This window comes from Plecotus auritus (assembly GCF_963455305.1).
Source record: "Plecotus auritus genome assembly, chromosome: 1".
Taxonomy (NCBI): domain Eukaryota; kingdom Metazoa; phylum Chordata; class Mammalia; order Chiroptera; family Vespertilionidae; genus Plecotus; species Plecotus auritus.
Genome location: NC_137770.1, coordinates 67749057 through 67821145, shown reverse-complemented (window position 1 = coordinate 67821145; position 72089 = coordinate 67749057). Strand labels below are relative to the sequence as shown.

General features: G+C 39.7%; 1 pseudogene across 1 annotated transcript; it reads left to right on the top strand.

Annotated features, from left to right (window-relative positions):
• The first annotated feature begins 43135 nt into the window (after positions 1 to 43135).
• LOC308234974 (high mobility group protein B3-like) lies at positions 43136 to 43722 on the top strand (annotated as a pseudogene). Its single transcript has one exon. The product of its transcript is annotated as a high mobility group protein B3-like (transcript).
• The last annotated feature ends 28367 nt before the right edge of the window (positions 43723 to 72089 follow it).

Sequence of the window (72089 nt, the reverse complement as noted above, 5' to 3'; positions counted from 1 at the left end):
CCTGAATTATTATTGATAAAGTATTCCTTTAAATCAGAAATAGCCCCCAGAAAATAAGCCTTTAGTTGAGATTTTGGGTTTGATGAGACATGAATATCCTTCTTCCAGAGGGACAATGGGACACTGACCATATACAGCATTCAGTGACATCACAGTTCCTCCAAACATTATTGATGGGTGTCTGTGACGGAATGTCAGTCTAGGAAAATTCGTTGGGAAATGATGATAACTACTTGATTGCAATTGAGCAATGATGAATATGAAGATTGTAGACACAGTACCTTTGAATATATTGAATAAGTTATTAAAGGACAATAGGCTACAGGCTTAAACATTCAACTGAACTTTCTGATAAAGAATCTCAGAAAGCTTCTCTAGAAACCATAAAGGAATCTACCACCTTATGTACCCACTGGGAAAATATGGTTCAGTATTACATCCAACACCAGTTGTACTGGATGTAGAGATGCACTACTTGTCAAATCTTATGCTAACATAGGGTCATTGGTTGGAATGAGTTGAGATATTAAAAGAGCATTTGATTAGATAAAAGAGGCTGAGAACCCGACTCTTGTTTGCTTGGGAAAACAGCCTCTTCCTCATCTAAAGAAATCAGCTTTCCTCTGCTAAAAGCACTTTGAAGAACACCACACCCTCATTGCTCCAGACACAAAATGAGAACTAGATCTTAACATGGTCCTGGGGAAATTTGAGTCTGCTCAGGAGGAGATAAAGCTATCTGAAGAGTTCATGTATTGCATGGAAAAAACCTTGAGTACATGTATGCAAAAGAATATTATAGGATTTGGCCAGAGAGAAGAAAATAAACTTTGGTCATGCCAAGTTCATCAATATGATAGTATTCACCTAAGTTTTGTTATTTAATATATTGACTCAAATACCTATCCATTTCTCTGCTTGTTAATTATAGCCTAAAGGCAACTCTTGCATATATTTAGAGGTCTAATCCTGTAATTTGCCTAAAATAATAAAGAATGGACCCCATTTTCTTCTGCAGACAGGAAGACGGAAATGGTGTCCACCTATTAAGTACAATGTATTCAGTCACATCTTAACCATATTTCTTGGAAGGGTTCATTGTAGGGTGATACCAGCAATCTTGAAATCTGTGTGTAAATTTATTGTTTAATCCAGAAATGACATCATTGAAAAGATACCTGGTTTTATAATAATAGTGAAAGCTCAAGATAGCAAGCATACTTTATTTTTGGAACTTATCTAAAGTAAAGGTGGTTATAGTTTCTCTAAGTCATCAGGATAGAATAATACTGAGAACTTTGACTTAAATGTATTTGTGGAAATAGCTAAGGAATTATAGACTCTCTAAGGATAAAATACTTTGAATATCATAATCATGTAAACATAAGTGGTATAGATCTATATAATAGCCACCATAGTTAAAATTTAAATTATTCCCCAAGTCTACTCAGAGCTCCTTGACTGAAGAGGAGGCTGGGTCCCTTTAAGGATAAATCCATGAAAACAGCAACAAGTGTTTTCTATGAGGTTGGTTGATTGTGCATCAGAGAAAGAAAAATCTTAATTTGCTTTGATATAACACTGAATTCTTGAAACATAAAAATCACCATGATCCACTGTTCTAAGAAGAGGCTTATGCATGTTATTTGATTAATGGACTCCTGATGCAAGTCCATGTTGCAGTAGGGTTACTGGGCCCATATTTTGGTTATTTTCCCTTCATATCTATATATCATAGGAATGGTTGTACTCAGCCTTAACAGCATCTACACATAGGTTTGCTGACTTATGGAGTGAGGGCTAATATTGCAGAAGGACCTAGAAGCCTCATTTATTTTATGAAGTCAGTGAGGTCCTCAAATTAAAGTGAGTTAAGAACAATGTAAAATGAGATGGTTAAACTAATGTTACAAATATATAAAATGTTAACATACACACACACATAGATAATACACATTTAATTATATAATTTGATTACATATTTATAAATAATTTGATTTCATGTGTAAATTTGATTTTATATATACTTTGATTATGCATCATATTTGATTATATATACATAGATTTGATTATATGTACATAAGATTTGATTATAACCTGATTAAATATATATTTAATTGAATTGCATGTGTATGTGAATATATAGTCAGGATGCATGGACATGTATATGGATTTTATGTGTATATGTATAATAGGCATAAATATATAGATGTAGATATATAAAACCCCAATGAAATTTATAAAAATTTAATTTTCACCTCCATATTGCTTTGGTTTTTTGGAGAGGGATACCTATTTACCAGTAATTATACAGAATATCTGTATTCTTAACAATATGGCATTTGGGAAAATTGAGATAAGACAAAACTTTCTTTTACCCACCAAAAAGGTTGAGGACAGGGCCTTTGATAAAAGGCTTCATCTTAAGACGTCTGGTTCTGAAAGGATATTCCCCCTCTCTGAGCAGGAAATCAAGAACTTATGGGGCCCCTGCTTCTGTGAGCACCTACTTTCCTATCCTGTTTGGGAAAGAAGTGGCCATGACTTTGCCACAATTGTGATCTGAAGTCATTGATCAACTAATGCACTTTCCTAAATTTATCACTTTTCCCATTTGAGGGCATAGGGAAGGCATAGATCTTACACATCAGGAACACAAGAAATTCTTGGCTGTGCAAGAATAGAACTGCTGAAATCAATAAGAATCTGGTTGTAGTCTCTGTGGTGCAATTACCACCATGTCTGAAAACTAATCTAAAACTCCTAGTCTGGGCCTTAGAGCTGCTCAGCAGAAAATGTGAAATGTTCCCTTTGAATTTCAAAATGCCAAATGCCTCCATTAAAATTCATGGCCTCATAGAATATTTAGCTCTGGCCTATGTTCATCATCCAGCACCTGGAGGACTGTGGAAGTACAACTGCAAAGTGTTTTGTTTTGTTATCTGCTTTTAAATCATACACAGATCCCTGAACTGCCTGACGGTGGGTTGGGTGGTGTCAAGAAAGAGGAAGGCAGAACATAATTATTCCTGGAGTGACATGTTTTCTCTATCACAAAACATCTGATGGGTCACTGGACTCCAGAAAGAGTGAGGTGGCCTCCAACTCGCTCAGGGGATGGTGATAAAGACATTTTGGAGACAGACATCATCCATACATGCAGGCACACAGCTGCAGTTAAAGTAAGCCTTGTTATTATTATTGCCAGTTAAATAAATGGATATTCAATGATACTTTCATAATAATGAAAATGAAATTCTGCAAGTTAAAACATTATTAAGGAATTTTCACACAGGCCTTCAGGCAAGTATAGGATGTCAGTTTTATGTGCTGAAATGGGAGAATGAGTAATTATTTTGTTCAAGCAGCTAAAAAAAGTGGAAAGAAATAAAAATATGAATTGAGTTCTGTTGGACCGGCAGTGTGCCTACAGTTCCTTATTTGTCAAAAAGTTTGCATAGAGTCTCAGAAGCTTTTGCACCATTTTCAGTTAAGGCAGAGCATTCTAGCAGACTGCTTAACTCTTTCCCAGCAAAAGGAATAATGTTTTCTAGCATGAAATTACTGAATTTTGTCTTAAGAAGTAGAAACATTTGAAACTGCAAGCCCTTTCATACATCCCACATAGAAAATACAGATACAGATCCCTACTGCTGAGGACCTTGCAAGAACACTAGTGAGTTAATAGCAAGCAGTTATGCTCAGAGAGAAATCAAAATGAGTTACTGGCAAAAGATCCATTATCAATGGGAAATTAAGTCAATAGGTAACACTTGTACTTTCACATATGTCTTTGTAGTGAGACAAAAACTGAGGTTCAGAGTACAAATTAGCTATCAGCATGCTTCATTGGGGAGAAATATCAGCAACTTCTGTTTATTATTGAAAACCCATGACATATAAAAAGATTTGTCACTTTTTTTTTTTTAACAGTTTGAGCCACTGTGAGCTACAGTGTAGACCTGAATAGGGGGTATATAGGGATCAGTAATGAGTTTACCCAAGTCTTAGCATGCTATAGTGCTACCTCATTTAAAAACAAACAAACAAACAAACAAAAACATTTTGAGTAGCTTTTTCCTTGGACAGCTGTGAGTTCAGTTCAGACAATCTGGTTCTTGTCATATAATTTATTGTACATCATATTTCAAGGCATACTCAATAGGTGAGTTTCCAACTTCTATTTTCACTTATTACTGAATCAAAATTAGAAGGCATTCCTGGCTAACAGCTGTCCTCGGTGAACAAGGTAATGAGGGTTGGCAGAGCAAGGTAATGCAAACCTCTTGCTCATCAAGTAACACTTGCAGGCAGAGTGAGCCTTTCATTCCAAGAGTTCCTCACCAAGGAATAGTGATGATGGAAGAGGATGCATTCAAGTCTAGACTGTATGGTTGCTATTCTTGGGAAGATGATGCATTCAAGTCTAGACTGTATGGTTGCCAGAATAAACAGTAGTGGAATGTTTGCCTTTAAACAATTAAGGTATGAATTATTGAAGCTAGAACTGGTAGGCAGAAGTGGAGTTAAAACACCTAGTGGGACCAACCTGAACCTTCCTCCACAGCAATATAAGACTACAGGGACCTTAACTCCACTGACTGCCTCCTAAAAGATCATTCTCAGCACTCAAGAAGGGACTGGGCCTAGGATTTCTTCATCCTAAAGGAATCCTAAGGAGAGTGAGGACTGAGAAGAACATGGAGGATTACAGAAGGAAAACTAGGGTTGGAGAGAGAGAAAGTTAAACTTCCTTCACCACACTCCTGGGTGGCTCCACCCTGTCTACTTCCAGCAGTATTGCTCCAGCCACTCTGTCCTGTCATGGAAAAAGGCAGATACAATGCTTGTGGGGAGCAGAAATGCTGCCTCAAATCTGGAAGTTGATTATGGGAACAAAGCTGCATTCCCTAACCCTGGCCATGGCAGACTAAGATAAAGAAATTTGTCCTAACACCAATAGACAGTGCTTTTGAAGTTTTTGGTTAATCTTTCCACTTATTGGCCACACATTGTACTTAGCTCAAGAACTATAGTATCAGAACTTCTGAATTCAGACAAACTATGTGTTTCATGCTCAAGTTTCAGGGAACCATGTTACTGAGGAAATCTTGTGATAGTTCAATCAGCAAGAACTGTTTCTCTGAAAGGAAAATCCTGGGAGGGCCAAAATGTAAACCTCATGAGGGAGCCCTTACCGTGTTAATCAGAAACCAGGAGCCTTTTACTTGGACACATAAAGAGTCAATGTGTCCCATTCTTTTTTTTTTTTAATATATATTTTATTGATTCCCCACAGAGAGGAAGGAAGAGGGACAGAGAGCCAGAAACATCGACGAGAGAGAAACATCGATCAGCTGCCTCTTGCACACCTCCTACTGGGGATGTGCCCGCAACCAAGGCACATGCCCTTGACTGGAATCGAACCTGGAACCTTCCAGTCCACAGGCCGACACTCCATCCACCGAGCCAAACCGGTCAGGGCAATGTGTCCCATTCTTAAGATCTTTTAATCTATTTGTATTTTCTAAGCAGCTCAACTTCATCAGTTCTCATAATACAGAGTGCAGAATGATGCTCAGGCCAACTGCAGGTGTTCCTACTTGCTGAAACAATGACCTCAAAACTATTTGGGCTTCTATTTTGGCCTTCCTTGAGGATATACACACATTTTCTATTATGTTTAAGACTAGAGGCCCGGTGCAAGAAATTCAGCCCAGCCTGCACCCTCTCCAATATGGGATCCCTCTCACAATCCAGGACTGCAGGTTCCCAACTGCTCGCCTGCCTGCCTTCCTGATTGCCCCTAATCACTTCTGCCTGCCAGCCTGATCACACCCTAACCACTCCCCTGACAGCCTGACTGTTGCCTAATGGCTCCCCTGCCAGCCTGATTGCCCCTAACTGCTCTCCCCTGCAGGCCTGATCACCCCTAACTGCCCTTCCCTGCAGGCCTGGTTACTCCTAACTGCCTTACACTGCAGGCCTGGTCCCCCTCAACTGCCCTCCCCTGCAGGCCTGATCACCCCCCAACTGCTCTCCCCTGTAGGCCTGGGTCCCCCCCCCCCCCCAACTGCCCTTCCCTGCAGGCCTGGTCGCCCCCAACTTCCCTCCTCTGCCAGCCTGGTCATCCTTAACTGCCCTCCCCTGCAGGCTTGATCGCCCCTATCTGCCCTCCTTTGCAGGCCTGGTCCCTCCCAACTGCCCTCCCCTGCTGGCCATCTTGTGTCCACATGGGGGCAGCCATCTTTGACCACATGGGGGCAGCCATCTTGTGTGTTGGAGTGATGGTCAATTTGCATATTACTCTTTTATTAGATAGGGTACTCTGAAGCTCCTCTATTCCAGAGCAGGATAAGAATCTGCTTCCCTGCCCAGCCGGTGTGGCTCAGTGGATTGAGCATCTTCCCATGCACCAAGAAGTCACTGGTTCAATTCTCAGGGCACATGCCCAGGTTGCAGGCTGGATCCCCAGGAGGAGGCCTATGGGAGGCAGCCAGTCGATGTTCCTCTCTCATCAATGTTTCTATCTCTCTCTCCTTCTCTCTTCCTCTATTTCTACAATCAATAAAAACATAAAAAAAAAAGAAAAAAAAAGAGAAGAATCTGCTTCCCGGAGACCTCAGTCCCTTTGAGTGTGTTAAGAGGCATGTATAAATATGTATGAGGAACCACCGGTCTCTGGCATGTTGGTAAGAGAAGGTACATATCAGGGCAAATGAAAAGGAATGGCCAAGGCCAGGAGGAAGCAAGGCTGAATCCCAGGTCACATTATATTGGGCAATCAGGCTGGCAGGGGATCAGTTACGCAACAATCAGGGAGTCCCCCCATCCCTCTTTAAGGCAGTAATTGCTAAAATAACCATTTCCTTCCACTTCCGCATAACTTTGTACCCCCTTTAAGCTACCCACTAACTTCCAATTTTGTCAGGAAATTCCAGGAGGAACAATGAAAGCCCTTCCTAGGTAAGCCATTTCAGCAGACAGGGTACACACATTCCCTAGAAAACAGCAGCCCATGACTCCTTAGCCCCCTCCTGGTTTTTCTATATTCATAAAGACCAGCTTCTAGGAGAAGCCGGAACTCCTTGAGGAACCACCAGAAAAATCTTTACTTCTAAACTAAGGTAAAAGCTTGAGAGCGCTACTCCACCCTTGGGCCTAGACAAGTCCCTCTTAAGCCTTTCACTTAAAAGAGTCTTTAAAATCACCTTCTTCCCTTGTTCCTGAGTCCAGGGCAGCAGCACCGCTAGACCATCTATCTTTTCTTATTAGGATCTCCTCACAGAGGTGACTCAATAGGTGTCATTCCTTAGTTATTTCCTTGGCAGCAGGTTCTTGATTCCTCAGGAGACATTTTCCTCTATCCCTTCCTCTTGAACAAATCCCTCCACTCCCTGGCTTGCTCTTAAGGCAGACTGTTCTCCTGCCCTTGAGGTCAACTTCCTTGCTCTGAGCAGCACCCTGGTTTCCAGCTTTTACTCCCCTCACTGGCTTCAGGCCTGGCAGGGCTAGACCTCCGCCTCTGCTCCAACATCACCTGTGCTCTCATTTAACATGGGATGCCTGCTACTTCCATGAAGCTGCTCTCTCATCCTCTCATTTTCCCCTCTTGAAATCCTTGCTCTCTCCTTTGCTGCCCTCTAACAAAGTAGTTTCTTCACACTAGACCTTTATTATCCCACCAAGGACTCTTCTCATTTTATTTATGTTCTTTCCTATCTTTTCTATAACTTCCCACCATTTCCCCCATAACCTTTCCCAAACAGCCACTCAATCCACACTAGTTTCATTTTCTTCCTTCCAACACACAAAGACCCTTTTACTCTGCAATTAACCTCCCAGATGATTTCTTGCTTTGATATAAAACACTAACACCAGCCCAGCTGCACCCTCTCTCCTTGGTTATGTAAACTATTCATGCCTGGTTTATAGCCACGTGACTTTCCTCCCACAAACAGGTTACTCCCCACACAAAGATTCCCACTTGAGTGGTCTGGGGTGGGGCCCAGGTACACATTGATTTAAAGATCCCCAGGTGATTTTGATTAGCAGCCGAAGTTGAGAACTACTACCCATACCTCTTTTACCTGTGGAATCACTGTGCTCAAGTTCTTTGCATCCAGACAACCTCAAAGAACTGCACAGAAAGATGAGACTGCTGTGAGCTGCCTCGGCAGTAAGGTTTAGGTTGATCCTGGCATCAAATAGAAGATGTCTCGGCCTCCCACCAGTTTCTTAAAGTTATTGACGTCTCTCATCATGTGGCCAGGATGTACAGGTAATTAACTCCTCAGCTAAAGAAAAGGTTCCCAGTTCTCCCAGACTGATGATTACCTACTCCATTTTCTTTGTTCGTCATTTTGATGGTCAAAAGACTTTGTCTTAAATTCAAATAGAAAGAGTCCTCTTTTAATCTCAGCCTTTTTCTTTCATGTTGGCCCCTTGTGGATATGAAAAGGCCAATAAGCTTTCCCTTCATGAAACTTCTCATGCTACTAAAGACATGAATCAAATCACACCTTCACCTTCTGTTCTCTGGTTAAATACAGGAATACTTCATTTTATTGCACTTCACTTTATTGTGCTTCACAGATTTTGTGCTTTTTTTCCAATTTAATGCAAGACCCTTCACCAGCAAAAAGATTTCGACTTGCTTTATTGAGATATTCTTTTTATTGTGGTAATATGGAACTGAACCCACATAATCTATGAGGTATATCTGTAGTTCCTGGTTAATTAACAGAATTAAAGAAAATCAAAACTGTCGGGAACCTCAGGGATACTCTAGCTTAATATCTTCAAACTTTATTTGTAAGCAGTAGGATCATATTATTAAACTAGAGGCCCAGTGCACGAAATTCATGCACTGGAGGGGGGTGTCCCTCAGCCCGGCCTGAACCCTCTTGCAGTCCAGGAGCCCCATGATCGATGGTCCCAAAAAGGTAGGCCCTGCCCACCCATCTGGGGCTCTGCAGTGGATAACCCCTGCAGAGGGAGGCCCCACCCACCACAGTGCTGCCATCGGGTAGCCTGGGCCTCCCTTTTTGGGGTGACCACGGACCCCCCCCAATTGATTGCCCCACCGGCTGGTGGCCTGGGCCTCCCTCTGCAGGACAATGGTGGGGCCCCCAGACCAACTGCATCGCACCCACCTTGGCTGGCCTGACGCTAGTGGTTGTCATAGCGTGGTCATCTGGAAGGTCGTTCCACTGTTCAGCTGTTCGGTCAATTTGCATATTACACTTTTATTATTATAGATACAACTAGAGGCCTGGTGCATGAAATTCATGCATGGGGGTGGGTTGGGGGGGGGCCCTCAGTCCGGCCTGCACCCTCTCCAATCTGGGACCCCTTGGGGAATGTCAGTCCCACCTCGGCTGCTCTGTGCCTGTGCGCCTGCGTGCTGCCCACAGGCCCTCTGCAGGTGGGGTGGGGCGGAATGCCTGTGTCGTCTCTGTGGTGATGATACAAGAGTCCTGGCCAGGCCGCTGCCATCTTTGTCACAGAGTGACCCTCAATTTGCATATTCCCTGTTATTAGCTGTGGGCGCTGCCATCTTTGTCATGGAGTTATGGTCAATTTGCATATTCCCTCTTTATTAGATAGGATATTAATCCTAACATGAAAATTGATACAAGCAGAGCTGATGCAGGCAAAGTCTTCTGGGAGACTCCACATGCAGTGGTAACTGAGGCACCTCAAAGGAACTTTGGTACTTGGCAAAATGAAGTCTGAAAATCTTTTTTCAAAGTCCAGAATTTCAATTTTATGGATAAGGGAGCCAAAGTCCAGGAGCTTTATGTGAATTTTCAATTTTTTAGTAACAGTAGACATACTACTTTGGGGGAACACAGAGATGTAATGTACAGCACAGGGAATAAAGTTAGTAATACTGTAATAACTTTGTTTGGAGACAGATGGTTGCTAGGCATATTGTGGTGATCACATCATAAGCTATATAGAAGCAGAATCACTGTGTTGGACACCTGAAATGAATGTAGTACTGTATGTCAACTATACTTTAACTTAAAATATTATTAATAATGTAATGTAAAAGCGCTTAAGGTAGCCAGTGGAAGGTTTGGTTTTAGATTTGATTTTTAATAAACAACTGAGTCTTTGTTTTATTGAATAACTGATGATAAGCAAAGAGATAGATTTTATTTCCACTAACCAAAAAGGAGTGCCTAATATCAGGGAATACAAGTAAAGTTCAAATGCATAGGACCTCCAAGCTTCTGTTTCCAAAACTGTCCCAACAGGCCTCCCCTCCCTTTCCTCAAATTGCCTTGGTCAAGCAGCTACATACTCCTGAAGAATTTCATCCTATTCTTGGATTCTAAATGGTGGCTGCAGGACCACTCCCTCCTCTCTAGTCTAGTCACACTGTTCTGTGACTTAGAGTGCTGATAAGTAAAAATGTAACCATCAGGACACCATTCCAGCCTCTGGATCCTGACTCTTCAGAGGGTAAAGGTAGAGTAGGTTTCCACTGCTAGGAAAATACGTGGCCTGCACATGCCACATATAGACATCTAGTTTTCAAAGACTGAGTTACTTATTTCTTCCTCCTCTCTCACTGAATTTCTTTCAAGGGTAGGCACATTTTTAAGTCTTATTTACTTTCTGTATATTTTCATTCCTACTTTCCCTCCCCTTGGAATGTCCTTCTGTTCATAAAGGATGAACAAGCACAGAAGCAGCCAATCTAGGTAATATGACAGGTGACAACCAGCCTCAGGAAAATGTATCATATGACCTGGGCCAGATCAAGATATAGAAGCATTCTGGAAAATAAAATAATTTGGAATTTTATCAAACAATCATTCTTTGCAACCTGGAACACCATTTATTGAGAGAAGAGGCAATGCACTTGTGAGGAAACAGGGAAAAGACTGGTGCTCCTGGAGGGTCTTGGTCATCCTCCTCTCTATTGTCTGGGACAACTTTGCTCTAAGAAGACACAGCCCGTCCAGTGAAATAGTGGCTTTATGGATCATTGGGCCTACTAGTTCCATCCATTTGATGGCAGGTGAGTGGCCATCCACCATCTGTGGTTCATTCAACATGCGTATATAGGATAAAGTTTTACCCCTGTCTCTCAGCCTAAGAAGTTTATCAAATTATTCTTTCTAAGGCAATGTGAAGATCTATTAGTAATATATGAATTATTTGGAAAATTATATATACATATTTCAAAAATACATATTTCATTTGGCTGACACTTTTTCTTCTATTAAAAAATAGGCATATTAACCAATGATTCACATCTGAAGGAATAAGAATTAAGAAAGAAGCAATAAAACTCTCTCTCTCTCTCTCTTTATAGATTGTGTTTGATACCTTTCATTTTCCCCATGAGATTTCATTCCAACTACTCTACTCTGCTCTGTGCTCCAGGAGACTGACCTGAATAAGTGTATCAATGTCTTTATTTCCTGGCATTTGTTTGAATTCAGCCAATAAGAGACACCAGTAGAATATTGGATGTTAAGAGGAGAGAAAGGTTGGGGTATGTATTTCCCTGGCTCCCTCCCACTGTCCCTCTAACAAAGGCCATGAATCCTGCCAGGTTGCCTTCCTCATATAAGGTACTTCTAGAGGTTCATGTAAGCACTCCCCCACTTGGCTTCTTCAAGCCTGGGGATTGGAATCACTAAATTACTAACTGGTTTTCGCAACATAAATTGTTGCTTTCCCTAAGTGCTGCCCACTTTGTAAACAGTCACAATGTTGTTAATTTCTCCTCAATTACCCAGTTGTAGAGTGTCATCTACTTCCCACTAGGACCTTCATCAATGTACAAGTAACATGATCATGTACTTATAAAATCTACAGATGAGAGAATAGACAAGGTGTTGTCATATACTTAGTATGAAAACAAAAAGTTGCATTTCTATAGCAAATTTAGAAATAGAAAATTACAATCTTTAAAAGGTATGTTTTCAAAGAAATCAACTCATTTAATGTAGCTCATAAAAAGAAACACACAAAGAAAACATTTCCAAGACCTTATGAAAAAATGACAAATCTATGTTGAAATTTTAGAAAATCTAAACATGAGAAGATGTATTATGTTCAGGGATTGTCAAGATACAATATAATGTTTTTAAAATATGTCTGCAAATTTTTGGTATTTTTCCCTTCAAAATATAGAAACTAACCCCCCTCCTTCTAAGTGTGGATTGGATTTAGTGACTTGCTTTTAAGGAATACAATCTGGTAGAAGTGAGAGTGTGTAACTAACAAGGTCATAAAAGGCATCGCTGCTTCCTTCTTACTCTCTTCCTCATGATCACTCTGACGGAAACCAGCTGTCATGTCATAAGGGCACCAAAGCTGCCCAGTGTAGGGGGCCTTCATAGAAACTGAGCCCTCTAACCAAGATCCATGTGAGTGAGCCATCTGAAGCATGTCCTTTCCCCAGTCAAGTATTCAGATGACTGAAGTCCTGAATGACATCTTGGACTGAAAAGTCATGAGAGACCCAGAGTCAAAACCACTAAGCTAAGCTGCTCCAAAATTCCCGACCCACAGATATTATGTGAGATATACATAATTGTAATTGTTGTTTTAAGGTACTATACTTTGGGTAATTCATTACATAAAAAGCAATATATTAATAACTAATACATCCAATATCTTAAAGGTATCAGTTATTCACAAATTTATCTCTAGACTAAATACCATCCCAACAGAAAATCCAATATGTATTTTGTCTAAATCATCAAACTTATTATAAAAATTAACATAGAAATTAATATTTACTTATTCTCCTGAATAAAAATAAAGACAGATGAAAGAACTGGCCTTAACAGATAGAAATGCTTAATACTGGTGCAGGGGTAGATACTAGTGAATAAATCAATAAAATAGGATAGTTATCCCATAAATTCTTAATTATGAGTAGACACCTGCTATGTAACAGAGGTAGTAAGTAGTACTACTGGTCAGAGGGGAGAGAATGGGTTTTCAATAAATTGCATGAGGGACAGTTATGGTCCACATAGAAATAAAAACAGAAAATAGCAAAACAAAATTGGATCTACCCTTGATTTGGGTTCCTCAAAAAACAGACCCAGAAACAAGGATTTGGGTGCAAGTAGCTTGAGAGATGAACTGCAGGAAGCAGAGTTAGAGACTGAGAAAGTAAAGCAAGGAAAAGAGGAAAGCAAGTAAAGGATGTCTTTATGAATTTGTTGTCTCCAGGTACAAGGGGGACTCAATCCTCCAGGGAAATCCCTGAGCAGCTCTTTAGAACACACCTTGGAATTTAAATGATAAAGATACAGGGGTATTTATTGACCTCTCCTACCCCTCCCTGGTTGAATGTTGATTCTAGGGGCAGGTTCTGGTTATGAATTGCTTGAAACAAACCACCCTAACAATTAGTGTCATAAAATAACACTTTATTATGTTCATGAGTTCTGTGGGCAGAAATTTGGACAGGACAAATTTGGAGATGGTTTGTCTGAGCTTTACAATGCCTGGAGACTTAACTAAGAAGACTCAAACGACTGGGAGTAACTCAAACAGAGGGGACCAGAATCACTGGGAGGCTTCTTTCATCATATCTGGCACTTGATCTGGGATGAGTCAAAGTTTGGCATCAGCTGAGGCTAACAACTCTATTTACTTTGGTCTCTCTGTATGGCTTCAGCTTCCACTTATCCTGGGAGTCTAAAGGTACTTGGATGTTTTAACATTGTGGTTCATGGGTCCAAGAATGAACAAAAGGTAGAATCTGCATGGCTAATGCCAACCTAGCCTCAGAGATCATGTGGCATCACTTCCACTTCACCAAAGCCAAATCACCATAGCTAGTGCAGATAAAAGGGAAGGAAGGTTAGGCCCCAATTCCTGATGGGAGGAGTGCCAAAGAACTTGTGGCCATCTTCTCTCTATATAATGGAGGAATATGCAAATTTGTCCAGGATGCCGTTACATCATGACTGTTCACAGGTGGGCGTGGCTGCGGGGCCACAGGGTGGCACTCCAGGTATAAGCGAGATTTTGTCCCGCCCAGGCAGACTCCCCCACACCCGCAGCCGAATTCCAATGCCCACCTGGGGTTTACTAAACTTTACTGAAGCTGCTCCCCACACCCTTACCCCCTGCCCCAGGCCCGCACTGCCTACAGCAGGGCATCCCGGCAGCATCCTGACAGGTGGGTGGCCAGGGAGAGCTGAGTGGGGTGGGGGCTCCAGGGAGCCACAGGGGGGGCGGGGCCACCAGAGCCTGAGGAGAGTGCCTGAAGGAAGAGGAAGCTTCAGCGAAGCGGCAGGCCAGGAGCTGTGGTTGGGGGTTCCACAGGCACGGGGACAGGACTCAGCTTGAGGGGCGGCTCCTGGATGAGCGCCTGGCTTCGGTGAAGTGGCTGGCCACGAGGCGGGTGGCCCAAGGGTCACAGAGCAGCCACGAGGTGGGGTGCACCGGAGGGGGCTTGGGCCGGGGAAGGGAGGTGGCAGGTGGGGATCTGCCTTGCCTGTGGAGAGTGAGGTTCTGCAGTGGCCCCAAGATGCGAGCCGTTTCAGCCTGGCAGGAAACAGGAGGCGATGACTGCTGGTGTGGGAGGATGCCTGGGTGGAGGGGCGTGGACCTGTAGCCCTGAGGTGGGCGCCGCACTGCTGGTACGCCGCTGCGGCAGTTCGGTGAAGCTCCTGGTACTAACCGGGCCTCGCAGTGGCTTGGGCACTTGAGAGGCTGTGACTCCTGCTCCTGCCTTGGCCCAAAAGCAAGCCCGCGCCTGCCCCACCCCCAGTTCCAGCCCCACCCCACCCCATGGCAGCGCGCACCTGCTTCCCCAGAAGTGGGGGGGGGGGGGGAGCACCCATGATGAAGAGGTGCTTGAGAAGGAGGCTCAGAAGCCTGACGGGGAGGTTTGATTGTTTGCCACAGGGCTGTCCCTTAGGAAAGGTGGAGAGTGCAGTTATGAGCACTCCCTGCACACTGAGTCCACTTCCACAGCCAACTGGAATTGGCCTCAGTTTCCTGGTCTGTAAAATGGATTAAGCGTGTCCCAGTGCCTTCACTGAGCTTTGAGGGCCAATTGAGATACTATATAAGGAAAATGAGGGAAGAAGTGAGAAAGAAAAGGAAGGGCGAGCAACATAAAAGAAAGATTGGAAGGAACCTGTAAACCTATTGTCACTTAAATAGGGAATATAGTCAACAGTGTTGTAATGACGGTATGATGCCAGGTGGGTACTGGAAACATCGGGGAACACTTTGTAAAGTATATGACTGTCTGTCTCTAACCACTATTCTGTAGCTAATATAAAACCTGAAACTAATACAAAATAATATTGAATGTAAAGAAATGAAAATAGGAGTGAAATTTTTATAAATTTCAAAGTTTAAATAAAGGCTGTAAAGGAAGGAAGGGGGAGAATAAAAATAGTGTTTTTCATTTTACCACTTTATTGTCTTTTCAGTACATTAAAAAGACAGTTGTCTTTATATGGTGCTTTTATACTTTTCTAAGTCATTATTTCATTTGATGTTCAGGGCAACTTAAAGACAAGATAATTATTCCCTCCACTATTCAAAGAAAGGAAATCTTGATGTCTGGCCCCAATGATTCAATCGTCAAGCCTTTATTGTAAAGCAGGTTAGTGAAATTTTCTGTGAAGGGTCATATCTATACTAATAAAAGCCTTGGGGGTGATCAGGCCAGCAGGGGAGGGCAGTTGGGGATGATCGGACCAGCAGGGGAGCAGTTAGGCATCAATCAGGCTGGCAGGGGAGCAGTTAAGGGTTGATCAGGCTGGCAGGCAGGCAAGCAGTTAGGAGCAGTGGTCCTGGATTGTGAGAGGGATGTCCGACTGCAGGATCAGGCCTAAACTGGCAGTAGGACATCCCCTGAAGGGTCCGAGATTGGAGAGGATGAAGGCTGGGCTGAGGGACATCCCCCTATGTGCACAAATTTCGTGCACTGGGCCTCTAGTTAGAATTATAAGAGGTGTCATCTCTCTGGAATTTTTATCGTACCTGTTTTTATAGGCTGGTATGTTCACACAGCCAGAGAAAAATCTCAGGCATGGAGGTGTCAGTGGTTGAGGCAATCCACTGTTGGCATGTACAGAAATTGACCCAAAAAGCTTCATATGTCCTCTGGGGTCGGAACAATTGGCATGAGCAGGACCCCAACAACACTCTAATCCATCCTTTGTATCACTCAGAGATACCTGTGCTCTACTTTAAGTTCACTGTATCCTGTCTCTGAATCTTCCAAGTATTGGCCTTTCACAACCTCCAAAAAAATAATATCCTAAAACAGGACTTCAGTGAGACAGGGTCAAGTCACTCTTATTGAGTCAATCCTAAGAATGAAATTAATATTAGTAAATCCCCTTATCCTCATCCAGAATTTCTACTCTTATAGGCTGTTTGCCTGGTGGAATGGAACTGATCTTCATTCTTGCAAGGCTTCAACCTATGGCTACCACCTTGTCATTGTTGGGCCCCTTTATTGCAGTTTCTCATTTACTGTTATCATCAGGCATAGAAGGACTTAGAAGTACACCAGAGACTCCACTTCTTCTCTCTGCCCCTAATATGAAGCAGCAATCCTCGCTTCTCATTTAACTTGCTCCTAATTTACTGGCTAAATTATTTAATATAGTGACTCTTTTTTTTGTTTCTTCCTGTTGGTCCCCTGACCAGAGGAACCCACAGTGATCAGATGGCAGTCATTGTTTAGGGTTCAATTGAATACTACCTCTCACCCTGGTAGAAATGTTACACCTTTGGGAACCAGGACCTGAAGTCTAACAGAGCCCAAAATTGTGGCTATAGAAATGATAAATTTGCCAATAGGGTCACTTGGAATGATGGCAAGGGAGAGTAATCCTATTTCTATCCCATGGTTTCTGGGACCATATAATTTCAGTATTTGGGAGACAGAAAATAGAATGACTAATGGTTTATCATAGATACTGCAATTTGAAGGACCCCTTTCTAAATTTACAAAGTGTCATCTCCAAACTAGTATTCTAAACTTTATTAGGCCTATGGCTTCCAGGTGATATGATATGTGACAGCTATGCCTATCCATCATCATAGAGAGAGAATGGATCCCGTGATAGTGTTCTTATTATTCTATCTCCTTTGATAAAATAGTGGGTCCATTTTTTATGAAACAACCTTGTATAGCACTTTATACTAATAAACTAGATCCTTCAGACAGTTGTGCTGGCAGAGGTACAGTGAGTAGGGACAGAGACTCTTTCCCAGAATGCATATGATTCCAATCAGGATGAATTGCTTCACCTTCCAGAGTGGAAAGGGTCAGATGTAATTTCCATGAATGTTCATCCTCTGTTACATTAAAATCTATTGGCCGACTGTGCAATTGAAATAAATCTTTTGGTCATGCATGATCTTGAAGCATTCTGCATTGGCCATTTAGAAAATATTAACTTGCGTAGTTAAACAGACCTTCTAAATGTTGATTCATTTCATTATACAATGGTAAAAACATCACCTTCTTTAGTAAAATTACAAATCTTATCAAAAAGTCTAGGTTTGGGGAAGTGGTGAAGTGCAAAGTATAACATACAAATTTCCCACAATTCTAACTTTTGCTTAAAACTGCAATTTTCATTATTGGCAACACATACTGTCAGTTGTTTTCCTTGAAATGGCAGGCTTACTTTGTTAATTTTTGTGAAAATGACTACCAAATAAACAAGTCTGAATAAGCATGTTTTGGATGTCAGTTATTATTCCAAAGGAAAAGGTAATTTTGTTAAAGAGGCTTGTTCAGCTTTTAATTGAAATAATTGCAGAGGTGCTTTTCCTTGATAGAACAATCATGCTTTGGTATGCAGCTAAAGCTTTGTGTGCACTTCCTATTTTGTCACATAGAATATTAAAAAGACATGCACTCAAGTATCAAGATTTTTTAAATTACTAATAATTCTGACTGCTTCTTTAAGAGCATCTCTAGGAAAACTGACTTTAAAAATTGGCAGTGGAGAATAGTACAGCCTTAATTTTTTGCTAAGGCATCAGCAATTTGATACACCATTCCTTGACACTATCAGTGGAAAGTCCAACAAAACAGAATAAGCAAAAATATTATTATTATTATTAACATAATTGGACCTTGTGGACTCTCTGAAAGGGTCTCTAGGATCCCTCAGGGTTTGTAGACCACACACTAAGAGCTGTGGAAGCATCATTTCCAAGCTACATGGCACCATTCCAGCCATTTATCAGGACTGGCTCCAAGTGTCTAAATATAATCAATGAGGCGATACATTGACTTTATTGTATCATATTGATTTTTATGTAATTGTTTTGTATGGAAGAGAACCAAGTGAATCCTCACCTTTTCACAGATTTTAAGCAAAGCAAGTCTGATCTACTCTCACAAGGAGGTGGGGATTCTTTTGCTGACCCATAGGGTTCAGAGCAATCGAGGAGCTCAGAGTTTCACATATTTCCACCCCGGACTTTCATGGTCCCATTCTTCTTTATCAAATTATTATTATTATTATTTTTTAGCATAGGAGACTTGCTATTGCTATTAATTCACCTGTTTTTGAACTCCTGCCATCTGTGCAATCAAATATTAATCCTAATTTTCAGTACATTCTGCCCTCTGGCTGTAGGAGATAAGGGTCTCTTTAAATATCTAATAGGGGCCTTCTGCCTCTCACGACACTCCCTAAGTTAATATTTGAGTGACACAAACCTGTCTCTCTTTTTTCATGCTTCCATGATAGTTAACAAAACCCAGCTAACTTTACTATCTTGATTACCATTATTCTTATATAATTCAATGTTGGAACTATGGGAGAGCCATGTTTCCTCTTCCAGCCGTGCCTCCTCCCAGTACACCATAGGGAGAGCCTAAGTAAATGCGGTACTGCAAGGTTCCAGTGCCCATCGCCACCCTGCTAATTACCAGCGATGGAGACTTTGTCACCCAACGAGCAAGTGATCTAGTTGGAGGATTTCACCCAGGAATCGGTTTTCTAGGACAGTTTGGTTTATAGCCCAAACCAAACCTGAACCAACAATTTGGGAAAAAATATTTATTTGGGAGGTGATCTTAGGAAGCAAGTCAGTGAGTGGGGAAATGCAACAGGGAAGGGAAAAAATAATAAATTATATATTAATAAGTGGTTATTACTGTGGCAAGTAGGGCTCAAGTCTACTGTAAATTCCCTGAAAGACTGTATTAAACATACTTAACAATTGTTCCATTTAGGGGTGAGGCAGCAACTTTCCTACTCATTCTTTTTCCTCACTGAAGACCGTTCCTGAGGCATTGACCCTGTCTCTTTCAGCCAAGATTATATATGGGCTAAGCCTGGTCCAGCAGCCAGAGCAACAAAGCTTCGAGGAAGCTGACCAAACAAAGCCCATCCCGACAGGCAGGTATTGAGGCAGAAGTCAATGTAGGCCTCTTCTTCACTAAAGCTCTGAGCTGGATTAAGGAAAAAGGGTGACTCTGATATCTGTTACAGATCCTAACCTCACATCCACACAAAAATGAAATTCAGGAAGATTACAGGCTTAAGTGTGACAAGAAAAGTTATAAAACTTTTAGAAGACAACCTTATCCTTGTTAGACCCTGTAGCAGGGAGAGATTTCTTTAAAAAGATACCAAAAGCACAAACCATAAAGGAAAATACTCAATAATTTCTCTTCACTCAAAGACAATATAAAGACAATGAATAAAAATATTACAAACTTAGAGAAGATATTTACAATAGCAAAGAATTATTGTATATTGAAAGAAAGAAAGGAAGGAAGGAAGGAAGGAAGGAAGGAAGGAAGGAAGGAAGGAAGGAAGAAAGAAAGGAAGAAAGAAAGAAAGAAAGAAAGAAAGAAAGAAAGAAAGAAAGAAAGAAAGAAAAGAAAGGAAACCCAATAGAAAAATGGTGGTGGGGTAGAGAACCAATGAGCAGGAACTTTATAGATAAAACAAAAATGATCCAAAATCTTTGAAAATATTCAATCTCATTATTAACCAGGGAAAAGAAAATTGCCACCAAATTAGCAGAAATTAAAACTTTCAGAATATATCAGGTATTAGCAAGGTAGAACTCTCATTCACATTTGAAGGGAATGTAAATTTTGCAATTTCTGTGAAATTCAGATTGCTATTTCATATTAAATGTGCATATTTCCTATGATCTATCAATATCACCTAAAGGAATATACCTGAGGAAACTTCAGTACACTAAGATGTGCATGGATACAGCCTTTAAAAAACATTACAGAACTGGAACCAAACCAACGAGTGTCAAGAGGACTTTGAGCCTTGGTTCTTGGTTCTGTTTCTTACTAGTTGGGTGATTTTGGACAGGTACTTAAGCTCACTAAACCTCAATTCCCTCATCAGTAAATGAGAATAACAGTATCTTCTAACCCATAGGCTTGTTATTGAAATTAAATAACACATGTAATATCCTTAAAATGTGCTTTCTTGTTACTTGCTCAATTACTGTTAATAAAATAAATAATTCTTATTTTCATTTCAGAGTATCAGAAAGGACTATTTTAAAAAGTAGATTATTGCACCTTTTAGTTCCTAAGGGCTTGTTAAATAGCATTTTAGTTTTATTTCTTTCTAGTCATCAAGCCCTAATAATAGGACCTACCCCAAGGTGTTGAGAGAATTGAATGAGGTGAGATAGATAGAAAGGCTTCTTTGCCTGGGGGAGGTGGCACATGGGTGGCCACTGTCATTGCTTCTTCTACTGTGTTTCCCCGAAAATAAGACAGTGTCTTATATTAATTTTTGCCCCCAAAGACACGCTAGGTCTTATTTTCAGGGGATGTCTTATTTTTCCATGAAGAAGAATATGGTACACATTTATTGTTAAATAAAAATAAAGGAAATTTATTACCTGTATACGGTACGGTAGTACGGTAGTTGTCAACACAAATCAGACAAAATGTGAATCCTACAGTATCAAGAATTTACTCATTTATTCAATGACAATCATGTCATCATCTTCTGGAACATCATCATAACAATCCAATTCCTGAATTTCCTGGTGAATTTCTTGTGACTCCATTTCTTTCAGAATCAGTGGACCAAATCTCTCATGTTTAGCAATAGCATTGTCTTTAAATGAGTACTTCTTGTCAAGGTAGCCTGCTCGCAGTGCATTTGCAATGCAACTGTCAGTGATTTTCTCCCATGAATTCTTCACCCAAGTCACAACTTCTTGCAGTTTAGGTTTCGCAAAGTTTCCACGCTGATTTCTCTCCATTCTATTTTCAATGTAGTCATTAATTTCCATGCACAAATTGTCTTTGAATGGCTTGTTTATTGCAATATCAAGAGTCTGGAGATAGGCCGTCATTCCTGCGGGAATCATTATCTGATCTATTTTTCTTTCGTGAAGAAATGTCTTCATGTCTTTAGCGCGGTGAGTGCTGGCTGCATCCCAGACTAGCAGACCTCTTTGGCTCCCTCGCATAACAAGCGGCAGTCATCATTAAATTGACCCACTTCCTTATAACTGCTTGTGTGGCCCAGGCTTTTTCAGTTTCAAGAATAAAAACGCCCAAAACACGTTCAATCTTTTCCTTCTTGCCCTTAGAAATGATTAAAGGTGGGATTTTAGTGCCATCCAGACGAATTGCCAAAATACAGGAAACACGTGCACTTTCATAAGCAGTGGAGGGAATGTATGCTAAGGAGTCACCCCGCTGTTCAATTGTTGTTTGAGATGATTGGCCCATAAACACTGCAGTTTCATCCATAGCAATCATGTTGGAAAGATTGTATTTAGAGAAGTCAGCATCATCAATAAAGGACTTGAATGCAAGTGCTCGCTTAATAACTTGAGTATCTTCCAACCTAAACAATGTTGTAGATCTTCTTAAAGACAGTTCACTTCACTGAAGGAAATTATCCAGCCAGCGCTGTGATGCTTTGAAGTCTTCGGGGGCTATGTCAAACTGTGGTGCCATTGCAAGGGCAAATTCTTGAATCTGAGCCCTATTCACAACCAAAGCCTTTGCTCTCCTGTCAACAACCCATTCACAGATCAGGTCTTCCAGCTCGGAAAATAATGGTTGCCGACCTGATCCACACTTGCGCTTTTTAGCATTTCTCTTGTCCACTTGTTCAATGAGGTTACCATACTCTGCTCACCATTTTCGGACCAATCGGATACTCAACATCTTCTCTTTGCAGAAAGCAGTAAGATTTTGGCCCCAAGAGTCTTCCACGATTCCTTTCTTGTACTCCACGGAGTAGCTTTTTCTTTTTGTGATCATTTCTAGGGGTAAAAAAAAAAAGGAATTGGAGTATCAAGGTGGGGGGAGGGGGATCACTCAAAATGACACAGGGGGGATTAGAGGGGGGAATCAAAATGGCACAGGAGAATCAGAGGGGGGATTACCATTTTAGTAACCCCTTTTGATCCTCCTGTGTCATTTTGATTGCCCCCTCTGATCCTCCTGTCATTTTAAGTGATCCCTCTCCCCCCACCCCTGTGCCACTGAACACCTTCACCAGACATCCCCCCTACCCATTTATCAGACATTTACCCCCTGGGGCCTGCCTGGGGACTGTCACTGGGCTTGCTGGGGCCTGGATCTGGGCTGGAGCAGGGTCTGCCACTGACTGAGAACCTTCAGTCATCATGAAGGCGGCCGCGAGCATCAGGTAGTGTCACCAGAGACAGACCAGCACTCACCACCTTCGCCTCGTCCCATCCGCTCTAATCCTCCTGTTCTTCTACACGCATCTGCGAAAGTCTCCTCTCTCCCGCCCCGCGCTCACCGCTCACTCCGACCTCCGCTCTGCCTCCACACAGCAGTGACGTCAGGACTCCGTGTAACGTCACTGGTTGCTAGACGCCAGTCGGGGCGGCCCTAGCGACCAGTTTATGGTAAATTAATTTTCATTCTGAGACAGAGCCTGGGGGCCTTATTTTCGGGGGATGCCTTATATTTCACTCAGAAGGAAACCTGTAAATAGGTCTTATTTTCGGAGGATGTTTTATTTTCGGGAAAACACAGTAGTTTATAAGGCTATTCTCTTTGGTTTGAAACTCAATGAAATTTGAGGGTTAGCCTAATATGTTTCTTATTCTTTTTACTGGCTTTTCTCCTCCCACATTTAATTTTAAATATTTTTTCCTTAAAGCACCAACCTTTTAAACCAGTGGTCGGCAAACTCATTAGTCAACAGAGCCAAATATCAACAGTACAACGATTGAAATTTCTTTTGAGAGCCAAATTTTTTAAACTTAAACTTCTTCTAACGCCACTTCTTCAAAATAGACTCGCCCAGGCCATGGTATTTTGTGGAAGAGCCACACTTAAGGGGCCAAAGAGCTGCATGTGGCTCGCAAGCCGCGGTTTGCCGACCACTGTTCTAAACACATTAATTTTATTTGCCTTTTAGACTTCTTTTCTAATAATCTTTTCCCCCTTTTGATTGATCTGGATCTGGTTTAGATTTCCTAAAGTTCATTTTTTAAAAATCTTGAATTTCTTTTTTTTTTTTTATGATCTTGAATATTGTAATATTTGGGACATTTTCCATCAAGTTTCTATTTGAACAGGATATTTCTTCAAATACTGCTGTTTTGACTCATCAATATGGTTTGCAGATCTAGAGTGGCCTGCTCTGTGATTCACAGGTCAGAAACTGGGGCTTGGTGTTGAAAAATTTGTGCAAAATAATATAACATAAAACAAAAGAATAAAATAATAAAATTCCTGAAGTTATTATGAGAAAAATACTTGCAATATTCAGAACTCAATTTAATTAAAAATACTTGATCATCAAACTATTGATCAACAATATCAGCTGAAATCTACCTAGATGTTAATACAAGGTAGCAGAAACTTTCAATATAGTTATGTGCATAGCAATAAAATGCTTTAACATTCAATTTCGTTATCCTTGTTACTCTACATCAATGGTTTTCAACCTTTCTAATGCCATGACCCTTTAATTCAGTTTCTCATGTTGTGGTGACCCCCAACCATAAAATTATTTTTGTTGCTACTTCATAACTGTAATTTTGCTACTGTTATGAATCATAATGTAAATATCTGTGTTTTCTGATGGTCTTAGGTGACCCTGCTAGCAGTTCTCAACCTGTGGGTCACGACTGTAGAGCCTAAGACCATAGGAAAACACAGATATTTACATTACAATTCATTAACAGTAGCAAAATTACAGTTATGAAGTAGCAATGAAAATAATTTTATGGTTGGGGGTCACCACAACATGAGGAACTGTATTAAAGGGTCACAGCATTAGAAAGGTTGAGAACCACTGCTCTACATGAAGTTGAGGTGCTTTCTATCCTTGCCACTCGAAGTGAGGGCCCCGGGCCAGCAGCATCAACATTATCTGGAAGTTTAATAGATTTACAAAGTCTCAAATACCATTCTAAAATTGCTGAATCAGAATCTCTAATTAAACAGATCACCAGTCTATTTTTATGCATAATAGTGTTAGCTCAGAGCTAGGGTTAGATTTGTTTGTATAAGGCACCTTCCTCCTCTTTAAACATAAGTGAATAAATTGCAGGTTCCCTAAACCATAATAAAAGTGGGGCAAAGAGGCATTTTGGATGATAGCTCCATTAAGTGAAATGTTCAATACAAACAATTACATTGAATAGTGTATGTGTTTAAATCTTTCTCAGCAATTTCATTCTTTGTGGCATTTCATTCCACATGTATTAGCCATGTGTGCGTTTATGATTTATTTACACCTACCTCACTTGAATATTTGGTAAAACATTACTTTTACTATACTTTTGAAGCAATAGAGGAAAACATATTTTCATTTACTCACTCATTGAACAAGCATTAATGAGCACCTGTTATGCCCTGTACTAGAGGCTGGGGACACAATGGTCAATAAGACATGGAACCTTTTCTCAAGGTTCCATCTAATGGGAAATCCTATATAATAAAAGCCTAATATGCTAATTGTCCCCTCTACTGGGAGTTTGACCAGGGGCTAGGGCCAGCCAACCGCCCGTGGCCCCTCCCCCTGGCTGGCCCCACCTGGCTGTGCTGCTGAGGCAGGCGGCTGGGGGAAGGGAGGCCCCGACTGGCAGCTGGCAGCCTCTAGGGACCCTACCCGTGCATGAATTGCATGCACTGGGCCTCTAACACACATAAACACTTTTAATGCAGTGGGATAAATGTTTTGATAGAAAACCTACAGCATCAAATGGAGGCACCAGTGAGGAGGAAGATGAGAAGGTGAGAAGAGGTAATGACCAAATTTTCTTAAAGGACAAATATAAAAATTGGGAGAAGAGAGAGGAAAAGAACATTCCTTGGAGATGAGGTGGCATAGCAGAAATTCAGGAAGAAAATGTATGATTTCATCAGGGACTTTTCAGTAGTCCGGTGCTACTGAAATATCACATGCAAGACAAAGAGGAGAGGAGGATGAGGCTGGAGAGCCAGCCTGGGCATTTCAAGTCCACATGAGGAATTGTTAAAAACATGTATGTTTTTATTGATTTTAGAGAGAGGAAAGGAGAAGGAGAAGGAGAGGGATGGAGGGAGAGGGATAGGAGGAAATGAAGGAGGGAGGATGACGGGATGGAGGGGAGAAGAGAGAGAGAGAGAGAGAGAGAGAGAGAGAGAGAGAGAGAGAGAGAGAGACCAGAGAGAAAAACTGATCAGCTGCCTCCCATACCCCACCCAGCCCTAATTCACAATCTGGGTATGTGCCCTGAATGGAAATTGAAATGGAAACCTTTTGGTACATGGGATAGTGCTTCAACCAGTTGAGCCACACCAGCCAGGGCTACGAGAAGAATTTTGTAGGGCAGCATTGAAAGGTTTTTAAATAGGAAAACATCCAGTCAGATTATCATTATTGGTGGGACACCCTAGATACAGAGTGGGGGAAAGAAGGATGTGGGAAGTAAACCCAAAGCAGAGAGACCAATTCAGAGGCTATTATATTCTTGGTGGCAAAAGTTAGAGCTGTTTGATGGTGAGCTGTCAGCTTCACAACCAGGCAGAAGGGCAAAGGTACAAAGAATCCCCAGAGATTGAAGACTCCTACACACTTTCTCTACAACCTTCTTCTTGTCATATTCCACTTTTCAGAACAATATTGCAATCACTGCTTTAAATGAACAAATTCTCAAGATACCATCCTCCTTCATCTATCCATTATACTGTAAAAAAAATGAAACAATTAAATCCTTTATTATACAAGCATCTTGAACAGAGATCAAATGTAATTCATCCCACATGCTGTCAGCTAATTAAAGTATTTGTACCACAGATTCCTCAGCTTTTCACACAACTTTGGAGGAGTACTGGGGTCTTATTCCAGGAGACAAACAAATCACTTTCCATTTATCCTTATTTAATTTGTGCCACTTCACCAGTAATTTAGTACGGTGCTGCGGTTTCAAGCTTCATATTTATCCTAGAAGTTAAATGTGCACCTTTGGAAAACTGCCTTCCGGTAAAAAGGACATTATACATTAAAGAAACCTTTAAACTGGGATGAACGGTTTCTCTTCCTACCCCTACATCCTACTTTCTTTCTCAGCATTATTCCCCTTCTCACACTGCTATCCACTTTGCTCTCTGATCTCAACCCAGTGGGAACTAAGATACTGGAGGAAGACATGTATTTCTCCCCAGTTTTACAGCATGATAGAAGCTTAAGTGATAGGTAAATCAGGGAAATATAAGTCCTTAATATGCAGAACTAATTTCCCAGGTTCCTAGTGAGAAACTCACTAGGTTCTGTGGTCCATCTTCACCTGAATAATAGCACATTCTCATCTAGAACTGGCAGGGTTCAGAACTCAGCTGGAGAGATTTCCACTGAACTGCTCATTCTGCTTCCAGGCACCAAATATTTGAGTCTCATGCACGCAAATTTAGCATTGTTTACTTTTAACAAAAATTTATTGGGTACCTACTGTATGCAGGATGCTACTAAGTAATTGGGGAAGAATACAAATTCTTTCAGTATTTTTTCTAGCCTGGTGCTGGACTCATGGGTGTCAGGGATGAAAGGGTCCTCAGCCAATTTATAAAACCCTCACCTATTCCCCTTGTCACCATTATCCCGAAACTTCTATTTCTGATTCCCCCTATTCCACTCTCATTTCTGATTTGTCTTACAGAAGATCATCTTTGACCTAACTTACATTAGTTCCTTGTTATTTTTTCCTGAATTGTAAGATCTTTCTTGACTTTAATATTTTTATTATTGGACTAGAGGCCTAATGCACGAAGATTCGTGCAAGAATTGGCCTTCCGTCCCCTGGCTGCTGGCACGGCTTCCCTCTGGCACCCAGGACCTGGGCTGCTTTGCTCCAGCCACCGCCAGGCATCTGGGACTGAAGCTGCTTCGCTCTGGCTACCACCGCCATCCACCGGGGGTGTGCTCCGAGCTGTGCTATGGCCGCTTGGAACACGCCCCACACTCCTGGTGTGTGTCTGCTGGGGCTAGGGGCAGCATGCAGTCCCCGCCCGTTCATTTGTGCACACAGCTCCTCCTGAGCCAATTTGCATATTACCTCTTTATATATATATATATAGATATTATATATACTCCTTTGGATTCCAATGAGTGTCTTTATTATAAGCTCTCTAAAGTTTACCTTAAAAAGTAAATTTTCATTTGATTGACAGTGGAAAAAATATCCCCAAGGTACACAGTATAACATGTAGACTTTGGATAGCATATTTAAAGAAAGGTTTAATCTCCAACATCTACAGGGAACTTATACAACTTAATCAAAGGAAGATAAATGATCCAATAAAAAAATGGGCAACGGACCTAAATAGAATCTTTTAGAAAGAAGACAGAAGGAAGGCCAAGAGACATATGAAAACATGCTCAAAGTCACTAATTATCTGATAGATGCAAATCAAAATGACAATGCGGTACCATCTCACACCTGTCAGAATGGCAATCATCAACAAATCAACAAACTGCAAGTGCTGGTGAGGATGCAGAGAAAAAGGAACCCTCGTGCACTGCTGGTGGGAATGCAGACTGGTGCAGCCACTGTGGAGAACAGTATGGAGTTTCCTCAAAAAACTAAAAATGGAACTTCCATTTGACCCAGTAATCCCACTTCTAGGAATATATCCCAAGAAACTAGAAACACCAGTCAGAAAGGATATATGCACCCCTATGTTCATAGCAGCACAATTCACCATAGCTAAGATTTGGAAACAGCCTAAATGCACATCAGCAGATGAGTGGATTAGAAAACATGATACATCTACACAATGGAATACTACACTGCTATAAAAAAGAAGGAATTCTTACCATTTGCAGCAGCATGGATGGACCTGGAGAGCATTATGTTAAGTGAAATAAGCCAGGCAATGAAAGAAAAATACCATATGATCTCACTTTTTATGGATAATAAAGAACATTATAACCTGATGAATAAAACGATAGATACAGAGGCAGTAAAGCACCAAACAGACTGTCAAATTATAGCGGAAAGGCTGGGGAGTGTTGGGAGTGGGGAAAGAGATCAACCAAAGGACTTGTATGCATGCATATAAGCACAACCAATGGACATTAAGACACTGGGGTAGTGGGATGAGGGCATGCGACAGGAGTTAGGGGAGGCTGGGGGAAGGTCAATGGGGGAAAAAAGAGATATATGTACTACTATATGTAATATTTTCCAGGGGTCCTCAAACTTTTTAAACAGGGGGCCAGTTCACTGTCCCCCAGACCGTTGGAGGGCCGGACTATAGTTTAAAAAAAAACTATGAACAAATTCCTATGCACACTGCAGGCCCGGGACAAGTCGGCTGCTAAGTAGGACAGGCAGCGGCACCTGGCGGGCCGGATAAATGTCCTGGGCGGGCCGCATGTGGCCCGTGGGCCGTAGTTTGAGGACTCCTGCACAATGAAAAAAAATAAAGTTGGGCAATGCTATGCTTCTTCAACATGTTCTATGGGTTTCATTAAAACCTCCAACAAAATACGTTATGAAGAGGTGGTCTGCATCAGTTTCTGTCCTAGAATCTCAGCTCATCATGGTGGTACATCCAGATTAGATGGGAGAGCAGCACTTGTTCATTAATTGACTGACTCTTGTGTGAGCTATCCTTATTCAGGACTCAGGAAGATCATCTCTCTGTTGTTGCCTTTAAATTGTCAGGAAGTATTGCAGAAGCAACACTCAGTGGCATAGTGGGGCATCTTAGAGTACACCAATAAGGGGTTTTCTTCTATTGCCAAAGCACATTAAGACCTAGTCATCCTCCTTCACATATACTGCATTCTTCCTCAGCTGTCCACATATGAATACCCAGGATCCATCTCTTATCTCCTGCTAAGGATCTTCATAACCCAACCCAATTAGAAGCCAGAGGGGCACAGGAAGAGCACGAGGATGTGATCTAAACAGGAAACTGCCTGGGACAGGGATCATTTTGGAGAAGAATGGAATGTGAATAGGGAGAGTCAAATGGAATATATCTGAGATGCTCTTCATCTTCTTATTTATCTTTGAGTACACACATTAAAAAACATTAGCAAAAATTAAAGCCAAAGACCAAAAATTTAAAACTTGACACAAAAAATAACTTGTCTACCAATTAATTCAGCCATGTACAAAGCACTTGGTAGGCACTGCAAGCAACACAGATATGTATAAAGAAAGGCCAGCAGCACAGATATGTATAAGGAAAGTTAGCTGTTTTTAGGAAGCTTATAGTAAAATCATGACATAAAATGGTATTTTCTTCTTAGAAAGCAAAATGTCAAGAGTAGGTAAAACTTGGACAGTAGGGTCCACACTCAAATGAAAATTAGAGCTCCTAAAATCAGTAATTCATCTTTATTAGCCAAAAGGATGTGCCAATTTACAAATAGATGAAGTAAATGAAGAGATGAGCATTCTTGTTGGGGCAAATCTTGGACCATAACAGATCCAGCAATGTTCCTGAGCCCTGCATGGTGACCTCTGGAGGGCTGTGGTTCCTTTGAAGTAAATCCTACTCATCTTTAATCTCTTTCTTTATATTCTCCTTCATTTATCCTCTTTATAAATTAAAAATAATTATTTTCCTGGGTTTTCAACATTTCTTTAGATCTGGGTATTAATTCTTTATGATACTACATGAAATGAAACTCAAGGATAAAATCAATCTATGGCCTTTGCTTGGAAGTCTCCCATGAAGTGAAAAGCCACCCCTGCTTTCCTTTAGGTTCAGCCTCTTTATGTTCCCAAATACTAAGAAAAACAAAAAGTAACCACCTCTTCACAAAAAGGCACATTTTAAACAAGTAACTACCTCTTCACAAAATAACCACATGTCTACATCCAGCACGTCTTCTTGTACACTATTGCAAAGAACGACTTTACATTCAATTTATTGCTCCCCAAGCATCTCTTATAAGGATGATGTTAATTTAATTACGATCCCTCCTTAATATTATTTTTTATCCAAGATCAACGAGTAACCTACTGGCACAGTTGCTCATATTTTAAATGTAAGTCACTGGAGAAAGCACTGGAATTCTTATATAAGAGGGCCTTATAGACAATCATCTGGTAGAAAGAGGAGGGAAAAGTAGGGGCAGGTCAGTGTTAGGGGTATCACTTAGCATTGTTTCTAGCTAGTTATTCAAATATTATTGAAAATAGATTAATAGTCCATATCAAAGAATAATGGCCTGATGGAGACAAAAGTGGGTTGGGAAATGCCTGTCCAAACCCAGTTCAGATGTGACCATTACCAGCCATAGAGCTATATGGAGAAGGGGGAATAAAAACATGAGCCATCTTTACCAAATGATAATCAATGAGTTTTCTTGGACTGATCAGATAACTGAGGTCTCAGGACAAACTGCCACCCTGAAATCTGGAGAGAAACAGACGAATACAGCGAATCACAGCTAAGAACAGCCTGATTAGAACAGAAGCTGCTGGATCCATAAACTGGTAGAAACACTTAAATGGTAACTTTGATGAATTGCTTGAGGCTAAGTATGGTCTAGCATGAGAGTGAGAAACTTCTAGGGGCAGCAGTTCTAGGGGGTGCCACACTTTTGTGGATTTTACTTAAAGATACTCAATTACGGATGATGAAGAACAATAAAAAACTGATCATATTTTAAGAAAAAAGTAAAACTTAAAATATGACCAGAGCATTCTCTATTACAAATTCATGCTCACTAAGGGAAAAGACTACCAGAACCTTATCTGAGGTGAGGGAATAGATATTATTCTACTTCACCCTTCTATAAGCCTTTCTATCTCAAGAAGGAAAAAAGCTGGGAAAACACTTGTGAAGGTTACATCCCATCTCTTTGACAAATGCTGAACTTCAAAATATAAGATAAGTCCTGGAGATAAAAAAAATAAATGCTGCTGAGCAAATGGATATCCATATGCAAAAAATGAAGCTGCTAGCCCTAGCCGGTTTGGCTTAGTAGATAGAACATGGGCTTGTGGACCAAAGGGTCCCGGGTTCGATTCCAGTCAAGGGCACATGCCTCAGTTGCAGGCTTGATCCCTGACCCTGGTTGGGGCTTATGTGGAGGCAACCAATTGATGTGTCTTTCTCAGATCAATGTTTCTCTCTCTGCCTCTCATCCTCCTTTCCATTCTCTCTAAAAATCAGTGGGAAATATTCTCAGGCCCAGCCAGCATGGTTCAGTGGTTAGGCATCAACCTGCGAACTAGAAGGTCATGGTTCGAATCCTGGTCAGGGAACATGCCTGGGTTGTGGTCTTGATCCCCCAGTGTGGGGCATGCAGGAGGGAGCCGATCAATGATTGTCTCTCATTATTGATGTTTCTATTTCTCTCTCCCTCTCCCTTCCTCTCTGAAATCAATAAAAATATATTTTAAAAAGATATCCTCAGGTGAGAATTAAACAAACAAATAAAAAAGAAGTTGCTAGCTAGAGACCTATGCCTTTCATAAAGTAACTCAACTTGATCATAGATCTAAATGTAAAATGGAATACTACAAAACTTCTAGAATAAATCAAAAAAGAAAACCTGCATGAACTTGGGTTTGGCAATTTTTTTAGAAGTGACACCTAAAGCATAATCCATGCAAGGAAAAAACACTATAAATTAGACATCATCAAAATTTAAAAAGTTTTTCTCTTCAAAAATCACTGCTAAGAGTATCAAAAGTCAAGACACAGACTGGAAGACAATATTTGTAAACCATATATATGAAAAAGGACTTGTACCAAAGTATATAAAGAATTCTTAAAATACAATAGGAAAACAAAATATTTAAAAATGGGCAAAATATCTGAACACTTTGGCAAAATATATGCAAATAAAAAAGAAGCACATAAAAAGATGTTCAACATCATTTGTCATTAGGGAATTGCAAATTTAACAACAATGAGACACCATTACACATTTATTAGAATGACTAAAATCCTAAAAAAAATATAATAAAACAAAACAGACATTACCAAATGCTGGTAACAATTCAGAGCAATGGGAACTCTCAGCCATTGATAGTGTGGATGCAAAATGTTACAGCTAGTTTGAAGGACAGTTTGACAGTTGTTGTTTGTTTTTTTTAATAAAACTAAACATATTCTTCCGAAGTATGTAACCCAACAATAACACTGCTAGGTATTTATCCATTTGATCTAAATACTTATGCTCATGCAAAACCTTACATGCAGATACCTATAGAAGCTTTATTAATGTTAGGTTAAACACTGGAAGCAATTAAGATGCCCTTGAATGGGTGAATGGATATACAAACTGGTATGTTCACATAATGGATTATTATTTAGTTATTTTTTAAAATGAGCTATCAAATCATAGATGCGGAAAACCTTAAACATATATTGCTAAGCGAAAGAACCCAATCTAAAAGGCTATGTAATGTTATATAACACTAGAGGCCTGGTACATGAAATTCACGCACAGGTAGGGTCCCTAGGCCTGGCTGGCGATCAGGGCTGATCCGGGCCTTCCGGCTGCCGACTGGGGACTTCCTTCCTGCTGCCAGCTGGGGCCTCCCTTCATTCCATGCTGCCCCCTGGGTGGTCAGTGCACGTCATAGTGAGTGATCTGTCTCCCGGTTGAACTCCTGCAGAGACAGTTTGCATATTAGGCTTTTATATATGTAGATTCTGAAAAAAACTATTTATAAAATGATCAGTGGCTGATAGAGGTTGGGGGAAGAGAGATGAATCAACAGGTGAGATACTGGGGACTTTTAAGGCAGTAAAATTATTCCATTTAGTATTGTAATGGTAGTTACAATGCATTATGACCTTTCCAAAATCCATAGAACTTCACAGCACAAAAAGTAAAACCTAATGTATGTAGTTAAAAAAAAAAAACCTATTTAGGAGGTTGAATGATCCAAGGGAGGATTGTTGACTGAGAAGAGAATCTAACTATATTACAAATGTATGAAACAACCTAACTCAGTGGTCGGCAAACCGCAGCTTGTGAGCCACATGTGGCTCTTTGGCCCCTTGAGTGTGGCTCTTCCACAAAATACCACGGCCTAAGCGAGTCTATTTTGAAGAAGTGGCATTAGAAGAAGTTTAAGTTTAAAAAATTTGGCTCTCAAAGGAAATTTCAATTGTTGTACTGTTGATATTTGGCTCTGTTGACTAATGAGTTTGCCAACCACTGACCTAACTGAAGGAATCAGAGGGAAAGGTGCTGACCTATGTAACTTTGAAATGAGTGGAATCTATAAGATTAAAAGCAAAAGGAACTGAAAACAAGCAACTGTGCTGTAGTTTATAAAGTTGTCTCCCGTAGCATACAAATTAATAATTTTGATACTGCTATACATATATACTGGAGCTGGGCAATTAAGTAAATGAAAAGTGGAAGATGGAAATCAGATTTTTCACTGTTGGAGAGAGAATTTACAAGTAAAATAGAGGAGGGGGCTAGAATGATCCATGGAGTAATGAATTCGAGTTAGAAACATCTGTATAAGCTCATGTCTAGTTTAACATTGATAGAGGTAGTTAAACATAGTTTTATGTCGAGAATTTACACACTATACCTATAGGTGTAACAGTTTAATATATGCACTAATATTTCCTTGCTCTGTCAACTGAGAGAGAATGGAATAAACGATTCTATCACTTCTATTGGGAACAGAAGCAAAAGCACACCTAGCACTCGGACCTTGGTTTCCAATGTCAGTTTCCAACAATAAGAGCAAGGGCTCCTTTGGAGATATAGCTTATTTTAGGACTTGGGTGGAAATACGGAAGGCGAGTGGGAGTATGTTGTAATGCTAGAAAATGCTCAAACCTCCAAACACAGTGATGGGGGTAGGTCAAAGTAGACAAGAGCCAACTGAAAGTGTCCCCAGTGGCCAAAGCCATGACAACCCAAGCAAGAAAATAAGGGAGTATTGTATTATAACCCAAAGGGTAAAATAATATCCATAAGTCAATATTTATAAAAGTGATGACTGAATAAATAAATGGATAAGAAAACACAAATCTTCTGTGAAGAAGTATTCCAAATAATTTATGTAAACACTCTTTCTTCAGGGGGGTGTAGCATAACTCCCCACTCCTTAAATGTGGCCTGTGCATAGCAATTTCTTTCCAAAGAGTATAGTAAGAAATAAAAGAAAAGGCAATAACTTTCTAGTAGAGAAACCTAACAAATACTGCCTGAGTCAGGTGATCAAGGTTGACAACAGTAATATGCTGCTATAATGTATCCTTGATCTTCATGTGATGAAAAATAGACTTTACCATTGTGATCTTCTTTTAAATAACCCATAAATCCAGTCTCATTATGAGAAAATTACATTAGTATAATTTTCTAGACACTGTACAAAACACCTGTTATCAAGGTCATCAATACAAGGAAAATCCCAGAAACTGCCACAACCACCAGAAACCTAAAGATACTTGACAACTACATGTACTATGATGTCCCAGATGGGCTCCTGCAACAGAAATAGGACATCAGATAAAACTTAATAAAATCTAAACAAACTATGAATAGAATTGATAATAGTGTACCTGCATTAGTTTATTAATTATAACAAATGAATCACATCAATGTAAATCAGGAGAAACTGATAGGAGGCATATGGGGATTCTGAATTATCTTTCCAATTTTCCTGTAATTCAAACACTGTTGTAAAAATAAAGTTTATTAAAAATTTTCATAGTAATTTACCATATTACTGGACTAAAAAAGAAAAGCATACACTTATCTAAAAAAGATGTAGAAAAACAGTTTGACAAAATCCAATACCCTCCCTTATAAAACCTCTTAGAAAAGTAGAAATATAAGAGAATTTCCTCAACCTAATGAAGAGCATCAAGGAAAATCCTCCTCCTAAAATAATATTTAACAGTAAAAAATAAAATATTTTTTCTCTAAGATCAGAAATAAGGCCATAATGACTATTCCTACCATTTCTGTTCAACACTGTTCTCAAGGTTCTAGATAGTTCACTACGGCAAGAAAATAAATAAAAGACATCTAGATTGGCACAAAATCTGTAGATTTATCTTCATTCATAGACTACCTGATCATCCAAATAAAAAATCCTAGAGAATCTATAAATATGCTACTATAACTAATGCATAAGTTTAGCATGTTTGTAGGATACAAAATTAATATACATAAACTAATATGTTTCTATACACTGGTGATAAACAACTGGAAATTGAAATAAAAAATACAATACTGTTTGTAATAACATATAAGGTATTAAATATTTACGGATAAATTTGGCAAATGATGTGTATACTGCAAACTACCAAACATTGTTGAGAGGAATTAATGAAGAAGTAAATAAAAGAAATATTTCTCTAAATTGGTCTACCTATTCAATGTAACTGCAAACAAAATCCATCTGGATTTTTTGTAGAAATTGATAAGCAGTTTTCTAAAACTTATATAAAAATGAAATAGGCTTAGAATTGCCAAAATAACTTTGAAAGACATGACCAAACTTGGGGGACTTGTACTACCTGACTTCAAGACTTATTTTAAAACTACAATGGTCAAGACAATATGGTATTAATGTAAAGATAGGTGTTAATGTAAGCCATTGGAATAGAATAGAATGTTCAGATAAAGACATACACATATGTTCATTTTTTAAAAATTTGCCAAATTTGTAAATCTTTTATAACAAACTGTTATATAATCTTTTATAATAAAGTGTAATTTAACAAGTGGATATGCATATGCAAAAAAGTCCTTAATCAAATATAATACATAAAAATTAACTTAAAATTGATCATGGACCTAAGTATAAGAGCTAAAATGTAAAAAGTTGAGAAGAAAACATGAGAAGACAATCTTACTTACCCATGTTCTTGTCTAAAATTTCTTAAATATTACACAACATTTAATACTATAAATCAGGGGTGGGGAATGTCCGGCCTGCAAGGCCCGAGAAGTCATTTGGTTTGGCCCTGCCAAGGCATTAGGGGTCAGTTTATTAAATGTTTTACCAAATATAGCAGGCTAATTTTTAAGGTGATAATTTTGTATGGCCTGTGAATGATGTTATAAATATTCAAATGGCCCGTAGCAGAAAAAAGGTTCTCCAACCCTCCTAAAAATGGACTTCAAATAACATAGATAAGAAAATGTAAAGCAATCCACAGACTGGGAAAACATTTAAAAACACATATCCAAACATGATTTGTATCTAATATATATGAAGAACTCTTAACCACTCAAAAAGAATACAATCAAGGAGTGCATTTTATAATGGGCAATAGATTTGCTCAGACACTTCACCAGAGAGGATATACAAATGACAAATAAACATATGGAAGTTGCTGTCAGCAATATCAAATAGGGAAAAACAAGTTAAAACTAAAAGGAGTTACCAGTATACTGCTACTAGATTGTTTAAAATTAAAAACATTGACCAACCAGAATAACTACAAGTCTCATACCCTAGGAGTATAAACTGATACAAGCATTTTGGAAAAGAGTGTTTTTTTTTGTTGTTGTTGTTGTTTTTTTAAGTAAATTATATGACCTGACCATTCTATTCTAGGTATTTATCTAAGAGAAATAAAAGCATATTTTCATAGAAAACTTGTTCATAAATGTTCATAGCTTCATTGTAATAGCCAAAACCTGGAATAACCTAAATGTCCATCAGCAAGTAGATAATTAAATTGAGATATACCTATACAATAATACTGCTTGTCAATAAAAAGAAATGACCTAGCTGGTGTGGCTCGGCAATTGAGCATTGACCCAGGAACCAAGAGGTTGCAAGTTCGATTTCCAGTCAGGACACATGCCCGGGTTGAGGGCTCCATTCCCAGGAGGGGGTGTGCAGGAGGCAGCCAATCAATGACATTCCTCTCTCATTGATGTTTCTATCTCTCTATCCTTCTCCCTTCCTCTCTCTCTAAAAATCAATTCAAAAAGAAGAGTTTAAAAATATGTATATATGAACTGGCATGTTACAACATGGATGAATCTCAAAATAAATACACTGAGTGAAAAATATGAGTATGCATACTTCATAACTATCTTAATATAAATTTTAGAAAAAGGAAAATAATCTAGAGTGGTAGAAATAAGATCACTGGTTGCCAGGTGGGGTTTGGAAGGGTGAGAAGGGCTTACAAAGAGGCAGGAGGAATCTTTTGGTCATGTGGATGTATCATCTTGATTGTGGTGATAGTTTCAAGGAGATACACATTTGTCAAAACATCAAATTGTACACTTTATATGTGCAGTTTTATGTCAATTATTCCTTAGCAAAGCTTTAAAGAAAAAAATAGATAAGTTTTCTTTATCTCTGTATAAACTTATCAATTTGAATTGCTATTACTTATTTGCTCATATTTCCCTTTTATAGACTCTAAGCTCCTGAAGTAAGGAATTCATTCTATTTTTGTTCCAAGTGTCTAACATTGAGATTATTTAATGTAAATATAATGAACAACATGCAAAAAAGAGTATAAATCGATCAATGAGTACATAATACTGACCATGTACTATGCACTAGGTAGAGTCTGCGCAGGGAGCCTGAGAAGGCCTCCCGAGAGGAGAGGAAGTCACCTGAGGACAAGAAGTCCATGATTCTCAGCGTCCTGGACACGTCCCTTCAGCGGCCCGCCGGCCTCATTGTGGTCCACGCCACCAGCAACGGGCAGGAGCCCAGTGGGCTGGGGACTGAAGAGGAGCGTCTGGGCACTCCGGAGCTGGCCCCTGCACCAAGTCTTATTTGAGATGATCATATCTTGTAAAATAAAAAGAAAAAAAATCTAGATTTGTTTCTAAATCTAGAAATGTACCCTAGAGTGGAATAAGCAAAAGGATCATGCACTAATTTGAAAAACTTGACCATAACAATATTTTAATTCTTAACGTTAGCAAATTTTTTCTAGGCACAGTTGACCCAGCTTGATATGTATGCATCTTAGATTAAATAAACCAACGTGAAGTAAGACCCCCTTCTTATGTCACAACTTGAGGGAGGTGGGTGTGGGTGCAAGTTCCTCTGCCAAGGACTTGACCCCTTTGGACCCGGGGAATTGGAAGAACATGTGAGTGGCTGTAGGTAGGTGGGACCTGTTTTTTTGTGAACAAAGCAGCCAACAACCTGCTGGTCAGTGGCACCTTATATAGACTCACACAAACAAAAGAGGCGTCGTGCCAGTTAGTGACATCTGTACTACATTGACGTAAGTAGGTTTTATAAGGGTGCATCTGAACAGTATGTATAGTATAGTGCTACTACTGAGTCATTGCCCTTGTGCATGCGTAGGGCAAAGGGGCCTTTAACATAGTAATACTGCTGTGTCATTGCCTGCATGCATGCGTATGGCAAGTGGGCCTTTAACCTCCGGTGTACTACTCTGGTCAGGGCTTCCACAGTGGGCTATTGAGAATCAGGCTGAATGGGGTTGGGCAAGATAAGGGGACTCCTAGGAGATTTCGTCTGGAGTAGGAACATACTCATTTGAGTCTTGGAGTTTTCCTCTTTGTTCAGTGGCTAATTAATAGGCCTTTTCATTGTTTAAGATCCTAGAGTTCAGCATCTGATAAGTTGGTTGATGTGGTTGCATTAAGAAAGCTTATATAACCCCCCTTTTGACCCCCAACTCTAACTCTTTCTACACGCACAGTAATTTCTTTAGGTATCTGTCAGAAACACAAGCGTTGTACTTTTGTGCTGTGGAGAATATGCGGAGGTCCTGTGCTGAAGGGATTAATAGTCTAATTAGAGAGAGAAAATATCAAAACATGGCAATAGTAGCCAAACCACCAGGAAGTGGTAGATACCAAAAAATGTAGGAAGACAAAGTTCATAGGTAGGATTTACTTTTCAGGAAAACTTCAAAAAAAGATAGTATTTTAGATCAATAATATAGGATTACAATAGGCTGAGGGGTGAACAAAGAATGCCGAGAGGTGAGGTGACAAGGGTGAGATGGGGAAATAAGATGGAAAAGAAAAAAAAATTAACGAAAGTAAACAATCTGATGAATAAAATTGAACCTTGCCTTTAGGCAAACATAAAAACAGCATCTGGTAATTTTAAAAGGAAAGAACAATTTAAAAAACCCAACTCAATTATTTTTTATTCTTCAAACCAGCTTATATACATCTATAGTGATTGTTTTTAATTCATAAGTTATATCTTGAATACTGGTGTCACAGTTCTCTAAAATTTAATTGGTGATGCATAATCCTGAGAGTAGAGATGATGATTCTAAAAAACTAAGTTCACTAATTGAATTCTATATGAGGGGGCTTTTAGTGAATCTACTTGGGAAATGGCTTATATCAGGTGATTGAAAATAATAGTTTATACTAAAGTTACATATGTATGTATATACCAGGGGTGGATTTGTCCACTATGCAGACAAAGGGCTATTAATCAGATTGACTAGTTGATATTTGTCTATGCTGCAATTGATCATATATAATAATCTAATTAAAGAACCCTCATGCTAGTATACAATAAATTATAAAAAATTAGCCACTTGAGATGTCTGAATCAGCTCAGGAAGTTTAAGCCTATTTAACATGCAGTTCCCAAATCCTCAGGTGAAGGTAGTTGAACATGTGGAATAAACTGACTCCCATGAAAGGATGGGCAGCTCCTTAATAATTTTGATATCAAAATTCACATTACCCTTCTGAAATTATCTTCCTGTAGCTATAACTCCTTGAAGTAGAATGCCATTTTTATAATGACAACAAGATTTGAGGGAGGGCGCATTCTGACACTACAGTAACCTAAAAATAGAAACAAAATTGAATACTGGTAAAGGAAACTGTTTACATTTCACAAGGAATTCTACATTTCCCATGGATCCACTAAGCACAGGAAACATCTTCAGAAAACACCTTTTTTAGTACAAGGGATGTAAATTATAACAAATCAAATGGAGTGGAAATGACAAAGTCACTTAAAAGTACTTCTGTGATTAAATAGTTTCCATTCATACTATATTGTGACTGCTTTTAATAACTGACACCTTGAGTGAAGAGTGTTTTATTTCTATAGAACTTTTATACAAAGAAAGCATGTTTTTGCACCTCACTCTAGAGAATACTGGAATAAGATCCACACTTATATATGAGAGAATTTATATAGTTGTAGAGCAAAAAGTGATCTTAGAGATCATCTAGTTCAAACATCTTGTTTTACAAATGAGGAGACGGGCTTAAAGGTCGAAGTGAGATTGATGCTTAAGGAAGATTAGTCTGGCAGCACTGAGATGACATTGTGGTGGGGTCTCAGAGGCTGGTCTGGGTCAGCCTGGGTTGTTTTATCCCATGGTTGGAAGTACATGGCATCAGAAGGATGACTGTGAATTAGAGCTCAAGTTAAGACAAAAGGGGCAGAGTCTGGCGTCAATTCCAGAGGAGCAATGGAAAAAGATGCCGTGGCTGAGATAAGAACATTCTGGGAAACAGACTTGAAGTTTTAAAGAGTAATTGGATATAGACCAATACCTACAAAGCAAGAATGCCAAGGACACAGTTTCATGAGATTTGTCTCTGATGTGGAAGAAAACTTGGCATCCAGTTGGAGGTTCAGACTTGGACTACAAAAAATGATGCAACAAAATTGAATAAAGTTGAGCAATATCGGTCTCTTAAAATAGCTGATAAACTCTCATTGGATTTTCTTTTTTATTTTGGATTCATAGAAAGCACTCTCTGTTGTTATTTACTTCTTGGAGTATTTTTGGTTACTGCTTTCTGAGGCTTTGAAACAAGTAAAAAGGGGGTTTATGGGCTTAGAAGTAGACAAAGAGAGATTTGATTCCTGGCTTTGATGCTGGCCGGGCAAATGACTTTGGACAGATTACAAAGTTTCCTTGAGCTTAAGTTTTTTTTCATCTAAAAAATGGAGATGATAGTACCCTCTAATTCAAAGGGGTGTTTTGAGAATAATTTATCTAAAATTTCCAGCACAGAATATGCCTTCGATAAATAGTGTTTTCTATAATGCTAGATTTGTTTTACAAAATTATATATTTTGAAGAATATTCCCTAGTTTTACTCTTCCTTAGGATAGCTTCACTCATCCACTAAGTGCTAACCTTATAATTTAACTCTCAGAAAGATACCATTGTCTATAAGTTCTGGGACCTATTACTTTATCCCTCTAAGTACATGGCTACAAATTACAGAGTGATCAATATAACCCAAGGGTTTGGGATATGTATTATTCTTTCATCATCATAGCTCTTACTAGTAGTTATTTAAATCCAATAACTAATATGTACTTGATAACCAGATGCTCAGATAATGGAAGAAACCAGCCAAGAAAGAAGATTCAAGGAAGATTCAGGGACATTAATTCCTTTCCTAGAAAACGAAAAGTTAAAGGGGATTATGATTGTATCTGCACTACAGCCCCATAGCATTGTGAAAACAGGAAAATTAAGGAGAAGGTTATCTTTTTATTATCCTAGAAGTTCAGTACACCTTTCACTGGATTCACAAACTGTTTTTCTGTCTCTTTTTTCTCAAGTTTTCAGACATGCAATCTGAATGAATATTGACAGTCTAAATGGAAATAACTGTCTTTGTGGAAATAATAAAATAATTGGGCTACCTGAACCTAGAGAGATGATTTAAATAACACTAGAGGCCTGGTGCATAAAAATTCGTGCACTGTGGGTGTCCTTCAGGCCGGCCTGTGCTCTCCACAGTCCGGGAGCCCTCGGGGGAGAGGCTCCTGCCACCACTGCTGCGCTGGCCAGCCATGAGCCGGCTTCTGACAAGCAGCGCTCTCCCTGTGGAAGTGTACTGACCACCAGGAGGAAGCGCCTGTGTTGAACGTTTGCCCCCTGGTGGTCAGCGCACGTCACAGCAACTGGTCATTCCCCATCTTCCGCCATTAGGGTCATTTTGCATATTACCCTTTTATTATATAGGATTTCAATTATAAAATAATTAGGTCTATAAATTACTCACTATGATAATGTGCAGTGATTACTAGACTTCTGGATTTCATACGCCAGTACATTTCTTTAAAATTAGGAGGTTGACATGAGGTTTGTTTTTGTTGTTATTTGTCTCTTTGGATTTATCATCTCTTCATCCTAGGTGACCACTAATTGTTGGTTGCATCTTTGGGACTACTATGGTAGTAATTTAAACTTTGAATTAAGCTTTGCTAATAAAGAGAAGTATCTTTAATGCAGCTTGACCCATTTGGGCATCTTTAAACTTAATTCTAGAGTAGGCTGAAACTGAGAGGGGCCACTTTCAGTAGGCTACATTGACTGAGATGACAGTATTCTGGGATCAAAGAAATTCTGGATTAGAATCAAGCAAGATAGTATCTGCATGATTGTTTTTGTATGGTCATGGCTAGAGAATTGAAACCAGCTCTATGACCTTAGAGAAGTCATATTATGTCTTTGAGTCTAATTTTTATCATATAGAATATTTTTAAAAAGTCCTCTCACAGATAAAAATTAAAAACTGGAAAATACAAAGTGCTGAGGAATGAACAAAGTTTCAGCAGATTCTGAAGAGATGTTGACATTTGGATGAAGGAAATGGCATGGTATCATGGTATGAGTTTCCCATTTTTTACTGCTTTTAGCTCAAGGGTAGAATACAGTCAGCACACATGGGGCAGCTAAAACTTCCCTAGAAAACTTCACTATTTTGGCATAAAGAACCAATCACAGAAACTAATGAACAATGCTGTCAGGATGGCTATAGGTGATTCCAAGGAACTAAAGGGCAAAATGTCTGCTTTTACCTTCTTTGTGCAGATGAACAGAGAGGAACATAAGAAGAAAATAAAAAGATATTCCTGTCAATTTTGCAGAATTTTCTAAGAAATGCTCTGAGAAGTGGAAGACAATGTCTGTGAAAAAGAAGTCTAAATTTGATGAAATGGCAAAGGCAAAGAAAGTATGCTATGGTGGGGAAATGAAGGATTATGGACCAACTAAGGGAGGCAAGAAGGACCCAATGCCACCCAAAGGCCACCATCTGGATTCTTCCTGCTCTGTTTGGAATGCTGCCTCATGATCAAATCCCCAAACCCTGGCATCTCTATTGGAGATGTGGCAAAGAAGCCGAGAGAGATAAGGAATAATAAATGATAGTGAAAAGCAGCCTTACTTACAATAAAGCTGCAAGGCTAAAGGAGAAGTATAGAAGGATGTCTCTGACTATAAGTCCAAAGGAAAGTTTGATGGTGCAGTGTCCTGCTAATGTTGCCTGGAAAAAGGTGGAAAAGGAAGATAAGGAGCAGGAGGAAGGAAAAACCTGTTTAATCTGTATCTTGTAATACATTAGAGTAGGTATATATCTACTCAGTAGGGGAAAGCCGTAAGTAACAGCTCTTATTTGAGAAGTGTTTGCTGCCCTCATTGGGATTCATTACACAATTGGACCAGGGTCATATTTCCTCTCTCACAGTGCTCTAGAAATTGTCAGTGGTTTACATGAAACCAGGAGCACCCTGAAACTATATCAAAGTTATACATATTTCCAAACATTTTTTAAATGAAAAGGCTCTCATGTTCTCTTCACTCTGTACAGTTTTTCTATGATTGTGACAAGGCATTTAAAGATGTTTCTGACATTTTCTTTTTAAATCTGTAAGGTAGTGTTAACTATATGGTTATTGGTTGGAAATCCTGAGTTATCAACTGTACATTATCTATCGTTTGTAAAAAGAACAAGACAACTGAGACAAGCTCTTAATGCTTGGCATTGAGGCTGTGGGGAACATGCTTTTTGGAGGGGCCATTGCTCAGGGTGTGCACTGTGAGGCTGAACCTGTGGACACTGCAGTGGGCATCCACTTAAGTTTCAGGTTGTCTGGTCTTTGTATATAGTGACATATCATTCTGCTGCCTTTCTTAGCTTTGGAAAAGGGGAGTCAGCTGGCACAAGAAGTATTTGGATGTCTTTTAGTTAAGTGATAATTTTAAATTGTTTTTAAACAAATTGTAGAACTCTTCAATGCCAGCAAAGTGAAGAACCATTGCATAAATGAAAGTTCAAGAACCTTCTGTACTAAAATACAATTTGCAATGTTTTGTTATTTTTTTGTATGTTTAGAACATTGAGATGTTTTGGAAGTTAAATAAACAGTATTACATTTAAAATAAAAAGAACCAATCACAGTCACTAGAAAGAGAGTAGGAGGATCCCAGAAAAAAGAGAGCCAGAGATGGCAAGCAACATAGCAACATGTTCTATGTATATGTTCTATGTAAATCTCTAACTGACTTCTGCACCATGCATGCAAAAGACATACTGCAAGCAGCCCAGCTACCAATAAAATAACTGAATTGGTATTTGACTTGCTCCCCAATAGGGAGTTTTAAGTTTGAGGCAAGCCAACTTGCCCACTAAAATAACAACAAAACAATCAGTAATCTTTGCAAGAAACACAGCATAACCCAGAGTCTCCACAATAGCACTCATAATATACAGAATACAATCTACTTAAAAATCTAGACTATTTGATCTATTCTCAAGGGAAAAGAAAATCAGTAGACATACCATGATACCTAATAACCCACATGTTGAAATTCATACACAAGGATTTTGAAGCAGTTATTATAACTGTGCTCAATGACATAAAAATATATGCTCGTGTAGAATGAAGAAATGTAAAATAATGGTGCTCCTTTTTTTTTTTTTTTTTTTTTTTAGTCTGCAACTATTTATTTAATGCCTCCTATGAAGAGACACAGTTCTTGCCTTCATAGAGTTTATAGCCTAATGATAAAATAACTGATGGGGTAAGATGTCACTTTGGCTGTATTGTTTGTACTATAAATCTATGATTCCAAAAATAGGGAATGGAGGAGAATCCCTAATAAATCCCCATGTATCCAGATACCACTAACTTGTATACCAAGGATCCAACTGAACTAAGGCCAGAGATATTCATTTGACTTCATAATTTTTTATAGGTAGTGGCCACAAAGGCAACTAAGTCAGGTTCTGATACCTAATGACAAATACTAATGATAATAAGCAGCAATAATTATAACAGTAACTAGAGGCCCAGTGCACAAAATTCATGCAAGGAGGGGGTGTGTGTCCCTCAGCCTAGCCTGCACCCTCTCCAATCTGTGACCCCTCGAGAGATGTTCAACTGACCATTTAGGCCTGACCTGGTGGGATCAGGCCTAAATGGGCAGTTGAACATTCCTGTCACATTCTAGGACTGCTGGCTCCCAACCACTCGCCTGCCTGATTGCCCCTAACCGCTTCTGCCTACCAGCCTGATCAATGCCTAACTGCTCCCCTGCCAGCCTGATTGCCCCTAACTGCCTTCCCCTGCTGGCCTGGTCACACCTAACTGCCCTCCCCTGCAGGCCTGGTCCCGCCCCAACTGCCCTTCCCTGCAGGCCTGGTCCCCCCCAACTGCCTCCCCTGCAGGCCTGGTCCCCCCAACTTCTCTCCCCTGCAGGCCTGGTCCCCCCCAACTGCCCTCCCCTACTGGTCTGGTTCCCACCCAACTGCCCTCCCCTTCTGGCCTGGTTGCCCCCAACTTCCCTGCCCTTCTGACCTGGTCAACCCTAACTGCCCTCCCCTGCTGACCTGTTCCCCCCCAACTTCCCTTCCCTGCTGGCCTGGTCCCCCCAACTGCCCTCCCCTGCAGACCTGTTCCCCCCCAACTTCCCTTCCCTGCTGGCCTGGTCCCTCCCAAGTGCCCTCCCCTTCAGGCCTATGTCCCCCCCAACTGTCCTCCCCTGCAGGCCTGGTCCCCACCCCAACTGCCCTCCTCTGCTGGCCTGGTCACCCCTAACTGCCCTCCCCTGCTGGCCTGATCACCCACAACTACCCTCCCCTCCTGGCCACCTTGTAGCAGCCATCTTGTATCCACATGGGAGCAGCCATCTTTGACCACATGGGGGTGGCCATCTTGTGTGTTGGAGTGATGGTCAATTTGCATATTACTCTTTTATTAGATAGGATACCTTAACAGTTTACAAAATAACCTGCACTTTTGTTATCAAATCAACCACCCTCAAAAATATGGGGCAAGTATTGACTGAGGGCCCATTTGTAAATAAAAGGAGAAATTTTTCTTTTCAAAGACAAAAATTGACTAACTAAATTCCAGGCATTCACCCAAATCTTTACTTCTAGTAAACTCTCAGTGGCAATCTAAATTTTATAGGAAGAAAGAAGATTTACCTGACATGAAAACAATAAACATTTGGGACTATCAAAGCACTCTGGCAATGAACTGTCTTTCCCAGAAACCTATCTTAAGAATGAGTTGCTCCGTGATAATTAGAGTGTGAAATGCACCCAGCTTCACATTTCAATGCTCCTTCCCAATTATAAGGGCATTAGAGTGAAAGTGTAGCCATATAATTGTATGAAGAATAGATCTAATTTTCTCAATGTCACTGCAATATCACCTTTTGGGACTAACAGCACTGAATGATTACGCATATCATTTGGTAATTGTATTCTTATCCATTCCACACTGGGAGCTGACTTTTAAAAGTGGACATGCAATTAGATTATAAATGAACACACATCAGCCAGCCCTCAGAAGATAGCAGTATGTCAGCATTAACCGAGCTGCATTTTTAACTACCGTCAGTGACAGTGTTTGTGGCTTGTCAGCACTCACCCATGATGAACACAGTCAGGGATTATGAACTTGGCCTTTAATAATGAAAACAAAAGTGACTGAGAAATGCTCGACTCAGGAAGAGTGGCCTTCCCAAGCTGATTGCTTGGCTGCCTGTTGGATGTAACTATTAGTTTGTTTAGAGAATCAAGATAGGGCATCAAGAGCAGGTGCCCACCACTGCTGCTAGATGCTAGTCTTTGAGAGCTCCATAGAAAATGTGTATTTCTAGAAATGAGCCTATAATTCCATTTTAGAGGCTCGAAAACAGATAATCCCTGGGAAAAAGGATATTCATGGTGCCAATTAATCATAGCATATATTACTGGAAATATTTTAGGCCAGGGGTGGAAATTTATATAACTATCTGCATTTAAATAACAGTTTCTAAAAAATAAAATGTACTGAAGAAGGTGAAGTTGAGGCTCTAAGTTATAGCTTTGAGACTTCCTGAATACTACTGAACTCTCTAATGCACAATCATAAATTTTAATAAGTACAATTACTTGGTGTGCAGTTGAAGTCTCATTATCATACTAACCAAAAGAAAATTTGTGAACCAGTCTGATCCTTGGATCTGATTGAAAGCAATCTTCTGGCATTTAAATGAGAATAATTTTTTCATGGAACAAAAAAATAACTTTGATTTTCCTGTCCTAACAACATAGTAGTTAACCACACTCCCCTTCATTCTGATGGAATGGAAATATTTGTCAATAACTCCATTATAGTTACCACACTTACTAATGCACCATTCCTGCATAAGACCTCGGCCAAAGCCTGTAGCATTTCTTTTAGGTTTTTGTGAAGGCCTACTGTTCTTTATTGTTTCAAACATCAATGGGTGGATGGGCTGTGGATGGATGCTTTGAGTCATTGCATTAGAGTGTCTTTTCCCGCTAAGAGCAGAATGGCCCATGGTCCTGGTTGTAGTCTTAGGGTGTGTAGGACAGGAATCTCCTATTACCCTGGCTGCAGTGGGTTAGGTCAAGGAAAGGCATCAAAGGGCAGCATCTGGGGGAGAATTGCAAATTAACTGCAAAGAGATCATCTACCACAATCACCAGTCTATAAGTCCTGGTAGAGCAGACACATGGAAATATGAAATAATGTATACAAAAGTGGGGAAACCAAAAGACTGTCAGAAGATTTGAAGAAGAGGTAGGAAGCAGAGCTTGAGAAAGTCCTGAGGTGGAAAGAATAGGTTAAGCCCATACTTTACTTCTGAATTTCCCTCCTTGACTGTTTACCCTGCTTTACCACTCAATTACCTGATTTACAGTTGGTTATATCAACAATGGTCTTATCTAATAGACAATGTATGTCTTGAAAAAAATTGTTACTCATGTTTCTATAGCTATGGGTTAGGGTCTCCAATATTTGGAAAGTCTTCTTTTTAAGTCAGACAATGGTTTACTTACTACTACACTAAATGGGACTCAAATTCCTTACCATGGACTATGATATGAGCCATTCCTGTTTTTTTTTGTTTTGTTTGTTTTTTCGATTTTATCTCAACCTGCCATCTACCTTGTTTAATATATATATATTAGTTAAAGGCCTGGCGGGGAGTGAGGGGTGGAGTGGGGTGACTGGGGGAAATAGGAGGGCATCTGTAATACTTTCAACACTAAAGATAAATTTAAAAAATAAAATAAGATAGCTTTTTTCAGCTTCCTGAACGCCTCAAGTTCTTTGTAAACAGACTTTCTTTTGCCTGGGCATCCCTTTCCTTCCACTTCTCTTGTTTGTTTTGTTTGTTTTTTAATCTGTCAGTTCTCAGTTTAAATGATACCTCTTCAGAAAGGTTTCCAGGCTATGAAATGTATAGTACATCCTCTGTGTTACTCTTTCATAGCACCCAGCTTTTAACCCTATAGGATCAATCTTCCCTGTTTGCCCCGGAATCAGAAGTTTCCTGGAATTCAGGCCTTTCAGTACTAAAATGAGGACATTGTTAGGCAAAATCTACTTGAAGCACTTACTTACTTTAAGCTACATTTTTGTTCATGTACTTGTGGAATATCCATCTCCCCCATTAAGCATTAAGGTCCATGGAGGCAGAGGCCATGTCTGTTTTTTTCACCATGGGGTACCCCACACTGTGACACTTAGTAGGCATTCAATAAATTTTAAATGAATGAATAAATAAACAAATGAAAAAAATCTTAATTTCAGGACAAAAAAATACATTTGGAGTCTGCTACACAAAGTTGAGGTTGTGAGGTGTGGAGAATTCTATAAGGCGGTAGACAGCCACAGATGCTTTGTTCTTACATATACATGGTGGGAAGGGGGCACCTGGCCAGCAGAGAAAGCAGCGATCAGAGGACAGGATCATGTGAGAGAAACCAAAGGAGTTATTTCAAGAATGAGGTTGCTTCTAGATTTCTTTTGTTTTTATTATCCAGAGGTCTAGGTATCATGCATGTTAAGGTCATTCTTCTGAGCACAGATTGATAGTTTACAAAAAAGCCACACTGACCAAATAAAATATCTAGCTGGAGGAAATTTTCTTCAGACAGAAAGATTTAACAATTGTGTCAAATTAAGCAGCGATTTATAAAAGAGGCTGAAGACAAATGAGTTAAAGAGGGGAAAACCAGTTTGTTCATCATCCAACAATCTATAATATAATACAGTGATTTTCAACCTTTTTCATCTCATAGCACACATAAACTAATTACTAAAATTCTGCAGCACACCAAAAATATGTTATATATTTTGTTGATCTGACAAAAAAAAAAAGTTATTATTTTGATTCATTCACACCTGACAGCTATTGTTGCATTGGCTACTGTCATTTCTTAATTTGACAATCTAAGGGAAAAGAGGCCAGTGCCCCTGACTAAATAGTCAGATATTGCATGTTTTAAAAATGCTTGCAGCACACTGGTTGAAAATTGCTGATATAATATATAAGTGGCAGTAAGGAAAGTCATGAACATCTTGACATTTGCTCCAACAAGAAACATGCCCCAAATATGCAAAAGCTATTATGTGGGAGAAAATCTTGGATTAGAATAGGAAGAGAGAGGGCTGGAGATAAAATGCAAGCTCTAGATTTATAGCAACATCAGCCCAATCTAATCTATGATTATTTCTTCAGCAGAGAAGTAGGCCCTCATCAGAGTAGTTGCTGGCTCTAAGCAACCTTAGACAACCCCTAGACCAGTGGTCGGCAAACTGCGGCTCGCGAGCTGCAGTTTGCCGCTCTGTTGACTAATGAGTTTGCCGACCACTGGGATAGGGGCTTAATCACAAGGAACAACAACAGCCTGTAATTATTGGAACCCAGAGTCTAGGTCAGTGGTCGGCAAACTCATTAGTCAACAGAGCGGCAAACCGCGGCTCGTGAGCTTCATGTGGCTCGTGAGCCGCAGTTTGCCTACCACTGCCCTAGACCATTGCTTCCCAAAGTGCAGTCATTAGAAAACTCTTCCACAAAATGTCCGGAAAAGGCATACCATTGTCAAAACCATTTGGACAATGTTGCATAGCTTTTACAGATTCATAGTGCATATGTGATAATGATGGCATTTTGAGAGATTTAACTTTTTTTTCTTTTCCTGTAGCTTCACATTTGAATCAGGTCTCGAATTCATTAATTCAGGGATGGTTGTGAAGGGTAGAAAGCAAAAATAACCCAGAAAGGGAGGAAGGCTTGGAGTTGTTATTGTCAAAATGCAAAAGGAGACAAATTTCTCTGTGAATTCCCTGGGGCTTGAGAAGGAGATGAAAAGTGATGATGTTGGTGGATACAGTTTGAGAGACCTGGAAGTCTTGCAAGAAAGAGAACCTCTGTCCTAGAGATAAAGTTGTGATGCTTAAGACTCCAGGAGGGAATAGCTAGGCAGGTGGGACTAAACAATCTTGCAAAGGTTCCTGTGTACAAGCATGGTACAGAAATATCAAAGAGCTGATCATTTAGACTAGAGAAAGGCAAACTACACAGCCTGCAAGCCAAATACAGTCTACCATCTGTTTTTTATATAGTCCACAAGCTACGATTAGGTTTTGCATTTTAAAATGGTTTTAAAAAAGAACTTTTTGTTTTACATATTATATATTGTGTGTGGCTACCTTTGCACTACAATACTAAAACTGAGTCATAGCAGAGTTGAGCAGTTACAACAGAGTCTGAATGACCTGAAAAGCCTAAAATATTTTCTATCTTTCCTTTTATAGAAAAAGCTTGCTTATCCCTAATATGGACAGTCCCAGAAACAATATCTTCCACCTACAGAGATTTCAAAACCAAGACTCCCAATATGACTGTAGAGAAGATTCTCATTAGTAAAATTTTATTGTACACCAGGGTTTGTGACAGATTCATAGTCATTATACATGTTAAGATGATAAAAGCTCTGGGATGTTCTCTTGTCAATAAACATATTTAATGTTTTCCAAAGCTATCTAATCATGAACTTTTTGTTAGACCTATTAGTATCTGATGAAAGAAAGTATTATCCAAAGAACACATGTTGACAAATGCTATTATCGTCTAAACCAGAGGTCGGCAAACTCACTAGTCAACAGAGCCGCAGTTTGCTGACTACTAGTCTAAACTCATTTTATTGGGGGAAAGGCTTAGAATCAAAGCTGGTAACTTGGACAAGATCACAACTGGAAAATAGCAGAACTGCAACCCTGTATGTTTAACTCCTCTAGTATAATGTTAAGCCTCTATCAACCATTTTTTTTAATCATTAAAAGAAAATATAGTCAAACAAACAGATAGTTGATAGATGCAATAGGGATTTCTGGGCTGATTTGACTGAGTTTTTGACTGGCAAGTCAGTCAAAGCTGTGTGATTTTCATGGGATGCATCAAAACTCACAAGCAGCAGGGTTTAGAGTAATTCCACATTTTACAATTTTTAAAAACTATTTTTGAATAAATGGATCAACCGATCCAATGTAAAACAATGTTCTGATAAGACACTGGTTTGAATTTTGATGGAATTGACCATCTGTTCAAACTGTCAGGCCCATTCAGGTTGTATCTAGAGGACAGTCCAAAATAATTTCTGAGAGTAAACTGTTGGAAGCCGCCCATTGTCCTCACTAGCAGAGAGGTGTGGACAAGGAACCCGGAAGGCTGGTCAACCTTGAAGCTCTGAAAGGTCAGAGCCAACCACCCACTGTTTAGTCGAGACAATGGTAGCTAAAGCAACTTCCACCTTTTAGTTTTATGTAAACCCTTGCTGACTGGCTATTATTGGAATTGCCTGCCTAAGGGCTATGGGTGTATTCCACAATCTGAATAAAACGGATAGCAAGGCCAGAGCAGGGTGGAGTCCTTCCTCTTGAGCTGGGCTCCCGCCTGGCCCCCAATATTCCCAAATTAATATTTTCTAGTCTCTTTCATTTGTGTGTGGCCTCCTCCACAGCCGGAACCCTGAACCTGAACCCTGAACCACGCGGAATGTGGGGCGTGAGGGGACACTTGCAGTAAACACAGAACTTTTTTAAAGTGAAGGAAAAATTAAATTTTCTCCATCAGGCAGGAAAAGGTATGGATTTGGTCCATCTCTGCCTTCAAAGTTGTTCCTTTGCTGAAATTGACAAATTGGCTACTTTCATCAGTTTCAGCCTCTGTCAATTTCAGCAGAATGGAATGGCCACACAAACACATCAATTTCAGCTCTAGAAGTTGTTCTCTTTTGAAACTGACAGGAGCTAAAATGAAGGACAGCCAAAGTGCCTGGTTCTCTGGAGGCTTTGGGCAGGAGCTGATATTGAGTGACCTCTTCAGCAGGCCTGCCTTCCAGGACCCTGATCCTTCTGGCTTGATGTATTGGCTTCATACCAAGTCACTATCCCTAGGATTCTATAATGAAAGTGTTCCAAAGGGGCCACACATCAGTCAACCGTACAGAGTGTGATGGTTTCAGAATTTGGCATGAGTGTTCTGGGGCCACAACTTAAGAGGCAATGAAATCATGTAACTTTTTGAGGTTCTTTTATGATCTGTAAATTTTAGATAGCGTTGTCTGTGCTACTAAATAACAATAATACCACTATAATAATGGCCAACACTTAGTGAGCATAGTATTTTCTATGCATTATCCCATTTAATCTTTGATCAACCCTATTTGACAATTTCAGAAGAGAAAACTAATGAACAGAGAAGTGAAGGAACTTAACTAATGTTACATGGTTAATAAATCCTTACTCACAGATTCACTATCCTGTAAGGGTTAAATAACAGGATTAATCAGTCCTGTTAAATGTTAAATGATATTAAATCATTCTGGAAACTATTAGGTGCTGATACTTTAGGTGTTATTTTCAATGGTCATCATAGTTCCCAAAGGATTTGTTGTATCCACTGTTTTCTTTCACAATAAAAATATCACTGCCTTGTAGAATCCTGCATAGTAAGTATACTCAGACCTGATTTAAGGAGGGATGTGAATAAAAGAGTGATTTGAACCAAGTTGAATGTCCTGCTCTGTCAAACACCTGGGATAAAACCCACAAGATATCTAAGGATAATTTTAAGCTCTCTGGGTATGGCCTCTAAATAGGCAAATTTTTGCTCTAGTCTGGCTGAAATATTTCCATCTCCATTTTTTCTTCATGAAATGAATTTTGAGACCAAGGGTGTGTAAACCTCCATTCAATAAGATACATAATTATCAACATAGATGTATTCTCCTCCTCCATCCTCTTTCTCATCTTTTTTATTTAGTGTAAAGTTTGTTTAGTCATCTCAATAAATTTAAAGCTTTTATAGAAGCTTCTAAAGAAGACATATAAAATAGAAAGTGCTGAATTTAGTTTCTCATCTTTTGGGTCCTCTCTTGGTCTCCTTCCTTCTTTTCATCCCACATTATTTATCTCCCTTCTTTATCCCTTTTTTTCTTTCCACAAGTATTTACTGAGCTCTTACCAGGTGAGTAGTATTTTGCTAAGTGCTAAGGCAAGAAACATCCAGTTTCTTTCCTTGTGTCTTTTAGAATTTAGTGAGGGTTGACAGACATTAAATGAAAATTATTTATAAATGCCAACATGCTAAGGATGCAGAAAAACAAACAAACACCCAGAATATTTTGAAATCCACAAACATGTCCCTTACCTAAAGCAGGGGATGAGGAAGAATTGAATTGAATCTTTAAGATAGTTATTGCTCCTTTGTTGTGTATATAATTCCTAAGGTAAAAACATAAATGCCATCTCACAGTCATTTCCTTCCTTTGATGACCCCAGAATAAGTGGGATAACTAGCCTTGGCTTTCCAATTCAGGCATGAAAATGGATAGAAAAAAATACAGTCTATTTCTTAATCTAGTTGTCCTAAGAGCCAAGGCTAATAAACAATTTGGCAATTCAATTCGTTTATTAGACTAAGATCTGGAAAGGGCTTATCTTATCAATTGTATAAATTTAATTTTAAGCTTTCTGCTTCTAATTCACTCTCATTTAGAGGTTTCACAGGTGGCTGTGTTACTGATTTGGAGCACCAACAAAATCAGGCTTGGAAAGGGAAGAAAAAGGAAAGGAAAAAATAGCAATAAAAAATGAAAGGGGAGGGAGTTAGGGAGAAGAGGGAGCTTGACATAGGACAAAACCCCAGCACATCAGTGTTTTCTGTGCCGAATGTGCTATATCTGCCTAACTGACCCACCAACTCAGATTGCCTCATCATAATCTGGCATTTTTTTTTATCTGAAAGCAGCAGGGTGAGTGTACTCTCACAGCCTCCCTGAGACTCATTTGTTTGAGAGCTAATTTGTTACCTTGAGAATTCTCTTCATCAGCGTGCCCTTCCATCCCCCACACTGACAGCCTGTGGCTCTTGGCCACCTTGATGTATTCAAAGCATCTGTATTCAAATAACTTATTCATGGACTGAAATCACGAATCCCAGGTTGGGGTGGAGAAATGTTTACTTGGTCACTCACACACTGTTAAGCTGAGGCATCGCAGGGAGGGTCACTCCCAGCTGTCCTTCTCCATACAACTTTTGGAATCGTATACTGTAAACCATTTTATCAAAGAGCCAGGGGTAGCAGTCCGTGTGGATGTATTGGGAATCAGCTAATGGACAGAAAGTACCTGCTCCGACACATTAATTCCCTTCCCTGTCAGCCTGCATCATTGTAGAGCATGCATGATGGGAAGCGAGGTCCCATCACACCAGGGCACCTGCTGCTTTTCCATCTGTCGAGCGCAGTAGCTCTTTTGATTGACCATTTTTCAGCCTAATGGCTTATTCCTTTTCTCTTTGTAAAGTTTTTACATTTTTTATTGTGATCTTAATAGTCATTTAAAAATTTTTCTCATCTCTGTTTGGCACACCAAGGATGTTGACAAAGGAGTAACATAAATGATATCCTAAACCATATTCAAATTGAGATCACCTCAAGAGCTGCTTTTCAGTGTTTAGTCTGATAAAGTTGTCATGGCGATAATGTCCCCTGAGAATAAAAGTGCCATGTGCATGGGTGATTAAAGGAAATAGCTCAGATGGTACACAAACTGGCAAATATTGAACCTACAAACTATTATACTGGCCATATTTTTATTTTGCCTTTTTTTTTAAATAGTCTGATGAATCACATTTTTCTCTCCACTGTTTTTCATTTGAGGATTTATATAAAACCTTAGAATAGATATTGGCAGTGCTCCCAAACTGGCCTTTGGATTCTGCCTAAAGCTGTGGATTTGGCTGGCTTAGTCAAAGCAGCAGATCATTATTACATATTGAACATCTGTCAAAAATAGCACTAACAATTATCAGATACATTCTCTCATGAAGATTTGGATGTGAGTAGTTGAGAACTTTCTATAAATCTAAGTCAATAGGGCTTTGTATTTTTACTCAAGATAAGAAACAAAATTAAAACTACCTTTAATAAATCTGAGAATAAAATGATATGCATGCTATGCTGTATCTGTATTTAAAAGTAGGATAGTTTGTGTCTATGAGTTGTTTTTTTTTTTTTTGCTTAGTCCCTTCACCTTTTTACTCAGCCCCCAACAGCCCTCCCCTGACGGCTGTCAGTCTGTTCTCTGTTATCTATGAGTCTGTTTCTATTTCATTGGTTAACTTATTTTATTAGATTCCATATATGTGAAATCATATGGCATTTGTCTTACAGAAAACAGGGTGGTGATTACCAGAGGTAAAGGGAGTGCAGGGAGGTAGAAGAGTATACACAGGGTGTAAATGGTGATGGAAGGAGACTTGACTTTGGGTGGTGAACACAATATAATGTACAGATGATGTATTAGAATTGTATACTTGAAACCTAGATAATTTTACTAACCAATGTTGCCCCAATAAATTCAATAACATTTAATAAATGAAAAAAAATTAGGATAGGTTGAAATTATTGTTTCCTGGGGGATCAGAGCCAACCCATCTTCCTAAGTCTCAGGTCAATGGGAGAGAAGAATGGGTGTTTTAGGGGAGAAATGTGAGCCCTGATGTCACCTAGAATCTGGAATTTTTATTTTTGATAAATTATCTGCAGGAGGAAATGGTTTATACATGACAATTCTTTGGTGGAGTGAAACACCAGGAAACTGCAATATGTGATAGGAAGGTCTCATAGGCCGTGGGATTGGAAGATAAACAGCACGCAGACTTTGAGGAGAATAAGTGTGGGAAAGCACTTCAGAAAACATTTATTTGTATAGATATATGTTAAAGATCAAAAAAGCTCTGAGCTACTAACCACACCCCAGGGCGGGGGGCGTGGGGAGCAACCTACATCTATGAGTCTATCTAAGCCATGTGGCAATAAAGACCAATAAAGTGTCAGGCATTGTTAGTAGGGCTTAGAAGAAAGCTGGACTATAGCACCCATAGAGATGGACAAAGAAGTAGCAATCTGCGGCTACACAGCTCTCTATTGTTCTAGACCTTAAAACTAGAGCATGTCTGAAAGAGGGTTGTTAAAATGGCCAAAGAGATGGAGAAACCTCAGTCCAAGCAAGGGGAGAATTCTTCATTTTACAAGTGTGTACTCTTTACCAGCTTAGTTTTTAGATATTGGGCTAGGTACTATAGAAGAAGCAGAAAGAAATACAATTTTATACTCAACCATAAGGAGTTTAAAAAGAAAAAGAAAAAGGCGTGTGTGTGTGTGTGTGTGTGTGTGTGTGTGTGTATAGCATATATATATTTCAATAATGCAAGAGAATAAATGAAGAAGCAGGCAAGTAGAAGTGCTATGTGTGCTGAGCCTGGGGTGAACTCCAAGTTTCTGGGAGTGGAGGTGCCAATGTTAAGGAATGATCATGTAGCTGTCCACAATCTAAGCAAAGTCTGCCTTTGACTAGAGGCAGGAAGGTAGGATCAGTGGTTAAGTAAAAATCTTAACAGTATGGAAGCCCAAGCCCAAGAAAGATATAACCAAAATTCATAAAGATAAATGGAACAGGTTGAGCTCAAACTTTATCTCAAAAGGAGAAATGGAGAAGCGCTAGAAACAGGGTCTCCTTTGAGCAATACATGAGCATTTCCCCAAAAAATTAGAAAGAATAAAGGGGTGGGGGAAAGAAGGTATGATGGGGGAAGGAGAAAGGAAGAACGAAGAAAAGTTCTGTTTTCCATTGTGAAAAGTAATCTTAAGAAACTGGTTGCTCTAAGTTGGCATGGGTTGATTTTGTTGTACTTCACAATACTATAAAAGTGTTTGCATAAATTCACAGATGGTAGATCTACATGGATCCCTGAGAGAATCCAAAGGACAGAGAGGCAAGATGTCCTCGTGTAAAAAACATCCTGAGATTTTGTTTCTCAGCAATTAATTGTCATCAGTTAGGCTCAAATAAATTCATAAAAATTCAAACAAATAAATAGATAGGTAGATAGGTATAGATAGATAGAAAAATAAATAATTAGCACTAGATTGTGAGTCAGAAGATTTAGGATGGATTTACCTTCATCAGAACTATTTTGTATGACTTCAGGCAAATTTCATTACCTTGGTTTTCTCATTTGAAAAAAAAGAACATACCTAATTCAGAGGGTTAGAGTACAGGAGACAATGGCTATGAAAGACTTAATAAACTTTATATTAGTAAACATACACATTCCTTGAGATGATCTTAGAAAGGAATTTATCTTCACATTAAACTATTCTCCTTCTCCTACCTCATTAATCTCTCTTAACTTTATAAACAGTGCTTTTGGTGAAGAGTAGAGGGCACAAAAAATGGACAATAAGGGTGTTATACCTGATCATAGTGCATTACTGTCCTTCCTCTTCCAATTAATTCAGGAGATTACCCTATATATACATACTAGGGGACCAGTGCACAAGTTCATGCACCTTGAAAGGAACTGTGGGCCGCAAGGCTGTGGTGGGCACAGGGTCAGGTCTTGGCCCATCCTCCACAGCCCCACCTGGCCCCCCCTGCTGTGGCCCCCTAGTCCCCTGTCTGCTGGCAGCCCTGCTCCAGGTGCTGCCACTCCCCCAAGCTGACGTCATCGGCCCCACTGGCACCTGTGACAGCATGGAGCGATTGGGGCTGGTGCCAGCAACGGGTGCCAGTGGTGGCTGCTGCCCCGATTGCCCCTCAGGAGCAGGGGGAGGTGGAGAAGCCCTGAGGGGTGATCAGGCTCGTTCCAGCAGCAGGTGCGAGTGCCTGGCAGGACCACAGTGCATGAGAACAAATAATTTTTAGTAACCACCAGAGGCTTGCCCCGATGACAGTGACTGGCGCCCTGCCTTGGTCTGGCATCCTCACTCACCTGCTCCACCATCCCTCTGCAGTTGATGCCACCATGTTCTGTGCTCTGCTGCCTGCTGCTGACACCCATCATGATCTGCGTGCATCCCCTTGTAGTCAGTGCACGTCATAGCAACCAGTTGTTCGGTTGTTCTGCAGTTTGGTCTATTTGCATATTAGGGTTTTATGTATATAGATATAATTTATTGGGGTGACATTGGTTAATAACATTATATATGTTTCAAGTGTACATTTTCATGATATGTGATCTATACATTGCATTGTGTGCCCACCACCCAAAGTCAAATAATCTTCCATCACTATATAGTTGGTATTCCTACTTTTGACTCTATGTTTCAGTGAAAGTTCAGGCAGATGTAGTGACTCAATGCCCAGCAGAAGTCAGAGCCCTCAGGCTTAATGCTTTATATGGAAGCAGGCATGCTTGCATGCTACGAGGAGACTTGGATAGATTAGCAAGGCAATACAGAGTATTTTCCTTCTAGTCTTCCTCATATTTAAAAGCAACTTAGATTACATATAACATTTTGACAAGGTTATATATTACACTGAAAATGGAAAAAAAAAACAAATTAAATTAAAAACTCTAAACTACGGAGACTAGAATTATCTCTAGTTGTGACCCCACTGTAGTACTGTGATGGAGAGCTGCTCATTTGACAGCTCCAGGCTGTTTAGATATAGTGACATGCATGACAGCAAATGGCTCCCCAGTTCTGCCTTTCTTGGGTGGAAGAACAGTTAAAGGATGCTAAGGTGCTTCTTACTGGGCACAGGGTCATCTACACTGGTGCACTTATGCCCCTAACTATTTAAAAGATAATGGCAAAGAACTTAACCTCTCCTTATGGCTACTCCTATATGTTCTTAGACTAAAGGATATGCAAAAGAGGAGAACGTATATTTTTTTCATAAAGATCTTTTTATTTCTCTATGTGTGAAGCTGTATATGGAGGTGGTTAAGTTGGTCAGGTTTCAGTATTCTGAAACAGGTGACTCAACCATCCAATGTTCCATTAAATCATCAAATCAAAAGATTTTTCTGGCTGTCTAAAGAGATTTTATACAAGTTCATTGATTTTCCTTGTTTCAGATGACAGACAATTTGAGTTTTGATAGCTGGGTATCACTGAAGTCCAGTGCCTGGGAAAGGAGTTGACTATCAGTAGTTTAATGTACTACTCAGCCATGGCCAAGCCCCTTCAGTCTGAGTGGCTATAACTGAACTCCAAAGTGAGTGGTCAATGTATTTGGGGGAAGTATTTTTGTTCTTTCTTAACAACAATTAATTCAGAAGATTACCCTAAATATATTTATCCAAATGATAGTCAGTTCTTGCTATCAGCTAGGCAAAATAAAAAAGGGGGGAGGGCAGCTGCTCAGAGATAACTTTGATATTTTAAAGTACTGCTTTCTGCCTTCTGCTGAAGAGGGGCAGGTAGTTCAGTAAATAGGCATTTTTTCAAGAGTTTTAATAAGGGCCTATGTATGCATTCTGAAATCTAATCCATATTCTCCCACACATTTTCTCCTGTTCTGCCATCCTTTGAGCTGTTCTCTGATGGTCTTTGCTCCCTAGACAAGTTAAGGCTGTGTCCCCACACTTGTCTTCATTCTGTTTCTAGTAATAGAATAAATAGTGTATAACTGACAATTAAAGACTAATCTATAATTAAATTATATCTTGGAGGATGAATCATCAGAATCTCAAAAATTCTCTTGGTGAATGAAGGAAGGTCAATCTATGGCAAGAAAGGCAGGCACCTAAAGGTTATCTGGACTGGATATTGTGGGTAGATGGGTGGAAGTGAATGCTTACAGGATGATAGTCAAAATTAGGTACAAAAAGTACTTGGAAAATAGCTTAGAAGCATATGAAAAGATGCTCCCCCTTCCTCCCTTCCACATTCTCTAAAAAATTAATGGCAAAAAATATATTTGGGTGAGGACTAAGAGCAGCAAAAATTTTTAATGATAAAGAAAAACCTTAAAGGCATCTAGAAAAAATAAATGCAACCTACAAAGAAATCTTGATCAGGCTATCAGTGTAATTATACAGGCCAGGAGAGAATAGAATGACATATTTAAAGTGTTGAAAAGAAAATTGCCAGCCAAGAATACTTTATTTGGCAAAGTTATCCTATATAATAAAAGGCTAACATGCAAATTGACCAAACGGTGGAACGACTGTTTGCTATGACACACTGACAACCAGGGGGCAGATGCTCAATGCAGGAGCTTCCTCCTGGTGATCAGTGTGCTCCCACAGGGGGAGCACCTCTCAGCCAGAAGCTGGGGTCACGGCTGGTGAGTGCAGTGGCAGTGGTGGGAGCCTCTCTGCCTCCATGGCAGTGCTAAGGATGTCTGACTAATGTCTTTAAATACTAATGGTTACCCTAAATGTAAACTGATAAGAATTCATCAGTTTACATTTAGAGAGTAACTGTATGGATTAAAACAGACAGAAATTTCAGAGGAAAGGTGGGGTGGGAGGTGGGGAGGTGGGGAGTGATTAACTGGTAGGGAGGGTTATATGCGTATATGCATAGCTCATGGACACAGAAAATAGTGTGGTGAAGTCCTGAGAAGGGTAGTGGCAGGGTGGAGGGGATCAATGGGAAAAAAAACACATGGGCCTATGCTGTCAGTCAGACATCCCCCGAGGGTTCCCAGACTGTGAGAGGGCACAGGCCAGGTTGAGGACCCCCCGAATACAGGAATTTCATGCACCAGGCCTCTAGTCTTCATATATGAAGTAGAAATAAAGGCTTTCCCAGACAAACAAAAGTTGAGGGATTTCACCACCACTAGACTTACCTTGCAAGAAATGCTGAAAGGAGTGCTTCAAGCTAAAATGAAAAGATGCTAATCGATGCTATGAAAACATACAAAAGTACACAACACACTGGTAAAGGCTAAAAATAATTAGAATACTGTAAGTCTATATTAGGATGGTTTGTTAACAAATCAACTATAGTATAAAGGTTAAAGGAAAAGAGTAGTAAAAATAATGACAGTCACTATAAATTCTTAATAAATACACAACATGGAAGAGGTAAATTGTGACATCGATATTATAAAAGGGAGGAGTTAAAGGGTGAATCTTTTCTAGGTGATCAAAGATAAGTTGCTCTTAGCCTAAAATGGATTGTTTTATATATGAAGTGTTTTATGTAAGCCCCATGGTAACCACAAAGTAAAAAAACTAGAGTAGATCTATAAAAGAGAAAGAAAGAGGAAACAGAGTATTCCACCATAGAAATAACCAATTTATAAAGGTAGGTAGACACAGAAAAAAAAAATGGAAATACTAAACAACCAGAAAGTAATAAGATGGCATACTAAGTCTTTAAATACCAATATTACTCTAAATGTAAACTGATATAAATTCATCAATCAAATGGCAGAGAATAACTGTATGGATTAAAGCAGACAGAAATTTCAGAGGGAAGATGGGATGGGAGGTGGGGGAGGTGGGGAGTGATTAACTGGGGGGTTATATACATATATGCATAGCCCATGGACACAGAAAATAGTGTGGTGAAGTCCTGGGAGGGGCAGTGGCAGTGTGGAGGGGATCAATGGGAAAAACACACACACATGAAAGGGACTTCTGTAATACTTTCAACAATAAAGATAAATTTAAAAACAACAACAACTAAATATAACACAGCTAAATGCTGCCAACAAGATACCCACTTTAGCTATAAGGGCACACATAGACTCAAAGTGAAGGGTTGGAAAAAGACATTCCATCCAAGAAGAAACCAAAAGAAAATGGGCATAGCTATACTTATATTGGACAAGAAGACTTAAAACCAAGAACGTTAACAGCAGGCAAGGGAAGTCATTATCCTATCTAATAAAGAGGGAATATGCTAATTGACCATCACTCTGTCACAAAGATGGCTGCACCCACAGCTGAAGCCAAATTCCCATAAGGAGCCTTAACGAGCAATCAGCAAGGACCTGAGGCCTACCCCGCCCCCATAGGGCTTGACAGGGGACCTCAGGTCGCATCCCCCGCCCTGGCATCAGGCCAGGGGACCTCAGGCCATGCCCCCCACCCGGCGGGGCTTGATGGGGGACCTGAAGGTGCACTTCCTGTCCCGGTGCTGGGCTAGGGGACCTCAGGCCACGCCCTCCACCAGGTGGGGCTTGACAGAAGACTTCAGGCCGCACCCCCGACCCTGGCACCAGGCCAGGGGACCTCAGACCGCAGCCCACGCCCAGCAGGGCTTGACGGGGGACCTCAAGGTGCACCCCAGTGCTGGGTCAGGGGAACTCAGGCCACGCCCCTCACCCCAGCACCAGGCTGGGGGACCTCAGACTGCACCCCCTGCCTGGCGGGGCTTGACAGGCGACCTCAGACCACACCCCCCACCCAGTGGGGCTTGACAGAGGACCTCAGGCCATGCCTCCCACTCGGTGGGCTTGACGGGGACCTCAGGCCTCGCCCCCTGCTCAGTAGGGCTTAATGGGGGACCTCAAGGTGCACTTCCAGTCCTTGTGCTGGGCTAGGGGAACTCAGGCTGCTCCCCCCACCCCAGCACCAGGCTGGGGATCTCAGGCCATGCCCTCCACCAGGTGGGGCTTGACAGGGGACTTCAGGCCACGCCCCTCACCCTGGCACCAGGCCGGGGGACCTCAGGCCGCACCCCCTGCCCCAGCACTGGGCCAAGGGACCTGAGGCTGCACTCCCCTGCCTGGTGGGGCTTGACAGGGGACTTCAGGCTGTGCTCCCCACCCAGTGGGGCTTGACGGGGGACCTCAAGGTGCACCCCCAGTGCTGGGTTGGGGGAACTCAGGCCATGCCCCCCCGCCCAGCGGGGCTTGACAGGGTCCTGAGGTGCACCCCTCTGCCAGTGGGGCTTGACGGGGGACCTGAGGCTGTGCCCCCCGACCTGGTGAGGCTTGACGGGGGACCTCAGGCCATGCCCCCCACCTGGCGGGGCTTGATGGGGGACCTCAAGGCATGCCCCCCCCCCCCCCCCCGTCCTGGCTCTGGGCCAGGGGACCTGAGGCTACATCCCCTGCCTGGTGGGGCTTGACAAGGGTGGGACTGGCCAGGTCTGGATCTAGCCCAATGGAGGCGGGGGCCGGCCGGGTCTGGGTCTCATGTGATTTTGAGGCACATGTGGGTGGGCGGGGACTTGACTCTGGGTCCCATGGTGTGCCCCAGACTCTGACAAGAGGAAGATTTTCATATACATTTTACTAATTTTTTTTTATCTCTGACACTTCATAGAGAAAGGGCAAATAGCAATATTAAATTATTTCCTCTAATTAATCCCCTTTTAATGTGCACAAATTTTGTGCACCAGGCCACTAGTATAATGATAAAGGGGTAGATCCATCAAGAAGATATAACAATCATAAATATATACTCACTCAATTTTATAACACCTAACTATATTAAGTGAATACTGACAGATATAAGGAAGAAATAGACATTACACTAATAGTAGAGGATTTTAACACCCCACTTTCAACAAAAGATAGATCATCCAGACAGAAAATCAATGAGTAAATGGTGGATCTGAACCATACATTAGACCAAATGGACCTAATAGACATCTATAGAGCATTCCATCCAACAGAAGCAAAATACATTTTTCTCAGTTGCACATGGATCATTCTCAAGGACAGATCATATGGTAGGTCACAAAACAAGTTCAAGCAAAATTGAGAACATTGAACTCATACTAAGTATGTTTTCCAAGTACAACGGTAAGAAACTAAAAATAAAAAAATAACATGAAGAAAGTTTGAAAATCTATGAATATGTGGAATCTGAACCATGGACTTCTGAACAACTAACATGTGAAAGAATAAATAAAAAAGGAAATCAAAGAATATCCCTAAACAATGAAAATAAAAATACAACATATAGAAACCTATGGGGTGCTATAAAAGCAGTTTTGAGAGGGGAGTTTATAGCAATAAAATACACATATTAAGAAATTAGAGAGATTACATAATAAATTGAACTTTATACCTCAAGGAATTAGACAAATAGCAAATTAAGCTCAGAGTTAGCAGAAGGAAGTAAATAATAAAGTTCAGAGTAGAAATAAATGAGATAGAATCCAGAAAAAACAACAGATATCAACAAAACTAAGAGCTGTTTTTATTAAAAGATAAAATTGACAAACCTTTAGTGAGACTAGGAAAAAGGAGAGAAGATTCAGGTAAAATCAGAAAAGAAAAATTATGACTGACACTACATAAGTACATAGGATTGTAAGAAACTACTATGAACAATTACAGTATATGCCAACAAATTAGGAAACCTAGAAGAATGGGGTAATTTCCTAGAACCTATCAAAACTGAATCAGAAATAACAGAAAGTTTGAACAGACCAATAATAAGTAAGGTGATTAGGTCAGTAAATAAATATCTCCCCACACAGTGAACCCCAGAACCTGATGGTTTCACTGGCAAACATTTAAAAAAGCATCAATATCAATCCTTCTCAAACTCCTCTAAAAAATTGAAGAGGTAGAAATACTTCCAAATGCATTCCAGGAGGATAGTATTACCCTTATGCCAAGCCAGATAAGAACACTACAAGAAAAGAAAACTATGAACCAATATCTCTGATATACATAAATGCAAAATCCCACAACAAAATACTAGGAAACTTAATTAAAGAACTCATTAAAAGGATTATACACCATTACCAAGTAGAATTTGTCCCTGAGATTGTTCAACATATACAAGTCAATAAATGTGATACACCACAATAGAAGATAAAAATTATATGATCATTTCAAAGATGCAGAAGACGTATTTGTCAAAATATAACATTTTTTCCATGATAAAAACCCTCAATAGATTGGGTATAGAGGAAAGATACTTTAACATAAGAAAGACCATATATGACAAGCCAACAATTAACATTATATTCAATGGAGAAGTAAAAGTTTTCCTCTGATATTAGAAACAAGAGTAGCAATTCTCACCACTCTTACTCCATACAGTACTAGAAGTCCTAGCTAGAACAATAAGACAAGACAAAGAAATAAAAGACATTCAACCAGAAAGGAAGATGTAAAATTGTCATTAATTGCAGATGAAATTACCTTATATATTGTAAGTCCAAAGACTTAACTGAAAAACTGTTATATCTAATCAATGAATTCAGTTGAGTTGCATGATACAAAGTCAATACTCAGAAACCAGTTGCATTTCTATCTACTAACAATGAAATATCTGAAAAAGACATAAAATTATCCTATTCACAATAGCATCAAAGCCAATAAAATACCTAGGAATAAATTTAACAAAGAAAATGAAAGTTTTATACAATGAAAACTACAAGCCTTTGTGTCTTCCTCAATTTCAGCAAACAAATGGAAGGACATCTCATGTTCATGTACTGAAAGAGTTGATATTATAAAATATCCATGTTACTGAAAGCCATCTATAGAGTCAGTGGAATTTATATAAAAATTCCAATAGCATTTTTCATAGAAATAGAAAAAAATCCTAAATATTATATGAAACTACAAAAGACCCTGAATAGTCAATGAAATTACTAGAAAGAAGAAAAAACTGAAAGCATCACACTTCCTTATTTCAAACTATACTACAAAGCTAAGGGACTTAAAAACAGTTTTTTACTGGCATAAAAATAGATGGGTAGACCAATGGAACAAAATACAGAGCCCAGAGTTAAACCCTGGTATATATAATCAACTAATATTTGATAAAGGAACAAAGAGTATTCGATGGGAACAGGATAGTTTCTTTAGGCAAATGATGTTGGGAAAACTAAATAAGCACATGCAGAAAAATGAAATTAGACCTTATCTTATATATCTCACACAAATTATATAAAAATGAATTAAAGACTTAAACATAAGACCTGATACTCTAAAACCCCTAAAAAGAAAAAAGCTCCAGCATTGGTTTTGGCAATGATTTTCTTTGGATATGAGACCAAAAGCACAAATAACAAAATAAAAAAGTCAGCAAGTGGGAATACAACAAACTTAAAAGCTTCCACACTGCAAAAGAAACAACAAAATGAAAAACCAACCTACATAATGGGAGAAAAACATTTACAAAACAAGTATCAGATAAGGGGTTAATATTCAAAATTTATTAAAAAATTACACAACTCAATGGCAAAAAATAAAAGCAATCCAATTAAAAAATAGGTAGAGGAACTAAATAGACATTTTTGCAAATAAGACATTTAAATGGCCAATATGTACATAAAAATGTGCTCAGCATCACTAATCATCATGGAAATACTAGTAAATGCAAATCAAACCCACAATGAGATATCACCTCACTTGTAAGAAAGACTATCTTCAAGAAGACAAGAGATAAACGTTGGAGAGGATGTGGAGGAAAAGGAACAGTTATGCACTGTTGGTGGGATTGTAAACTGGTTCAGCCACTATGGAAAACAGTTCTTCAAAAAATTAAAATAGAAATACAGAAATAAAAATAGATCCATGCTATCCAGCAATCTTACTTCTGGGTATATATCCAAACAAAATGAAAAGAGGTTATTGAAAAGATGTATGCACTCACATGTTTATTGAAGCACTAGAGGCCCAGCACACATGAAATCATGAACGGTTAGGAATGGGAGAGATGTTTAAAGTAAAGTTAGGCCTAGCCTGGCCTCCCTCACTGGCCTCTGCTGTCCCGCGATGCTACGTGAAGCTCCCTGCCCTGGGACACTCTGTGATGCTTGCGGCCCCTTGACTGTTCTGCGAAACTCTCCCCATCCCACCACTGCTCCACGAGGCTCCTCCCACCCTGCCACTGCTCCGTGAGGCTCCCCCCACCCCACGACTGCTCTGCAAAACTTACTGGTGCCTGGTGACTACTCCACTAAGCTTGCTGCTGCCCCGCGAAGCAGCCCGCCACCGCTGCTACCGCTCAATAGTCCCCAGTCCTGACCACCGCCATCCCCCCTAATGCCAAGTGGCTTGGGGGCCGGGGGGCAGGGGACCAGGAGGTGCTCCATTCACTTCAGGGTGACCAGTCATCCATTCAGTCATGATGGCACCTGGCTCTTTATATATTAGGATTATTCATAATAGCCTAGATATGAAAAAAACCTAAGTTCTGATGAATGGATAAAGAAGATGTGATATATATAAAATCACATCATAATGGAGTGGAATATATAAATACATATAATGGAATATATTTCAGCCATGAGAAAGAGAGAACTCATGTAACACAGATGGACCTTGAGAACATTATGCTAAGTAAGATAGTCAGAGAAAGGCAAACATTGTATAATATCCCTTATATATGGAATCTGAAAAACAAAACTCAAAGAGAATGGAATGGCCATTTCCTGGAGTTGGGGGTGTAGGAGAATGGGAGAGATGTTTAAAGTACATACTTGCAACTAGTAGGTAAAAGTTGTGGAGATCTGATACACAATACAGTGGTTATAGATAATGAAACTATTGTAAATAATAAGCTTGCTAAAAGACTAGATCTTAATTGTTCCTGCCACTAGAATAAATAATACTTATGTGATGTGATAGAAGTATTAGCTAATTGTACATTGACAACTGTATTGAAATATAAAGTTATCAAACCAATGCTGTACACCTTAAACATACACAATTTTATTCTGCCATTTGTATTTCAATAAAATACCCTAAAATAGTTTAAAACATAAACATACACACACAGACATATACACTGAGTGGCCAGATTATTATGATCTCTGAACGCATAATAATCTGGCTGCTCAGTGTATATCCTATATAATAAAAGGCTAATATGCAAATTGACCCCTAGACCAGGAGTTCAACCAGCAGGCAGGCCAGCTAACCACCCATGTCCCCTCCCCCTGGCCAGGCTGGCCGAACCCCACCAATGCACGAATTCATGCACCGGGCCTCTAATATATCTGTATATCTATATATATCTATATCTATATATACACACATACACACACACACACACATACACTGAGTGGCCAGATTATTATGCATTTAGAGATCATAATAATCTTGCCACTCAGTGTATCTGTATACATACATATGTATATATGGATACACACACATATATCTATATATATAAAAGCCTAAGCGACTGGCCATCCGGCTGGACCAGCTGGTAGCTATGATGCTCAACACAGTAGTGGAAACCACAGGCATGGAAACGTGGAACAGACTGATTAATCTCAGAGGGAAGGTGGGGGGAGGGTAGAAGGAGATTAACCAACTATCATATGCATTCTAGAGGCCCGGTTCATGCACTGGTGGGGACCCTTGGCCTGACCTGCAGGGATCGGGCTGTTACTAGCTCTCTGACATCCCCCGAGGGGTCCCAGATTGCAAGAGGGTGCAGGCCAGGCCGAACGACCCCACCAGTGCACAAATCCATGCACTGAGCCTCTAGTATATGTATAAACATATTTTGTGTCTATATGCATGTATATTCCTAACTATATAAGGTTAAATTTTACATGAATGATTAGATTTATTTCCTCTTTTGTTTTGCTTCCTATGCATTTGGTGGTTATATTTTCCATATCCATTCTTTTAGTAGTTACCCCAGATATTTTAATATAGATACTTAAAAAGTCTAATGTTAGTCCATACCTTTACCTTCTTTTTAACTAAAAAGACATCAGAAAGCTTCACATCTAATCATTCTTCTCTAAAATTATATGCTACTAGTGGTCTGGTGCACGAATTCATGCACATTGAAAGGAAATTAATTAGAAGAAATATTTTAATATCACTACCCGCCCTTTCTCTATAAGCATCAAACAAATTCACGATCAACAATGAAAGATGGAAACACACACACATGCAGTTGGAGCCAGTGAGACTTTATATGTATCACGCATATGCAAGTCAACTTAGCCTTTCATATATACATAGAATAAACTTGCCTAATTAGACCTGCTTTCTGATTTAGCTAAACTTTTCCCAGCCCAGTGAAGCACCCCAACTTCTCTTTCAGATAATTGTCAGCAACACAGCAGGAAATATCAACATGAAGCAGATTGTTATTGTAGATCACGCAGGGAGAACAAAGGGAAAAATATTTAACTGCAGCAGTGTTTGACAGTGAGAAAACCTGAAGTCATTTTCAAGGCTCACCATTTATTACTTCTTCTCAGTCATGTCAAGTTTCTAAGCTTTCTAAATCTCCGTTTTCTGGCTAATGAAAAGAAAATAGGATTCTACCTAGTCTCCTATCTACCTATTCCAGGACTTCTGTGAGGATCAAATGAGATGAGTCATGGGAAAATGCTTCACAGACATTTGCTTAGTGTAAAGTGTTTCCATCTGGCTATAAAGCAAGTCATGTTCCTGGGCTGAAGAAACTGCAAGGAGGTTAGTCGCTAGGTAGAGGAAGCTGGGTGTTGCTATGTGACATCATTACCCGGTGCCCACAGCAACCGTTTTTGGGGCTGGGCTAGGCTGTGGACTGCGTTTTATGGCATGGGGTCTCAGCAGCATTGGCTATGATTTGGTGGGCTATCACTCCAAGGTGGTGGCGGGGCCTGTGTCCCACTTGTGGGAAGCCAAGTGTTGCTTTGTGGGTGCCAGGTCCAAGGTGCCATTTCTCTGTGCCTCATGGCAGCTCCTGCATTGACCGTCTGCCCCCTGGTGGTCAGTGCCGTCATAGCGACCCGTTGAATGGAGGGAAGGACACTTAGCATATTAGCATACTAGTATATAGATTACTGGCTAGTATTTGGCTTTATCTTTTTTTTAACTAGACAAAATTGCTATTTTATACAGTCATCATTTGTTTAGATTTACCTACATATTTACAGAAATTTTCTGCATCTGTGACTTTTCATTTGATATTCTACTTGAAACTCATTATTGAGAATTTTTAATAAGAATTGGTTGGTGGTAAATTCTGGTATCTTGTTTCCTTTTCACCTAAATATGTTATTTTCCCCCTCCTCTTGTGAAAACAATTGCACCATACATTCCATTGTAAATTAAGAGTTATTTTTTTTCCTTAGCATTTAAAAATATCATTTGTTGTCTTCCAGTTTTCATTATTGTTGCAGAAACATCTTACTTTCTAGCTGCTTTACAGACCTTCTCTTTGCCTTTAATGTTTTGAAGTTTCACTATAATTTATATCTAGATGGGAATTTATTTTTATTTATACTGCCTGACATTTATTGGTCTTGCCAAATAAGAGGATCAGTATGTTTTGTTTTTTTATAACATCTGGAAATTTTGGGCCATTATCTCTTGAACTATTGCTTCCAACACATTCTATTTCTTTCTGAAATCCCAATTAGACACATGTTAGATCTTCTCTATCTTCAGTGTCCCTTATAGCTCCTTCATAATTTGTCCTTTTAACACTGTACTACTTTCTGTATAATTCTTTTGTATCTGTGTCCATTTCACTGACATATTTCTCAGTCATGTCTAATCAGTAACATATCCATTGAATATTTTATTTATGGGGTATTTAATTTTGAATTTAATATTTTTATTTAATTAACATTTTAAATCATATTTTCATTTCTGGAAAATCTATTTAGTTCTATTTACATCTGTTGTGTTGCTTTCTTTTTTCCTTTTGTATTTTTTATTTTAAAAATTTATCTTTATTGTTGAAAGTACTACAGATGTCCCATCCCCCCATTAATCCTTTTCACCCCACACCCCTTAAACCGACAACACTACTGTCTGTGTTGATTTTTATAATTTTTTCCTTGCCCCTATTTTTAAGCCTCTCTTTTATTTCTTTAGCTATGTTAACCATAGCTCTGTCTGATGATATCTGAATTCTTTGCAACATTGATATTGCTGCTAGTTTTTCTGGATGGCAATTCCTCATGATATTTGTAATACTTGACTGCATGAGCTTATTCCTTGAAACTTTATTTGTCAGCATTATCTGAAGATTGGTTTGAAGTTGAGTCCCTACAGAGAGGAGGATGTCTTTGCTCCTGATATTGGTTGAGATCCTACTAATCTGCAATTCAAATAACATTATTTTCAGCTTGAGTTTTTCTGACCATCAACCTGTGGGGAAACTTGTTTGAGGTTATATCTTCTGAAGGGAGATTTATTTACCTTCTACCTTGCTGTTTGTTTTTCTGCACAGTGAGTTTATTTCTTTTATTTGTACATTGAGAAATGTTGACCTTTGGGCTCCCAGCTTCATGTTGGAATCTCCCATTAGATGTTTGTCCTTAGGTGGGTTAGGTTTTATTTTCTGTCTCTCATGAAGGGTGACCCTGAGCAACTATTACATCAGAATCTCAGGCTCCCAGGATTTTGCAAATGCCAGGAAAACAAATGCTGGGCCAACACTGGCTTTCCTGGAAATGACTGACTCACCTGTTTTT